The sequence below is a fragment of the Euphorbia lathyris genome, chromosome 10 (genome assembly GCF_963576675.1).
Source record: "Euphorbia lathyris chromosome 10, ddEupLath1.1, whole genome shotgun sequence".
In the NCBI taxonomy this organism is placed as follows: Eukaryota; Viridiplantae; Streptophyta; class Magnoliopsida; order Malpighiales; family Euphorbiaceae; genus Euphorbia; species Euphorbia lathyris.
Window position 1 is genome coordinate 18,718,801 of NC_088919.1, and position 72,089 is coordinate 18,790,889.

The 72,089-nt window shown below is 34.4% G+C and overlaps 4 protein-coding genes across 6 annotated transcripts; 3 read left to right on the forward strand and 1 right to left on the reverse strand.

The window, feature by feature from the left end:
* The first annotated feature begins 12,574 nt into the window (after positions 1–12,574).
* Positions 12,575–14,516, forward strand: LOC136209125 (heavy metal-associated isoprenylated plant protein 37). 2 transcript variants are annotated; one of them, XM_066000503.1, is made up of 4 exons: positions 12,575–12,719; positions 12,815–12,887; positions 13,040–13,115; positions 13,325–14,516. In XM_066000503.1, the coding sequence occupies exons 2-4, from the start codon at positions 12,849–12,851 to the stop codon at positions 14,371–14,373; spliced, it is 1,164 nt and encodes a 387-aa protein (XP_065856575.1). In that variant the 5' UTR covers positions 12,575–12,719; positions 12,815–12,848; the 3' UTR covers positions 14,374–14,516. The 2 variants fall into 2 exon arrangements, with proteins under 2 accessions (XP_065856575.1, XP_065856574.1); XM_066000502.1 differs by having other exon boundaries at positions 12,581–12,887.
* A 2,421-nt stretch (positions 14,517–16,937) lies between these two features.
* LOC136209530 (actin-interacting protein 1-2-like) lies at positions 16,938–20,308 on the reverse strand. The gene is made up of 6 exons (XM_066001022.1): positions 19,917–20,308; positions 19,538–19,699; positions 19,252–19,438; positions 18,441–18,863; positions 17,830–18,237; positions 16,938–17,516 (listed from the first exon to the last, which is right to left on the reverse strand). The coding sequence occupies exons 1-6, from the start codon at positions 20,306–20,308 to the stop codon at positions 17,259–17,261; spliced, it is 1,830 nt and encodes a 609-aa protein (XP_065857094.1). The 3' UTR covers positions 16,938–17,258.
* Positions 20,309–36,524: 16,216 nt separating this feature from the next.
* On the forward strand, positions 36,525–39,687 carry LOC136209174 (uncharacterized). Of its 2 annotated transcripts, none has more exons than XM_066000572.1 (2): positions 36,525–38,580; positions 38,918–39,687. In XM_066000572.1, the coding sequence occupies exons 1-2, from the start codon at positions 37,923–37,925 to the stop codon at positions 38,929–38,931; spliced, it is 672 nt and encodes a 223-aa protein (XP_065856644.1). In that variant the 5' UTR covers positions 36,525–37,922; the 3' UTR covers positions 38,932–39,687. The 2 variants fall into 2 exon arrangements, with proteins under 2 accessions (XP_065856644.1, XP_065856646.1); XM_066000574.1 differs by having other exon boundaries at positions 36,525–38,571.
* A 10,186-nt stretch (positions 39,688–49,873) lies between these two features.
* Positions 49,874–52,723, forward strand: LOC136209114 (multicopper oxidase LPR2-like). The gene is made up of 3 exons (XM_066000494.1): positions 49,874–50,189; positions 50,431–51,888; positions 52,496–52,723. The coding sequence occupies exons 1-3, from the start codon at positions 49,950–49,952 to the stop codon at positions 52,547–52,549; spliced, it is 1,752 nt and encodes a 583-aa protein (XP_065856566.1). The 5' UTR covers positions 49,874–49,949; the 3' UTR covers positions 52,550–52,723.
* Positions 52,724–72,089: the final 19,366 nt, after the last annotated feature.

Below are 72,089 nucleotides of genomic sequence, written 5' to 3' on the forward strand. Positions count from 1 at the left end.
CAAATAACAACAGATACTAATTCGCATTTTTCGCAAACTGCAAAACTACGAAGATAAATACTACTTCACATAATGAGTTTGCTTCGCAGTTTCGCAAGCTGCGAAACAAACTCATATACTGAAGTAGTATTTCCCTTCGCAATTTTGCTCAAGCTTCACAGTTTGCGAAAAATGCGAAGTAAAATCATATGCGAGAAGTATTATCCTAGACAAAACGTACAACATACTAAAGAAATCGTAGAACCTTAAAGTCAATCGAAAGAAATAGCAGAAATACAATAGATACACAAATATGATTTTTAGCGGTGCCTTCGAGTTCGTAAATAAAGAAAGAAAAGAAGAGGGAAAGAAGAAAGAGTAAGAAATTTCTAAGTTGTGGGAAAGTCACAAATAAATAGTCTAGATATGAAATGTGTTGAGTAATTTGTCTAAATATGTAAATGGGCCTCCAATTTGGCCAAGTTTTGTAATTTTTTCTATTTGGAAGATTTGGAGTGACAGTTCAATCAAATCGGTTTTTTCTAATTTTAGATTAACGTATGGATAAAATTAATCTTGTTTGGAAACGTTGGTGTTAAATTTATACAATTTCACTTATTAAAGCTAAATTTGTACATTTCTTGAAATGTTAGGGTTAGATTTAATGTTTATTTTTTTTAGGTGTTCTCTCCTTTCTTGAGAATTTTTTAATATGTCACTATATATTATAGAGAGAGAGAATGGAATAGATACTTGGTTGGTTATGTGGACATGAATTACTTAGAGTTCTGAGTGAGAGAATGCTGTTCTCTTCTCTCTATTTGATGTGAAATATAAGGAAGTCTAAGTAAATACTATAACATCATTTGTTCAATTAAATTTTTAAGCTCGCGAACTTTACATATTTTAAGAATTAAGTCACCTGATCAATTATTTTTCCATATTGAGTCTTTCATCATTAATTTTATTATGGATTTGACCCTTATTTAACTTTTTAATTGAATTTGGGAAAGGAGAATATCGATTTCGTAATTTTAATGCTAAAAATCACAAAATGGAAGAGAAGATCGAGTTTGGAAGAACCTATTGAAAATTGATTCATGTAATTTTATTTTATTTTTTACTCTTTATCTATCTTAGTCAATAAATTCTTATTTTTATTTGTCGACGTCAATAAGATGAGTCGCCCTAACAATTCATACCGTCCAAAAAATGAAAAAATTTAATGAGGGTCAAATCTATAACAGAATCAATGATAAAAGGCTTAATATGAAAAAATAATTGATTAGGAGCTTCATCTTTAAAATAGGTAAAGTTCAAGAACTTATTATGCTATTTGCGCAAAAAAAAAAAAAAAAAAAGAAAAAACTTATTATGCGAGACATGTTCATGAAACCAAAGAAAAAAACGAGTGAATGGCCAAACTTGAGGGATGGAAAGAAGCCCTGGCCCAAGAAAGGCCTTTGTTCAGTCACTAACAATAACATAAAAAGTGGGTCCCAAAAAGATATATTGAGTTGTGATTTGATCATATCAAAATTGTATCGCTCGATTTTCATCAGTCTGTCTGAGATGCTGAGCTCACCCTATTTTTACTCTTTTTAGATACACAAACCTAATATGTCAATGCCAATATATAAATAAATAAATAAATTTCTTCATTTGTTCCATCTCTAAAACTTATTTAAAATGATTTATAGATTTTTTTAAATTTATTTAAAGTGATTTATTAACCCATATACATAAGCAAAGTACTAATAAAAGGTTAACTAATATTACTTCAGTTTCGAAATAATTGTTAGGTTGGATCAAATCATGCATATTAAATAAATGAGTATTTTGCCAAATCAGCGATTGTTAGCCTGGTAAACTAAAAGAAAATTCAGGTCTAATCGTATGTTTGTGATCTATTACTAAGAATGATAAAATGGTGCACATTTGAAGTGTAGATGACAATATTAATAACCAATAAGACATTTTGATAAATTATTTCTCAAATTGATCTAATTTGTCAATGTTTGGGGTAAAATTACTTTTGACTACCAACATTAAGGGTATAATTGCACAATTTTAGACGTTAAGAGTAAAATAGTAGTTATAAATGTTATGAGTATTTTTACACCTTATCCTATTATAAAATAAAAAATGTGTTATACAAATTAATAAAAATAATTTATATAAAAAAATAAAAAATTTATTGAACGCAACAAAACCTTATTCATTCGGTAATTATGTTGTAGAAATATAAATAATTTTAAAGAATAAATATATTTTATGGAAATAAGAATAATAATTTTATCAATAACAAATAACTATAAACAACTGTTTATGAAAAGTTTCAAATAGGAGCTTTTCGTGAAACGCTCCAGAACGCTGCAATTTTAAGAGAAAATGCTAAACGTTGCGGTTATATAAACCTAACCAAACACTATATTTACTACGGTTTGGAGTGAAACGCTAAACGCTCCTTCGAAAAGTTGAAACAAACACCCTCTAAACATTATTGTCCTTCAATTTACTTACAAAAAAATTAGGCTTCTTAAATAAACTTTTAAAACTTAATTACTATCCTCCATTTCAATTTACTTCAAAAGAATAAAGAGTGCAGAGAAATAGGGAGTATTACCTTTTGTGTGATTGCGTGCAGGTGCAGTACTGTGGTCATTATCCTCTGTTTATTCAAAGAATTCGCTTTGGGTTTAGGGCCATTACAGCTTTTACTTAAGCCCAAATGTTCACTTTCTTTTTTATTAATTGTAGTATTGAATATGTTAAAATGATGGATAGGTGTTGGGGAATTGTGTCTCACTCTAAAAAGTTAAAAAGTTACACTTTTTGTGTTGCCTTTTTTAATTATCCTACTTACCAAAAACTACTTTTTAGTTTTTGCTATATCTTAAACCCTCCTTTATTTCAACTTCTTCACTTTTTCTCTCACCCAATTCTAACCATTTTCTTCCTCTACAATAATAATAGAAACTCAAAAATATTATATTCATGTGAGGTTAGAGGTGAATTTTAACTACTCATTTTCATAATGTTCATAATGTTAATGTTGCTTTAAAAAAAAACAAGTTTTGGTTAGAAATATCAAAAGCAAGCTACAAATAATATTAGAATCGTAAATTTTTGACACGACTTGATAAATAGGAAAATACAATTATACATGTTGTGCATGAAACTATTCATCAGCAGTAAAATCAACAATATCAGCTCAAACCTCAAGCAATTGGTCACGATAAGCCTACACACACCTGGTCACTATCATTTGAAACCTAATGTTGCTTATATTAGCAATTCGTATAATTGGAACATGATGTGATGAATGACTAAGATTTGTTTTCATCATTTTTTATAACTGTTTTTTCAGCTAGCTAGCTGATACGGTAATAAATTAATTGGACTTTTGGAAGTCATACTCCGGCCATGATCCGGGATCATCGAGGTGGGCCCAATTCCACCAAAACCCATTACTCGGTTATTTTTGGCTAAAGGCATGGCTTCGACCACCTTACATCCGAAGAATTATCTTTGGGAGCTGTTTAGGGAAACACGTGGACCAATGAGCATGTTGGATTCCAAAAGCACGCTCCCCACATTCAGATATATTGCAGCACAAAAAGATAAGAGTCCGAAGACCTATCAGGTGATGCCATGTCTCTAGGTACACTTTATTTTTATCTATAAATAGCAGAGACATCTAAAGCTCATGTATCTTACTTCAACTATATTCATTACTTCATTTTTTGTTACTTGTTAACCAGATGCTATCTCTAATATCTTCTCACTTATCTCTAATATCTTTTGACTTTAGCATCAGAAAGGGTTCGTCGAAACTCCGGCCCGCTTTTCTAACATTCTTTGTGATATCAGGTCATTAGAGTGTCATTGGAAGTAACATTTACAACTTACAAAAAGTGCAATATCATTTGGTGCGATATCAATTGAAACGACAATCTAAGACGAATTCTTTTCTTTTCAACATCTTACTTAGAATTCCTTTTTATTATATTAATGACTAATCATATGCATGCTAAAAGGATTCTACTCACAATTCATTTAGGAAGTTGCCGATAATCAGGATCTTCAGACAGAAAAAGTTGTACCCAAAATTCGAAATCGGCATTAGGGTACTTCTACTTTAACGTCTAAAGAAACAAAACTTTATACTGCAAAGACCTCTTATTTCCCAATTCATTCGTCTCTTTGGATAATACGAGCAATGGTAGAAACCGATTGCTCCTTCAGTTCATTTATTGACTTCACGAAGTTGGCTTCGTTAGAGGATTTTTCTTCCTTTAAGGAAGCCAGTTTCTTCCGAAGCTCAATGTTCGTTGTTTAGGCCATCAGCATGGACTTTCTAGCCGAAAAAAGCCAGTTTCTTCCGAAGCTCAATGTTCGTTGTTTAGGCCATCAGCATGGACTTTCTAGCTGTTTCGGCTCTCTTTTTCTACTTTCGCTTCAGTTTTTGCGGCTTCCAATGAAACCTCCATTTCAATCATTTTGTCCTTTAAGGAGCCAAGTGCTACTTCAAACTTATTTCTGGCCTTTTGATACTTTTCGGAATTAATCAGTAAAGTGTTATGTTCATCCTAAAGAACTCGAAGTGTATATAGATGTTTGCGAATAAGCTATTCCTTAGTGGTAACCATATCCTCCAAATCTTTGACTCATTGCGCTTTCTAAATAGCAAACCTTTCAGACTTATGAGCTTCAGCCACTTTCTCATGGGCCTTGTCAACTTCTTCTTTAGCTACCATCAATTTGTTTCTCACCTTATCTAGCTCTTTAAGAGCTTCGACAATTGAGAAGGCTTGATCAACCCTTTTTTCTTGCTGCTCATGATACTTGGCAGCCAAATTGCGAAATTGCTCCACAAATAAAGCAGTAGAAGATAGATCCTGCAAAATACAAAACACAAGTTAAAAAGGCAAAAATCAAGCAAGAATGGCAGAGACAAGTATATGGTAATAAACTTACCAACACATTCCGTTCGAGAGTTTCACAAACTGACTTGAAGGGATTCAAATGCTTAAAAAGTTTAACGTCACGTACTATAACAGCTAATCGTGTGATGTAATCTGTAATGCCAAGGATCCGAAGAGACAGTCGATCTCCGAAGAGAGTAGACCACAACTGCAAAAGTTAGGAAAGATTAAACAAGAAAGAAGAATGAAGATCTCTTTTTCAAGATTTTATGCAAAAAGAATAATCTTACTTGTGGTCTATCGTACTGAGTGAATTTAGCCAACATCTCTGAGTCAACTGTATCAGAAATTTGATTGACAATCTCAGGGTTGACTCCATGAGGTAAAGAATATTTCTGGTTCGCTATCATTTGGGCTTTCTTTTCTTTGTATTCTTTTCTCCTTTTCGGAGATGGCTCTTGGAGATCAGTTGTCTCAATTACTCTCTGTCTTTTCCCCGCGCACCAAGAATCTTCAACTATTGGTATGTGAATTCTCTTCAGACGAGAATTCTTGGTCAATTGATGGCCAATCTCTTCCATCCTCATCTCACATTCGGTATCAGAGATGTCTGAATCCGAATACTTGGTGTCCACTGGATCGGGAATTTTCTTTTACAGATTTTTCTTCGGTGCAGTTTGTTCAACAAATCTTGAGCTTTCACCAAAGTTCTTGGTAGAAGCACATCGTTTTAGCTGGACTTTTGGAGATGAAGGCAGAGAATTAACTGAATCCAATCTATCCTCGAAAAAGTGTTCAGGACTCTCACCGAATCCATCGGGAGATGAAAGGTCACCATTAGTAGACACGTTTATTGCCACCGTTGGGGTGGTTGAGTAGAATGGTATTCCTTCATTTTGTGTGGTGGTCTCTAATGTTTTGTTTGGGGAGGAGGCTGGAAGATCAACTTCAGGACTTGGAGTTATTTCTTGTGAAGGCTGAGCTTCTAAGGAATGAGAAGCTTCTGATGAAGGCTAGGCTTCGGATGAAGGTTGGGCTTAGGATAAAGGTTGGGCTTCGAATGAAGGCTATTTAGAGTAGAATCTTCGGGATCAATCTGGATCGTGGGGTTCTATGCGGTGGCCCTTGTAGTTATCCTCTATTCTTTCAATTTCTCTAGACGAGCTATCAAGTTTTCATGAATTTCAGACATGATCAGAATCTCATGTGACAAGAACAAGAAAAGTATAAATTTGAGAAAACGAAGGAAAAATATACCTTTTATAGCTTCAAAACGTTTTGAATCAGGATAAACAATCTCATGTTCCTTGTTGAAGAATCTAGTGTATTCTCTTTCTTGGATAACTCTCGTCGTCGCTGGGAATTCCCACTGAAGCTTATAAGAGCTAATTCGTTCAACATTAATCTTTTCTTCAAGGGTCAGTGGCCTTGCAAGTTCCCATGTGTTGGATTCCTTCAGCCTATCACTCGAGGTAGTGATAAAAGGGAATCCCCAGATGTACTGGTAGTTTGGATCTACGCCATTCGGCTCTATACAGAACCACTTTGGCTTGAAGTCCTTAATGCTTTGCACCTTTTTCTTCAAAAAGGGCATCTTTTTTTGCAAAGAGTCTAGTAAATCATGTCTTCTTCGGGTTTCTTCGTTGGATGCTCGAAACAAGGCTCTGATTAATTTGATGTTAAGGTCTGTTCAAATCTTGTCAAAACCAAGTAACTCCAGCCAGGCATTTGGGGTTATTTGGCAAGATGAAAGGTTAAATTCATTCAATACGACTTTTATGCCATGTGGAAGAGGAAACTTCATTTCTTACTCCAAGTATTGGATAAAAATACCTAATTTGATTTTGGGGAGAGGGAGGGAAGATAAGCTCTTTCGTCTTCTTTGGGAAAGGAAATTATCATCTCTCGAAGCCATGGATAAACTTCTGGTAGGACATTTAGGCGAAAGACGGATAAAGTTGATGGCTGGTTAAAAACTTTAAGGTTATCTTTTTTAGGTTTAGCCACTTTCTCAGCAGTAGCAGTCTCGTTGGGCCTTTCTAAGGTTTCAGTAATCTAGTTAGAGATTTCTAGGATTTCATCAGGAATTTTAGAGGTATTGTGATGCAGAGCATTTCCTTAAGGGTTCGAGTCACGGTAAAAGGAATCGGTGATCGGGTGAGACACTAGGCGAGATCGGTCGGTTGTGGCAAATGGCCAACATTAGCTAGAAAAGCCTGCACATGGCGTGTGACATGTCCCACACGCCGTGTGGGGCTTCTCTTGTCCAAAACGGCTGAGTTCAGAGCTGGGCGAATTGGCTCCATCTTTCGCAATGACGTGAACCTTTTGGAAATTTGATTGTGATACCTCACATGCGGGAAGAAGCAACACCTACACCATACGCAAAGGCAGAATCTGATACATCCTTAGACCTTTGAAGCATTCACCCAGTGAGAAAAGGAAGTCCACTTTGAAAGCTCTTCTAACTCAGGATTTGAATGTGAATGGGTGCATCAGTAGCACAGGTGAGACATCGAGTCATCTTGACTTGGGTTCCATGGATGATTTAGCTAGCATCTCTCCTAATGAAGTCAAATCCAAGGAAGGGAATGAGGTTGAGAGGGTGAAGAGAAATGTTGAGGGTGAGGAAGTTGAGCCAATGTCCGAAGGTGACAAGTACATGTCTTAACACGGGCAACCTAAAGGGCTCCCACCTTTGAGAAAGTTACCACATGACATAGCGTGTGATCCAGGGGATAGTGCACCTAGTTCAACAAATGGTGAGTTAAGCTCTAAGAAGGAGGATGAAGGTTACTCTATGATAAACTGGGATCTGGGGGATAGTGCACCTAGTCCGACACCGAGACGCCTAGCACATGCAATATGCAAATGAATCAAGGCACTCACTTGGTAAAACCTGAACTTATTCTTTTGTGCTTTGATAAAATATGTGTTGGGATCTTTGTTGTGTATGTTGAGAAAGAACATATCCTATGAGGAGTCCATAATGGGTGATCTTATAGTGAAGAATGTGAGCTTCATAGAGTATTTATTGAAGGGGAATGGCTTCCCGGGGAATATAGAAAATACGTGGGAAATTTAAGACGTGTGGAAGAGTGTCCAAGTTAGTAAAGGGGCGAGTCTTGAGGTCCCAAATTTGTTAACCCAAGGCGAGGAGAGAGCTAATACAAGTGTTCTTGAGCTCACTAAGAAGTGGGTTGACAAGTGTCGCCAAGATATTCCATTTGATGTCAGCCATAGGCAAGTAGAGGTTAAACATAGTAGCCGGTTTAGTGGAATGAGTGATAGAGCAGTCCGAGCATATTCACCTCAAGGTCATGTTGGGGTATTGAAGAGTGCTCATGAGATCTCTCCTAATTGGGTTAACATGTGTCGCCAGGACATTCCATTTGAGGTCGGCTATGACTGGAAGAAGGTGGTGGCAACTTTCCAAGTTAGTGATGTGGAGACTGAAAGGATCCGGGGGTGGTCCATTCGAAAAAATGTGGGGATTTGGAAGAGCATCCAAACAAGTGTTGGGAAATGGTTTGACAAGCTTCGCCAACATATACCATTCAATGTCGAGAGAGATTGGGAGGCGAGCACAACAGAGGATGAGAGCCGGGGTGAGACACAACTTGAAATATGGGGCAAAGTTTGTGTGAAGAAGGCGGATCCCGAGATATATGGAGTGGGCTTCTTAAATTCAGTCCGAGCAATGTAGTGGTTCGATTTGAGAGTTTGGAGTCCACTCAAAGCTAAGAAGTTTCATCCATATGTAACGAGCACCTTGAGGTCAAGTTCTTTTCAAGAGAGAGTGAATGATGCGGAGCATTTCCTCAAGGGTTCGGGTCGCGGCAAAAGGAATCTACGAATCGGGCGAGAAATGAGGCGAGATTGGTCCCTTGGGGCAAATGGCCAAAATTGGCCAGAAATGCCACAACGTGTGACATGTCCCACGCGCTGTGTGGGGCTGCTCCTATCCAAAACGGAGGAGTTCAGAGCTGGGCAAAGTGGCTCCATCTTTGGCGACGATGTGAACCTTTTCTGTGACGGAAAATTCACTTTCAGCGACAGAATGATGATCTTTAGCGACAGCGAATCAGCTTTTCAGACAAAGAAGAAAACACACAAGGTTATAGGACCAAGGCTTCCACAATTACTTACATCTCTTAACTACAATTACGCCATTTTAACCTTATTGTTTGTACTTTTGTTTTAATTTCCTAAATGCCATTTTGGCATTTCCTTCCTACTCTATCCCTTATCCCTCTTTATTAATTGTAACCCTTGTTAAACTTTTTAGTCTTTTACATTTCTTTTTGTTGAGCTATATATGCTCCTTTATTTGTAAGGATATTGAACTTTTATCAAATACAAATTATCATCTTTTCCATTGAAGCTTTGTTAAGGTTTATAACCTTTAACAATGGTGGATCTTTGATTTTCTACGGATTTAGGCCGTAAAACCAGGATTGACTCCTTTTAGTTTAGCTAGAGAAGAACTATCTTTGTTAGTTTACGATTAAAACTAATTCATCCAAAATCGATCTGTAACATATTGGTTTGGAGAGATCTACGAACTTTCTTAGTTTCGTGTTTGGAGAAGGAATCCATGTCAAACGATAAAGAAAACAAAAAGCTTAAAGATGAAAAAAATTGAGAAAAGTGGAAACTTACAGCTTTCAATAATGGTAGATTTTGTAGAACATGGAGAATATGAGCTTTGGAGTCCAAAGTTCAACTTATAGAATGAGAAGATGTGAAAGGCCAAACGTTTATTTATCTTAGGATGGATGAAACATGTTTGCCATCACTATGACTCTATGAAGAAGGCTGTTGGTTAATGATTTCAGGTGACATCATTGGTGTCAAACATGTCCCTTGATGTTCTGATCGATGATAACCTAAAAGAATTTCATTATTGCACTATGGGGGGACATCTGATATGGTACTAAGTTAATTAGACTTTTGGAAGTCAGGCTCCGGCCGTGATCTGAGGTCATCGAGATGGGCCTAATTCCACCAAAGCCCATTACTGCGTTATTCTTGGCCAAAGTCATGGCTTCGGCCATCTTACATCCGAAGAATTATTTTTGGAGTTGCTTGAGGAAACACATGGACCAATGAGCATGCTAGGTTGCAAAAGCACGCTCCCCACATTCAGATATATTGCAGCATAGAAAGATAAGGTCCAAAGACCTATCATGTGCTGCCACATCACTTCCGAATCTTCTATATGCATCTATTGCTCTTACACTTAGTTGAGATTTCGCCCCTCACATTCACATTCCTCCCATACGGGTCTTCCCCAACATGATTCGAATGCTTATGGCCACCAATACCCACATCATCAATAATACCTATATTTATAACAATCCTATGAAAATCAAAATCATCAAATGCATCCTCATCGCTACCACTATCGACATTATGAATAATAATAGGATTGAGACGCCTTACCTCGTGTGCCCTAGGGCCCACATGTGGTTGAACAATAGGTCACCTTGGAGGTGGAGATTATGGTGGGAACGATTGACATTGGGGTTGAGGTTGAATGACATATTCTTGCCTCCCATGAAGTCCTCTAGTGGGTTGTGGACGGTTATTCTACATCTCTATCTTGAGCTCCTCAAGGGACGCGTTCATCTCCCCCATCCTTTCATCATGCCTTTCACTTTGCACCGTGAGCACTTATCTAAACCCTCCCATACAACTCTTCATGTCTTCAAACTTCTTTTCCACGGATTCAAACATGTTGTCAATGAACTCCATGGTTTCTTATGGTAGACGGGGTTGTATCATTTCCCTAAAGAAGTCTCTAGAAGAAAAACGACTCGGCTCTGGTACCAACAAATACAGATTGAAATCAGACTTGGTGTTTTTAATCGTAAACCTACAAAGATGTTCTTCTCAAGCCTATGCTTGAAGGAGTGAATCCCAAGTGAACAACAAGATAGAGCTCCAATGGAGGCTAAACTTGATTAATATGATAAAAGTTTCATTTTAGGGCTAATTACAAATCTAGCCCAACTAAAAGGGTCCATTTACATATCTAACCCACTTTGCTTCAATATCACCAAATTAGACACTTTCATCCACTTTGGACAAGAATACCCTTATTTCAATTCATCTTCTTTCTCAGATTCTGAACGTCTTTCTCGTCATCCCAAACGGGCGAAAAGACGGTGGTTTATAGAGAGAAGAGATTTTGTTTCGTTCAATCTTTGAAGAACTAGTGTCTGCGGAAGAGGATTAGGAAGGAAATCTTAAAAAATAAGAAAGAAAAAAAAATCTAACAATTGAACTGTTGTGATGTCGCATTTGTGACGAATTCGTCGCAAATGCGACAAGATTTGTCGCATCTGCGACGAAATGCGACAGCTGTTGTCGCATTTGCGACAAAATGCGACAGCGATTGTTGCATTTGTGAAGTGGTGTTGCATTTGTGACGAAATGCGACAAATTCGTCATAAATGCGATAACAATGGAGGAAATTGAAACAATACCATTACATATGAAGAAAGAGGCAAGACTAGCAAGAAAAACATGTATATAAGCTAAAAACATACCATTTCTGCGGGAAATTGAACTAATCACTAACGATTGGTATCAGAAATTGAAAAACATGAACCGAAGAAGAAGAAGAAGAAAAAGAAGGAGAAGAAGAAGAACCAATCGAAGAAGAAAGAAGAAGAAGAAGAATCGAACGAAGAAGAAGATTCGATCGAAGAAGAAAGAAGAAGAAGAATCGATCGAAGAAGAAGAATGGATCGAATAGAAATATGAGTATTCTTGTACAAAGTGGATGAAAGTGTCTAATTTGGTGATATTGAAGCAAAGTGGGTCAGATATGTAAATGGACTCTTTTAATTGGGCTAGATTTGTAATTAGCCCTTCATTTTATTACAAATAAAGAGGCTTATATACCCCCATTAGGATAAGTAAAGATACTAAAATACCTCCACTAGGGTTACAAACCAATAAGAGAGAATAGATGTAGGATGGGGATAAGTAGTATAAATGGTAATAAGGAAATTAAGCCTAATGACAAAACAGTAAATAAGATAGTGGCAAAATAGTAATTTAGGAGATGTCAGTCACTGTCCCCTCTATCTTAGCTTGATGAAGCAGGTAACCCGCGGTGTGTGGATGCCTTGCTGTTCCCCTGTGGCCTTTTCATCCCATCCTCACATGAGCATCACGAGCCAAATAGTAGGTGACGCGTCGAGTCACACGCTGTGTGGGATATCACTCGTCGCATTACTGCAAGTCGGAACTTTGAGTCAATTTGGTTTGGCCTGCATGTGGCCCGATGCACATAGCATGTGAGGCAGTTTTGCTGCTTTATGCGTTTTGGCTCATCCCGTTGGGCTAGTGTTACGAGTTGTGTGCATCCGGAAGTTTGTGAATGTGGAGTTTGTTTTTGGAAATAAGAATTATGATGAGCTAGTTGATGAATTAGTTATGATGATGGTGTAAGATTCGAGTCCTCTCAACTAGAAGAAAGGAAAGCCCGTTGGGCCCAAGAACCAAGGAAGTGATTAAACTAGATAGATAGAGTGGAAATGGAGGGACAGGATAGAAGTCGGGGTGTCAAGTCGCTGTTTTTCTTTTTTATTGTTTCTCTTCAGTATTTAACGTTAAATCACATCATTTCTGATTTCAGATTTCACTCTCTCTCCATTCTGACCTTTTCATTCTCTCTCTCTTGGTATTTGTTTATTATATTCTTGAGGTTTAAAAGGAGCACAACAAGCTTCTTAACATAACCCATGTGCTCTTGTTTTGCTTCCTTTGCTTTCAAAGATTATAAAACTATTTGCACAAGTAGATAACTCTTTTTCCTTCATCTCACACTCTCAATTATTATTAGTTAAGTGTTCACTTTTGTTTTTTTCCTTTTTGCCCCTTTTCTTATTCAGTTGAGACTCTTTCATACCCACTCGAGGAGGAGATATGACTAAAGATCAAGACTTTAAGCTTCTCAAGATCCAGGTCTCATTCTCTCTCTCTCTCTCTCTCTTCATCACATTCTTTCTGTCCTTTTTTCCAAGTTTATATTAGCTTTGGTTGTGGTATTTTGCCCAGAATGTACCTAATTGTTTTTGCTGTTTATTCCTTTCTTTTCTTCTTTAATTTATTTGCAGACATGTGTTCTTAAAGTGAACATACACTGTGATGGTTGTAAGCACAAGGTCAAGAAACTATTACAGAGGATTGAAGGTGCTTTCTCAACTTGGGATTTTAACTCTATACTGGCTGGATCAAAAGATTTATTCTTTTTTAAGACAATGATGAGTGTTGACTGATGACTGATGACATACGAAATGATAAATATGCTTACTTTGACCATGAAACTATATGATCAGTAGATAAGGTCACCAAAATTGGGAATTATCTTATTTTCTTTTCTGAATTGTGTAATGTTACAGGTGTGTACCAAGTAAACATAGATGCTGATCAACAGAAGGTAACTGTATCAGGAAGTGTAGATTCTGCAACTTTGATTAAGAAATTAGGCAAAGCTGGTAAACATGCTGAAATTTGGTCCCAAAAACCCAACAACCAAGACCAGAAGCAAAAGAACAATAACTTCGTAAAGGATGAGAGCAACAACAAAAGTCAAAACATTAAAGGCTTGGAAGCTCTCAAGAAGCAGCAGAAGTTCCCTGCTTTTAGCTCTGAAGAAGAAGAAGATGATGACTATTTTGATGATGAAGAGGATGACGATGAAGAAGAAGATGAAGAGGATGAGCTCAGGTTTCTGAGGCCAACTCAACTTGGCCTTCTGAGACAGCAAATGGATGCAAACAATGCCAAGAAAGGCATTGATGGAGTCATAACAGCTGCAGCTGCAGCTGCAGCTGCTAACAATAATAAGATGAACAATATTTTAAATGGGAATGTTGAAAAGAAAGGAAACTCAAACCCAAATCAGAATGTGTGTTTGAAGATGAATCCAGAAAAGGCAATGGCAATGGCAGGTCTGAAAATGAACAATGCTCAATTAGGAGGAGGAAACATAACAAGTCCTGAGGAAGGTAGAATGATGAATCTTGCTGGTTTTCATGGTAATTCTGCTGCTGGTGCTGGTGGTGCTTTAGGGGGAGGAGTAGGAGGCAATAATCACAATGGTTATCAACAAGTTCAATCCAATAATGGGTCATTTCCAACATCATCCATGATGATGATGAACATGAATGGATCACAGCATCATCCAGCAGTGATGATGAACATGCAGCAGAATAGGAATGAGATGATGCAAAATCAAGGTCAAGCTCAACTTCAACCTCAGATGATGTATAATAGAGCAGCTTTAATCCCACCTAACACTGCTTATTACTACAACTACAGTCCTGCACCATATCCTCCTCCTTACACATACACTGACCAACTACCCAATTTGAATGGTGATAACTATGTAGCAGCAACAACCCACGTGTTGAGTGATGAAAACACAAGCATCTGTGCAATTATGTGACTTGAAATAAGCAAATTAGTATTCTCTATTGTAATATGTCAAAGGTTTGGATTGTAGTTGGAGATGGAGCTGAATCTTATCAGTTACTCTACTGTGTAGTTGTTCTCTATTATATTATATTATATTATTACTCAAATTCTGTCGCTATCTTCTTGTTTTCTTTTAGTTTCAACAACTCAACACTAGTGGATGTGGATGTGGATGCTAAGCCACAGGATTGGCAAATAATTAAAATGGTGATTGGTGTATTAAAATATTAAATTTAATTAGCAGCATGGTTTAAATGCACAGCTTAATACTTAAATTATTGAATGCAACAGACAGGGTGACATTGGGTATTGAGAATTCAGAGAGAGCTGTGTTGAAAATGCTTTACTCTTTCTTTCTTACCAACTGTATTTGTTATTTTGATTTCTGGATTAGATAACCCAAATTGATGAATTAGATAATAGTCTTTTATTTCCAAAAATAGATATTAATTGAAATTGAAAAATTAAACTAATACGGCATGTGATTTCATCGATTGGTAAGTAGTAATTGCGATATTCTTTTTGCTTAAGAGTATATGTAAGTTACATAAAAAAAAAAAAAAAAAACGGTCCGGTCGCACTACGGTATTAGTTTTTATTGATCTGTCTAATCGTGATATATTGACTTGTTTATTTTTTTTTATGACAATAAAATGTTGACTTTTGTTATATGTTGCCATGATGGTTGTAAGAACCGAACTGGATTAACGGTTTAAGACACTCTAAAATTTTGAGCCGGAGGTGATTTGGTTTTTTAATCGTTGAAAACCAGCTAGGACTGTTCAAACTGGCTGGATTAACGGTTTAAGACACTCTAAAATCTTATTTCGTTGAAAAATAATAATTTCAAATATAAATGAAATGATAACATTTTGTTAATATAATTATAATTTATAGGTTCACAACTAATTTGGTGAGTATAGATTTAGGGAATGTCCGGTTACCTACTTTTCACATTTTGTTTGTCATAATGCAGAGTTTTAAGTGTTTGGTTAGATACTTCCTGTTTGTAAAAAAGTAGTTTTTTATAAAAGCATTTCCAAATGCAAACAGCAAACCCTAACAGAAACAGCAAACATCAAGTAGCCAAACAGCCCTTAATATGATTAAAAAAAATCAACAACTCAATAAGTTTAAATGCAAGATGAAAGTCTCAATAGACCAAAATTGAAATAATTATTGCATAAAAAAATTGAAATGATTAAGGACTTCTGAATGCTTTAATTGGTTTTTACCTCAAAAATACATGTACATCCTGGTGGATTGTGAGTTTTCATGAAAGGTGAGTTTGCACGTGTATATCACGTGCGTGAATATCCGTAATGGCTACACCGACAGGACCACAAACATTTGTGCAAACTCCCAAGTGCCAAGTGATTGGGTTCTGGTTTGGTTAGCATGCTTCTCTCATATTTATTCCTCAACTTTTAGTTGCCTTGCAAGTATAAGATAAAAGCTACTCTTAAAAACAAGTTGATTAGATATATATTTTACCCTACCAATAAGTTGTTGAATAAATGTTTGGGATATAAAAGAAAAATTGATGGCTGTGGCATTTTCAAGGACTAATAGTGTATTAGCTAATCCATGAATAAGTATTTGAATTCATGGCTTACAAATTGATAGATTTAAAAAATGGAGTCCTGAAATCTCCACCATGAATATAAATGTTGTTGGTAGCATACAGAGGAGATAGAGAAAAGGAAAGCTAAAAAGGTTAAAAAGGGGAAGTCTCTTTGTTGACAGAGTACAGAATTGACTTACTTCCATTTGTATAAATTAAAATTCGCACCCAAAAAGGCAAGCAAAAGGCCAAAAGTATGAAGTTGAAGCATTTGTTGGTTTGTAAAGAGTTTGAAAGGAAAGTGTCCGGAATCAAATAATTAAATTAATGTTGTCATAGTAACAATTCACTCACGAGTAGTAATAGTAACAGCAACAGGGAAAGAAAAAGAAAGGTTGTTCCTCGGAGAAGGAGAATGAGAATGAGAATGAGAATGAGAATGAGAATGGCTCTATCTACCACAAAAGTTTGTTGGTTTGGTATGGTAAAGGACAGGCACACAAATTAATAAAGCCAAATTGTACTGCCAAATCCACCTTTTAAAGGTAAAAGGATTTTCCCATTTATGATTGCATTTCATTGGTACATACTTCCAAGAAAATTTAGAGAACCTTTTACTTTTCTCAGATTACACAATGCCTGATTTCAACTATTACTGACCATACACATACACATACACTCGTGAAATATGGGTGCCTCACCCTATCTACCTACCTTACTGTATCCTAACTTCAAACTGCGTTTTGTACTAAACAAAAACAACTTCATACTCTGTATATGTGGGTTTGAAAGGTTAAATATGTACCCAAAGATCAACCAAACCCACTTTCATCTAACCATAAGCTTGCAAATAATTTCAAGACTCCCAACCTTAACTACATTTACAAATTAGCAAATAAAGTAGAAGAAGAGAGAAAATATTGGAGCACTTTAATAAAAAAAATTAAATGTTGGAAAAGAAAGAGAGAAAATTCTAATAACAATTTGAAAATAACATTATAAATGAATACAAAATGACTTGTGATCATTAGTACGAAACAATTACAAAATTTTAAGCCTGATTTCGACATAGTCTCAAATCTTAATGGCCCAAATAGAACATTTGGTAAGGAATGCGAGCTATTCAAATTTGATTTTCATGTCTAAAATATGTATGTAAAATTTCTTGACACTTCAATATCTGTAGACATTTCACACAACAGAAAAGAATCAGAAAATATTTGATCCTCAGGATTTGAAGTGCAGTGTACCTGCATAATATAGCATGGTGGAGCTGGTAGCGGTAGTGTATCTTATTGTGGTGCTAACCTCCACACACGAACAAAGGCATCCTCCCCACAGCTAACCACAGTGCAGTCATCAGTAAATGCCAGGCCATAAACTCCACCCAAGTGAGCTCCTTTAACGGTTATCCGGTTTGAAGCAGGCTTTCCAACTTCATATATGATCACACATGTGTCTAGTGATCCTGTTGCCACCATTGAGCTATTCGGAGACCAATCAAGGCAGTTTATACGAGCAGTGTGAAACAACATTTTATCTAGTTTAACCTGCAAATAACACATATCTATATTATTAATTTGGTTGTTCAACAAAGTATGATATGACAAATTCAATCTTCAATTATGCTGTAACTTTGCAATAGAAGGGACATGGATGCATTTTAAGTTGCAACTATTTTGATACACGAGGAGATGGCTCAAAATCTCCTGTTGCAATATGCTTAGTTATTTGAAAAGAAAGTTATATGTGATGATCAATGAGCAAGAGCATACATATATATATGGTTCTAAGTTGAAAAGGGTGTTTGTCAATGATGTTTAAAAACTAGGCACGAAGAAATAAACTTGACGACTTTCATACCTCCTTTGAGGCACGATCCCAAACAATAGCTTCACGATTTAGATCTCCTGAAGCAAACATGGAAAGATCTGGCGAATATCGAATTACACTGATTGCACCTCTATGCTTCTCAAGGACTGTTTGTTCGTTAAAAGCATCACCAGATACAGAATATATGTGCAATTTTCCATCTTGGCCACCCACAATTGCTTCAGTTCCATCAGGTGAAATTGCAGATGCTGAAACAGTAAAACCAAGGTTGACGTTTGACACTACTTCCATACCTTTCAGCAATACAACTCCAGATTCTGTTGAGACCAAAGCCACTCCTGGAGAATTAGTGGCTATACTCACATCCAAAGGCAGAGTGCCAATATCAATATCCTCTGCTTTCCCACATTCATCCCCACTTTGAGGAACTCTAATAACCTGAAATTAGTTCAAAAAATAAGACACTGCAATTTGAAAATGATAACCAGAGTCTAAATTAGGTAGGGAGCTATTGAATGATGAATTAATTAAAATGGAGGTCAGCTAATATTAAATTAAAAGTTGCATTATGGTAACTAAAGGAACCATCATATTTATTCAGGAGATGCAAGTAAAAAATAGCTAGTCCACGCAGTCCATACCTTATTGTCAAATCCACAGCAAATAATTTCTTGTTCGTCTGCTGCAAAACATTTAACTTTAGCATTATGTTTCCACTCTTTTCTACCGATGTATCCTTGAGCTTGCATCCATTTAAGAATGAGCCCATCATAACCGCTTGTTAGAATGATCTTTGGGTCACAATGGATTACAGTTAATGCATTGACATTTTTCATGTGTCCAGATAAGAGAACTGGGGGTTTATCAAGATCACTAGCAGAAAACAAGTGAATTACGCCCCCAAGGGAAATAATCACAAGATTATCATTTTGCCAAAGACAACCAACCAGCATATCATCCACTCCACCTGAAGTAGAACACTCCAATGTTCTAATCACACTCCCATTGCCATTCTCAGAAATTTCCCAAATCTTTGCGGACTTGTCAGCAGAAGCAGTTAGTACCTGAATTTTGTGAAACATGGAACCCTTTGCTTGAGCAAAAGTTTTGACCAATAATGTTGAAGTGCATGTTATAAAACGAAAAAGCACAAAGGGCAATGCCATTCCATCAAGATATCTATTAATTTCAAGAGCATGATTTCCCTACTTAGCATTCTTTTGTTACCAACTAATGCCTTAAAAACCAAAATGTATATTTGTAAGAAATTTAATCTACAATTTTGTCAATCAAAGTATTGGCATTGAAGCTTTGCATGTTAATGTAGCCGCAAGGAACAAGACAAACTAAAATATCAATAGAAAATCCAATTAAGTTTCATGATCGAGCGAATGGAAATGAAATACAAATTGCACATGCAAGAGAGACACAAAGATCTAATATAATGATCACCTGTTTGCTATCAGGACTCCAACTAACAGCATATATGCTAGATGTATGACCATTTTCCTGCGACAGATTGCCAATTATTTCCCCAGTCTTTCCATCGTATATTATCCCCTTCTTATCAGAGCTCACACTAATGCATTTGGTGCCATCGGGAGAAAATCTAACACAGTTGACAAAATTGGAATGATCCCTGTGGATCACAAAACAAGACCTCATATCAATTCTAAATGAGACTTTTTGATAGGAACCTCAAGTAAAAACACTGTGCATCTGCAATTAATTTAGCAACCTGTGAGAAAGCATGAACTTAAAAGGTGGACCTTCATAAAAATTCACTATAAAGTCTTCACCACCAGTCGCAATTCTGAACGGCCTCGTCGGTTTAAATGCACAACTTAGGACCTGCTTCGAGTGGCCATCGAACTCGCCTACCGTACTAGCTGAATCCCACCTGCAACCATGATTGTCAAATCGCGCATTAGATGAAATTATCATTAAATCACAAATTCGGGGATGTGCGTACACTGCTTGATTTATGCAACTGATTTTTGGTCACAAAGCAAATCAATAAAAATCGAAATGAATTCTCAATTTTGAACATTCAATCATAAATTTGGGTGCACGATTAGAAATCGACAAGGAAAAAATTGATAAGAAAAAGAACTGACATGAAAGCACGAACAAAGGATTTTCCTTTGCCCTCACCGCAGGCAACAATTCTAAGTCCATCGAACGACCACTGAAGGTCATCAATCCGTCCCGAAAGAACACGAAACTCATTGTGCAACACGAAGCCATTATGTGTTCCCCAAATCCTAATAATACCGGAAACATCAGCGGATGCAATCCACTCTCCATTGGGAGAGTAGCGGGCAACGGTGACAGGATAACCGTGCTCGCCATAAACCTCGACGTGTAAGGGCTTGTCGAGGTATCGGAGTATGACGGATCTCCCATTGGTGTAGAGAATGGAATTGGATTTGGGGTCGCCTGAGATGAGAATTCCTCGGCCGCGCTCAGTTGATGGAGCGCAAGGATAGGTTTCTAGGAGATCTGCCATTGTGAGTGAGAGAGAGAAAGAGAGAGGTGGAAGAGGGAAGTGAAAAAGTGTTGAAGGAGTCTGTTATGGTAGTTATGGATAGAGAGGGAAAATGCGTGATTCAAGGTTACGATTTTTGAACGAGTTGGCGGGCTACTAATTGGGCTCAAGACGAGTACAGCTACTGGGCTGGGTTAGTATGGGTAGCCCAATCTGAAAAGCACTATTTAGGGCTCTTAATTAAAAATTAAAAGGGAAATTTTGTAATGCTTTTGTCAATTTTAACAATTAAGGCAATTAGCTTTTTTTTTTTTTTTTCTGAAGATGGCAACAATTTTAACAATTAAGGCAATTAGCTATTATTAGATAATTATTTCTCTTAGTATTTAAATTCACTTATTTAAGTGAACCCTAAATTTATGGTTCTATTTTTTTCGGATCATGTTTCAAAAGAACGTGTATGATGGAGAATTTCTATGATGGACTGGATGTAATGGATCCAACCAATGAAAAAAAAGAAGCATACCACTTTATTGGGAAATGATTGGTGTAAAATAAAAATAAAAATAAAAATGCACAATTGTCATGTTTCTATTAGTAAGGTACAATAGACCGGGACCATAGTAGAATTTATCATATGTGAGAGATGTGATAAAAAATTCAAGGAGATATAAATTATGGTAAAGGCTATGCTTACTTTGTTTTTTACAAAGTAAGCTTTACTTTGTGTGTTTTCACCATTGGATTAATTTTATGCGCTATCATCTAATGGTAAAAACACACCAAGTAATGGTACTTTGTCAAAAACAAAGTAAACATAGCCTAACCCATAAATTATTTAAATAGGAGACCAATATGAAAAATTTATCATTTAATATTTTTCACATAATTATTTAAATAAAAAAATATTTTGAGGCAATGAACAGTGCAATGAACAAATCCATTCAAGGGCTTACCCCGTCAAAGAGAATGGAAAGATTTCGAGGCGTATAACATCTTGGGGAACACCATTGGCATGGAAAGTTTCATCACACGTAAAGAGTTTATCGGATGCTACTTAAGGTTCTCATGAGGCTCATCCCCAAATTGAATGCTCTATTCCCGTCTTGATTTCATAAGTATTGGTTGGGATATTTGCAGCCACTATCTTGCTAGGTTCCAAGGTCATTAAGGAGCTAGGATCTCCACCATGGTCCGAGCGTCCTCGCTATTTCTGTTGTTGTTTTCTCATTCATCGCTCTCATTACTATTCCAATTCTAGTTCTCTCCGTGGCCATTCTCTCTATGAATGGGATTACCATCATTGTCAAGTCATTCATTCATTTCCTCTAACTGAGATTGCTTAGATTTCCTTAATCTGTGAAGAGCATGTTCAATCTAGGAATCAATAGAAACTATAGAATTAGAGTATGTCCAGATTAACACAAATTAATCTGTGAAGATCATGTCCAAATTAACACAATATTTAAAAAAAATAAATATCCACACAAAAGTATACTATTCACAGATGCTTAAACTAACAATGACAACTTTGGTTTGATATTGCTTGAAAATATATCTCCGACAATAATGCCAAAATCTTGATGGTAAATTAGAGAAATTAGAATAGATTGGAATGAGGTTCTAGTTGGAGTGGGATATTTCGATAAGTATTTGGCACATATAGAAATGGAGAAATATCAAGATTTTCAACTTGGGAAAAGGTATCCCAACTGATAAAAATGTAGTAGTGAAAAGTTTCCGATGGATTCAACGTTCTCCAATGGGGATGACCAACAAATTTTTTGACAAACACAAATACTAGTTGGATGGAAAATGTCAAATTCTTTATGGATTAAGCTAAATACGAATGGATACTAGTTGGATGGAAAATGTCAAATTCTTTATGGATTAAGCTAAATACGAATGGATCATGTTGTACAAACAACAAATATATTGGGGATTGAGGCATTATGTGAGATTTAAATGGAAGAGGGCTTACTACTTTTATGCAAAACAATCGTTAAAGGGGACAACTTCATGGCAGAACTTTGAGGGATCCTCTCAAGCCTAAAGTTGGCATGTGGCCTCGAGTACAAGTATATTTGGTTGGAGTTGAATTGTGCTGAAGTTATTTGACTGTTTAATAGAGAGAAAAAGAAGTTTACACTTCAACCCAATAGATCCATCATGTCTAATATTTTAGGGTACAAGGATAAAATAGCTCAAGTTTACTCATATCTTCATAGAAGCAAATATGTGTATGAATTGATTAGTGAAGTAGGCTACGAACTCCTCTTGGAGGTTTCACCTATTACGGGAAACCCCAATGGGTCTGATTGATTTAAATAATAGTGATTATTTAGGTGTTTGTACGAGTAGGTTTGTTTTGGAAGATCTATTTAGTATCTTCCTTTTTTTTTCTTTGTTATGTAAGCTTCATTTAGAACCAAAAATAAATAAATAAAGAGATCCATTAATTAAGGTCGGTTTAAGTGATAATTTCAAATCTTTTAAACTAAAGATCTCGAGTTCGAACCTTAATGTACATAATAAACTTTAATTGGGAAGTACCTAAACAACCTCGAATAGATTAGTCATATCAAATTACTAAAAAAATTAGGGATGAGGTCCAAATTTGTTCCTATCATTTTTTTTGGAAGTGAAAATTAACCCTTAACATATGCAATGATAAAACTTTATCCCTAATATTTCTAAACAACATCAATTTTACCTCTACTTAATAGAAATTTTAACAATTTAATTTATCATTTGACCTTTTATTTAATTATGATATTTGATTTTCGAAACATCAATTATGTATAAAAAACTTATTGTGTTACCAACACAGTTATAAAAAAATGATCAAAATACTAACAGTTAAATTTGTCACATATAAGTTAATTGAAAAAAATACTTAAAATATTTATTATGTTATTATAAAGTTACAAACAACATGATAAAATAACGAAATTGCTTCAATTTATTAATAAATTTAATTGAATCATTTAATATGTAAGTTAAATTGCTCAAATTTTTTGTCAAATAAGTGTAATATTAATATTACTTAATAATTTCACTGTATCATATGTTAAAAGATAAATTTAGGATTCTCAAAACCATATAAACAAATTTGAAATTTATTAAAAAAATAATAATTAAGTGTTCGGGTGCTGCCAACCACACCATTGGCATCCATTAACACAAGTGCTTTGCTAGTAGGAGTTCCACACTTCATCTACCAACAAACAATGCTTTGCACTTTCACAATTTTAATTTTATATTAATTTTTTTCCATGCTATCTTATTTTATTTTATTTTTTCGAAATTGATTAAATATAGAGTTAATTAAAAAAAAAAAAACATGCAGTAACCATTTGGTTTCCACCGTTAACAAAATTAAGATAAGATGACAAATACCATCAAAATTAGGGAAAATTACAAAATTGGGTCAAATGGGAGACCCATTTACATATTTAGGCCCTATTTGGTAAAGAGCGTTTTGGGATAAAAAGAGCGGTTTTGACCAATTCTAGAGATTTGACCACTGAAACCGCTGATTGGAGTGTTTGGTGGAAAGAAGTTTGGGAGAGAGTTTTGGGATGAAAACGCTAATTTAGAAAAAGCTCTTAAAAGGAGCTTTTTCAATTAGCGTTTTGGAATATTAAAATTAATGGACTTCTTTAACCCTAATAGATAGACTCCCTCTTCTCCTGCGCCAAAATTAATGCCCTTATTCGTCTTTTTGCACAAACTGCTATTATCAATCAGCTAATTTTTACCAAACAGGTCTACACAAACAGCTAGTCAAATCAGCTAACAGCTAATGTAATCAGCTAACAGCTAATTCTCAAACAGGGCCTTAACCCATTTTCTCATCCTACTACATATCTAGACTGATTTTATGTGACTTTTCCATAATACCCTCAATATTTACGCGCGTCTGTCTCCCTCAGATTCGACCATATGCGAAGACTGCGAAGCTAATGTTTGGATGTACTTAATGAACTTAGTTCGCATATGCGAAGCTTGCGAAGCTGAAGTTTGTTTTGCTTGATGAATTTAGTATGCGAATGCTGGATATGTTTTGAAGCTAATTCACGAAGTGGTATATAACAAAAAATGGCAAACAACAACAGATTCTAACATTAAAATCATAACATTATCAAAATTTACAACAAGATTGCCACAATAACAACATTCAAATCATAACATTATCAAAATTTACAACAAGATTTCCACAATGAACTCTACTAACTAATCATTTCAAAGTGAACCTAACTAATCCGGTACCAATTTTGAAGCGGATGAGTAATCTTGGTGTGCACCATGAGACACATCCATCCTAAAAGGCCTGGACTTCCATTTCTCATCCCAGAAGGTCTGGACTTCCAGACCTTTTGGGATGGACGTGTCCCACGGTGCACACCAAGATTACTCATCCGATTTCAAATTGGTACCGGATTAGTTAGGTTCACTTTGAAGATTGGTACCATGAGATGGACGTGTCCCATGGTGCACCCCAAGATTGACACAACCTCTATAACCAACCACTTTAGGAGTGAATGTGTCAATCTTGGGGAAGTTCATCCCTATACAGGAAGGAAAATCATCTCCCCTGCAGCCCAGTACGCCGCCTTCCAGAAAGGGATGTTACGTATTCAACCATCTACAGAAAAAATTAATCGTGTTAGGCAGGGAAAAAGACGATTTTGGCTCCGCGAAATGAAGATTAGCGAAGCATGCGAATGTAAATGTGTAGGGAAAGAGGTGATTTATTTTCGCATATCGATGCTTTCGCGAAGTCTGCGAGGTCTGAAAGGTGACTATCTACGTCGCATATCGATGTTTTCGCGAAGACCGCGAGGTCTAAAACGTGAGGATCTATTCGCAGACTTCGCGAACTAATCGATTCGCGAGGTAGATCCATACGTTTCAAACTCTTTCTCTTCGCATATCTTCACGAAATCATCGATTAACGAAGTAGATCGTCACTTTCCAGGCTCTTTCTCTTCGCAAAGCTTCGCGAAACCATCGATTGCGAAGTGGATTCATGAAAAAACGTAGAAAAAAATAGATACTTACGTTTTTCGCCCCTTTCACCCCCAAAAGCGACAATAACAATATGATAACATGGGAAGAACGAAGGAAATAACGTAAAAAAAGCATTTCTTTGATGGTAACAAGAAGAAAGAAACCAAGCAACGCACAGGAAGATGAAAAACCATGGCTTCGTTTTCTAGGGTTGGGAAGTTGCAGAATCAAGAGATGAAGAGAGGAAAAATAGAAATTCATTGTGATTTTGACTAAATGGTGCAGATTTCGTGCAATTTAAAGGAAGAAAGGAAGATCAAAAGTCTTGAAATCATTAATGCAGGAGCAACTTTTCGCATAACCAAGGAGATAGGGGGAGCGACGGTTCGCGAGTGGTGAAAGTGGGAAGGTTAGGGGTATTATGAGAAAGTCACACAAAATCAGTCTAGATATGTAGTAGGTTGAGTAAATGGGTTAAATATGTAAATGGACCTCCCATTTGACCCAATTTTGTAATTTTCTCTCAAAATTATTGACATGGCAAACAAAAAGTTATTTTTGGAACAATAAAAATTACAAGCATCGATCTGGGAATTCATGAAATTATAGGTTTTTTTTTAAATTAACCCTTAAATATAAGACATCTCCAAGTGCTTCTTCGCCCGTTCTCTAAAAATAATATAAACAATTAACTCTTAGTGATTTGATGAGTGACTTATATATGTCATCTCCAATAATACTCATCATACACACCCTTTATTCATTTTGTTATCTTTAAAATTAGTTAGTATGGAGATAATTTAAGGAGTCGCTAAGAGTGGAGAAAGACTCTTTAAACATGAGGAGGGAATGAAAGTTATTAGTGATTCGAGGAGTTACTAGAAAGCTGTTAGAGCATCTCCAACAGGGTGACATGACTCTCTAAATTATCAAATTTAGCTAGCCATTTAGAGAATGACCACTTCAACAAGTTAACATAACTCTCTAAAATAAATAGCTAGCCATTTTCACTAGCTAAATTTGGCTAGTCTCTTTGGCTAGCTATTTCTAGTTTTTATTCATTCATTCTCTTTTCTCTTTGTATCTTTTTTCTATTTTTTCTATTTTTTTTCTTTAAATTTAATAACTTTTAATGATAAAATAATCAAATAGAGAGTCAAATAACTAGTATGGTTGAAGCAAAACATAAATTTGGCTAGTTAAATTTGGCTAAATTAATATTTTATATTATTTTAGAGAGTCAAATAGCTAGTTAGTATTGGAGGTACTCTTAGAGTTGATTTTTCACTCTCACTCCTCAAATTTTAACTTAAGAACCCAATAAAAAAATCCCTTAAAAATACTCTACCAGTCAACAAAATACATTATGTTAATAGCAATACAATAAATTTGTTCATCAACAGTAACAATCGCTTAGAGTATCTCCAATAGAGGTTGCTTTAAAGAGGGTCAAAACTTAACACATCATAATAAAATAAAATATTTTATTAATTTAATCATAACTTTTTATTAAAATGCTCAAATAGCAAGCAACTTTAAAAGTTGCCACAATAGCTCGACAAATAATTACTTTATATATGATTTATTTTAATTATAAATATTGTCAACCAATAGTAAAAGGAGTGAGACTTATAAAAAAAGTACACAAATAATAATAAAGTAAATCACTTTTTTATATTAAAAAAAGTTTGGTAACCTTCAGTAGCATTCGCAATCACTTCAATAGTAGACACATTTTGAAAGTTGTCAAATCCAATACCACATCAATTGACACTCTTTCAAACCCCCTCTATTAAAGATGCTCGAGACACATTGTGATCAAATTGTTTTTCACTTGTAGTCGAAATAAAAATAGTTGATTTTTATTCTTGATATTTAGTTGAAGTAAAAATTAGTATGAAATAGAAATTTCATTCTCAAAAATATGAAAATCATGATTTTTACCTTTTACCCATCAATTATAATTATTCCCTTCTAATTAGACCTAGTAATTTCGTGTTCGTGTTGAAAAGAGTAAACCCAAACCCAATCAAAAAAACTTTCGTATCATAATCATGTTAAATTATTCGGGTTAGTGTCGATTTCGTGTCGTGTTTTCGAGTTACTTATAATTTTGTTATACATATATATTAATGATAACTTTTAAAAATATAAGGATTAAACCTCTATTTGGGGTAAAAATGGGACTTAATTTCATGGTTGAAAAATAATTTCAACCAAGGGGCTGTTTTTCAATCCCGGTTGAGAAACGTAACGATTCCGGCGCACCTGGCGCCGGAATGGTATTCCGGCCGTAAAGGGGTAATTTTGTTTTGTACCCATTCCGACGTCAGGTACGCCGAAATGGGTATAAAACAAATTGACTCATCCATCCTTTTGCCTGCCGAAAGCGAAGAATTTTTAAAATCAAATATTCTTTGCTTAATTTGTGCACAGGTATATTGTACCCATTCCGGCGTATCTGACGTCGGGATGGGTAGCTTTGCGCAAATATGTCACCATTACGGCGTACCTTTCGCCGTAATGGTACAAAAATTAACCAGAGTCATAAAAACAGCCCCTTCTGTTGAATAATTTCCTAACCATTACCAACCGTGTAATTATTTATAATTTTGACCCTAAACAGAGGTTTAATCCGAAGATATGATACTTTTTTTTAAATACTTTGTGTCATTTTTATATTAGTATGTTAACACTAACCATCGAGAAGTCCGATAATATCATGTTAAGGGGTAATATAATGTGTTTATAACAATTTAGGAGGTTCGAATCATATTTGCAAGTAATAATTATAATTTACTATCTTTATTAATAAAATTACATATAAAAATACGAGAGGATATAATAATAATTTTAAATATTCATGTCAACCTAAAAATGACACATTACCTACTAACCTAAACCAAAACACTAAAATTACGTGTCGATTTCGTGTCGTGTGTACTTTTGTCACCTCTACTTCTGATTACTAATCCAATTATAACTAGGGTAAATTCCAAAAAAAAAACCCTGTGGTTTGATGTTCTTTCAAAAAAACCCTTGTGGTTTGTTATTACAAAAAAAAGGACTGTGGTTTGCGCCGTTAACCAAAAAATGGAAAATGGCTTAACAGTGTTAAAATGCTGACGTGACATAAGGGTAAGATTGGAAATTCGATTTTTTATTTTTTTTTTATTTTTTCCCCTCTCTCCTCCTCCTTCTTCTTCCTTCTTCTTTCTCCTTCTCCTTCCTCCTCATCTTCTTCTTCTTCCTCCTTCTTCTTCTTCCTTCTTTCTTCTTCCTTTTTCTTTTTTTTCTTCTATTCTTTTTTTTTTTTAATTTCGGACACTCTGAAATTTTTCAGAAATCTGGAAAATTTCCGGATTTCTGGAAAATCTGATAAGATAAATTACTTAACAAATAACTTATTTTTACATTTTTAAACAAAAATCAACAAATCGCCTTAATAACACTTATGATTGATAAAATTACTCAATTCATTTTCCAACTAAAAATTCTATTTATAAATAAATAAAATAACATTGTTCTTCTTCTCCTTACTGTGTAAAAATCCCCCTTTTCTCTGTCTCTGTAGTAGCTACTTGCCGTGAACTAGGGGAACTAATAATCCGATTTAAGCTGCTGAAGAATTCTTCTTCGATTCAATTAACCGTCGGAAGCTTTTTCTCCGTCGAAGATACGATTTCTGCAGTTGATTTTGTGTACCCTAATAATGGAGAAATCGGCTGGTGTCAAGGAAAATTACCTCAATGGGAATCTCAATTACTCCTTTTCTTCTTCCTCTGCTTCTATCAGACACGTTAGCTACAGGTTTTTCCCCTTTCTTCATCTATTTGAAGTTTATGGATCCTTCTCGTTTTGGTGTTTTATGTTAATTAGGAACTGTTGGTTTTCGACAAATCACAGAATCCAGAAATCTGGAAATTTTCCAGATTTCTGGAAAATTTTCGAAAATCTGGAAATTTCCAGATTTTCGAAAACTTAAAAAAAAGAAAAAAAGAAGGAAGAATAAGGAGGAAGAAGAAGAAAAAGGAAAAAGAAAAAGAAGAAGAAGAAGGAGAAGGAAGGAGAAGAAGGAGGAGAAGGAAGAAGAAGAAGGAGGAGAGAAGAAGAATGAGGAGAAGAAGGAAGAGGAAGAAGAAGGAAGAGAGAGAGAGGGGAAAAAAATCGAATTTTCAACCTTACCCCTGTGCCACGTCAGCATTTTAACACCATTAAGCCATTTTCCGTTTTTTGGTTAACGGCGCAAATCACAGTCTTTTTTTTTGTAATAACAAACCACAAGGGTTTTTTTGGAAGAACATCAAACCACAGAGGTTTTTTTTGGAATTTACCCTTATAACTATTATAATATACATCTATTAAAAAAACTTAGGGTTAATTACAAATAACTACCCCGTGGTTTGACCGATTTACAGATCGGTACCTGTGGTATTTTTTTTGGAAACGTAATTCTGTGGTTTGCAAAATTTTGCATTGAGTTCACTTTGTCAGAATTTGGTCGATAATGACCTCGAAATGAAAATTTTCAAGAGTTAAATGATATTTTAAGCAATTTTAATTCTGCAACTTTTTAAATTTGAGGTCATTTAGGTTTTGTTTTTTTTATGAGAGAGAAAGATAATGTTTAAAGAGAGAAAATTCTAAAAGAGAGGATTTTGAAAAATTAAAAATATGGTTTCATAGTAAATATGATACTAAACCAGTTTAATTATTGAAAATTTTCATTTTGAGGTCGTTATCGGCTAAATTTGGCAAAGTAAAAAAACATATAAAATTTTGCAACTAATAGGATTGTGTTTGAAAAAAAAAAAAAAACCCACAGGTAACGATTTACAAATCGGTCAAACACATAGTAGTTATTTATAATTAACCCAAAAACTTATCCCAACAAATGTAAAAAAAATATAACCAATATACTTCGCGAATTCAGTTTTTTCTCCAATTTTCTTCTCAATTCATTTCATTTCGATTTCTCATACTCTATTAAATACACGAAGTTTCTTTTTTGTGGATTTACTTTTCTTCTTCCTTTCCCACCGGATTTGCTGTATTTTTCGTTGTTGTTATTTTCTTTTAAATCGGTTTTCACATATTTTATCGGATCTCTTTATCCGTCTGAATTGTATCTGCTCTCTACTATTTTTTCATTTATACATTTTTTAGATTTAGTAAGAGCGGAAACAGTTTATATTATCCGTAGATCAATAGATTTGCGTGATTGCAAAAAGAAAAAAAATCAGATCCGAATATTCGGAATGACATAAATGACGAAGATTTGATTGCAGCTACCTTTCTATAGCGGGATCGGCTCACTACTCCACATATTCAGAGTCCCCTAAGTGACATAGGGAGAATAGAGCGTACAGAACCTACTTTCGGCGCTTGGCTAGGTCCCGCTTGATTTGGATTTACGTGAGTATATGTTTTATTGTTCTTTTTTGTTTTGTATACATTTTATTTTTTTGCTCTTTATAGTCATTTATATCCTTTTGTGGATCTTATGTTAGCTTCAGCATGTACTTGTGTGAGGTTTATTTCGATCCCATTTTCTTGTTGTAGTTCTTCTTTTTTTCATCTAACGAATATATAAGCATTTTTGTTAAAAAAAAATAGAAGAAATAATTAGAAGGTGATTCGGAATATCACTTGAGCCCATGAAGGCCCAGCAATGTCCGACCAACGAATGGGCCAGGATAACAGGAGGCCCACGGGCCCAATTCAATCCACTATAAATACGAGAATGAAGGAAGAAGAAGGGATCGGGTAACTAATTTCCTACCTCATTCACATTTGATTATTAAGCTCTCTTGAACCACTAACTGTCTTGATCTTCGGAGTGTCCGCAGGGACCGATCCCCACGCAGAGCCGATCCCCGAAGAAGCCAGACCTGCCCGACGAAGATCCAGATCACTGTTCCGTATTTCCAGATTATTTGGTGCGGTGAGCGTGGACTACAAGTGACCTCGGAGCTTCAAGCAAAATGCAGACCCCGACTGACTCTGTCCCGACGATATTACCGGAAGTTGGAGCAACTAGCTCCATGACTAACGTCGAGCGTTCCACTCCGAACATTCCAATTTCCCCCAGAAACCTGGGGCCGCTGATGGAGGAGGTGAGCCCTGAAGAAGAAGAAACTTACAATACCACGCAACTCCTTAGTGCAATCCAAGGTTTTCAAACAACCCAGGCTATTCATACGGCGGCTCAGATGAAGATCATAGACCAACAAAGGAACCTGCAGGAGGAGAACGCCAAAATCTGGCAATACCTTAAAGAAGCAACAGAAATACAAAGAGAAGGGGCGTTGCCAGGAGAGCCCGCGGGACCCGGGGTCCTCGCAGGAAGAGGAGTCGGGGCCGCCTTGGCCAGAGAGGGCGGTGCACGGTGCGAGGAGATAGCAGCCGCGAGTAGCGAGGACTTGTTGGAACTGAAGATCCAGCGTTTTCTTGACAAAAGGGCCCTCGGGGGCATCATGGGAGGAAGCATCACCTCCAGCAAAACGCCGCTAGTACAAAGGATCATCGAGATGAGGTTCCCACGGGATTGGAAAGCTCCTCGACTATCCCAGTATTCACGGACCGAGGACCCGAACGACCATGTGGCATCGTTCATGAGCACCATCAACTTATACTCGAAAGACGAGGACATCATGTGCAAGGTTTTTCCAAACACACTCTCGTCTAGTGCGCAAGAGTGGTATCGAGGACTTGCTCCAGAGTCAATCGACTCATTTGATCTCCTAAAGGATCTTTTTCTCTCCCGGTTTGCCGCAGCGGCAAAAGTTAGGAAGATCAGTTCGGACCTCAACGGGCTCAAGCAGCGAGCAACTGAGCCGCTTCGCAACTTTCTCTCTAGGTTTCACCATATGGCCTCACAGGTTAAAGGCCTCAACCTGGAGGTGGCTCATGACGCTCTGGCAAAAGGGACCTCATGCGAGCCTCTAAAGCAGAAATGTTTCCGAAAGATGCCAAGATCCTTCGAAGAGCTCATGACCATGGCACAAACCTTCATCAGATACGACGAATGTGACCGGCCCGCAAGATACGAGGAGTCAGACAGGGACAAAGCCAGAGGAGACAAGCACAAGCATGAAAAAGGCAGACCGATCGTAGAAGCACGTGAGGAGGGCCGAGCCCGCAAGGAGGCCCCAATGCCTTTTCCGGCTCGGACCGAGCGAGCAAACCTGGAGCGTAGGGGAGATCGATCCCGCGGGAAGGAAGTGCATTACGCTGCTCAGAGCCAGCCTTTACTACTTGTTTTGTCTAGGGCCCTTAGTTCGTTTTACTTAACTCACTAGTTTAATTTGACCATTCACTCAAATATAAAGACTAAAAGTCTGTTTAATGTGTCGTAATGCAATATAATGTAATTAAAACCATAATATAATAAAAGTTGTATTGTAATGTAATGAAATAGTGATTTCATTACCATGTTTGGTTGAAAAATAAAAAAATATGATGAAATATAATTACTATATTAGGCCTAAAAAGCACTATTTGGCCCATGGTCTATCCAAAATTTTATCATTTAGCCCCTGATCTTTTATTTGATCACATTTGGCCCCTGATCTATCCTAAATTGGTGAACTTTCACCCAATTTGGATTCAAACTTAACCGAATCATTATCTCATTGATACGTAACGATATTTTGACACTTGAACTTAATATATTTTAGTTTAAAATTTGTTTTTTGTTTTTTTAATCTAATTAATTATTTCCACAAAATGTGGAAAAAAACTTTAAAAAATATCATGTTTAAGTGTCAAAATATCATTACTTATCAATGAGATAACGATTCCGTTAAGTATTCATACAAATTGAGTGAAATTTCACCAAATAGGATAGGTCAAGGGCCAAATATGACTAAATAATAGGTTAGGGGCCAAATAACATAATTTTGGATAGATTAGGGGCCAAATAATGCTTTAAGCCTTACTATTACAATATTTATGTTTGCTTAGTTAAATGTAATCACAAAATTTTGTTTACATAATTAAAATCAACAAAAAATACATGAAAAACGTGAAATTAGTATATAGTTTTTTTTTCACAGTATTTTTTTACATTTTTCTCATTTTTTCGTTTTCCATTTTCATCGTTTTTTCCTACTTTCTCATTTTCTTATTTTTCATTTTTCACAATTTTTTTTTTCGTTTTTAGTTTTTATAGTTTTTGCCAAGGCCGGTCCTGACAATTTAGGGGCCCTAGACAAAACAAGTAGTAAAGGCCTATTTAATATAAAATTTACTAATTGATTTTTATTCATATTATTGTATAAATTAATTTTAATTTTCAAATTTAATCAATTTAAGGTAATAAACTGAAACTTTTTTAAATTTAATCAAATTAAAAATAGTATTATGCTAGTTTGAATTTATTTGTAATACTTAAAACATAAGCAATTTATTTACAAAACTAAATTTTTTTGGGCCCCCTTCCGACCTTGGGCCCTAGGCCGGCGCACCCCGGGCCTAGACTCAGGGCCGGCCCTATTTGCGTTTTTGAGAATGATAAGAAGTGGACAAATGAGATGTTAGATAGAACTTTAAAGATAAGAATTAGGATTACATGCTTTGGATATACGGTGAGGGCAATAGACGCACTTGCTTCCACTGAGATCTAAAAATTTATAAAACTCCAGATTAGATTAGTTTCCAACCGAAAATCACAAGTAAAGACGCTGTTGATATGACTGCTGAAGCTTAAAATTTGGCAAAGAAGAAAATGAGTTCTAGGGTTAGATTTCATTTCTTTAATCTTTCTAACACAAAACGCGTGTCGTTTCATGTTAGGAAGATTATAAAAAGAAGAAAAGAATTATCTAATCGCACAAGGATTCCTTCCCAGCCTTCTCCCTCAATTTCGATTTCAAAGCCTAATTGTTATTTTCTTTTGCAATTTGTCCTGTAATAAAATACAACTTATATGTTTAACTAAATTAAATTTAAATCATATATTACTTTAACTTATATATCTTATATGCTTAGCTAAATTATATTCTTAATGGGAATGATGCATAATTTTTTAGTTTTAATTTATTTTGATATATTGCGAAAAAAATTAGGATAAACTAAAAAAAAAAAAACCCATGTGCTTTCACATATTGTCAAATTGATACTTTTGAATTTTTGTTTTTATCCAAAAGGTGACTAAGCTTTTCCTTTTGCTAAAAACGGAGCTCTTTTAGTTTGACACTAAAAAAATGACATTTAACGACCTTAAAATGAAAAATTCCAAGAATTAAAGTTGTTTAATACCACATTTACTATTTTTATTTTTCAAAATCATCATTGAAAAATTCAAAAACCAGATGATTTGAAAAGTAAAAGATTTGGTTTCAAAGTAAATTTAGTGCTAAACAACTTTAATTCTTGGAATTTTTCATTTTGAAGTCGTCAAATATCATTTTTATAGTGTAAACTAAAAGAGCATCGTTTTTAGCATAACAAAAAAGCTCAATTACTTTCTGGACACTGGTTTTTAGATACCAATTTGATAATACGAAAAAGCACAATGGTTACTTTTGGACTTTGCCCTTAAAATTATTTGTTTATGTCGTTATTGGTTTTTATACAATTTTTTATACGGTATATATAGTTTGCCCCCACTGTGCATAAATCTTGGATCCGTCCCTGAATGTAATGAGAGTTCAAGCCATTTTTTAATGTAATGGGGATTACAATAGTTGTTAAACAAAATTTAATCTATGGATTTCTCATTCCATTACAACAAAATTTTAATATGCAACCAAACATGTAATGACTCTTCAATGTAATGAGCATTCCATTACAAAACTCATTGCATCTTACCAAACGGATCCTAAGAGTTGACAATATAAAGACTATATCATTATTTCTAAAAATACAGGAACTAACTAATATATCACGTAAAAAATACAAGACCTAATAATTATTTACCAAAAAAAAAAAAAGGTGTGCAACCAAAATTTCGTTACTACTAATAGTTTTGATGGATATTCCTAAGAATTCACATAAGTTGGAAACTTCTACTAAAGTTTTATAACTATTTATTTTCATGAATAGTCATGTTCCAAGAGTTCCATGCAAGTTTCACTCAAGTTCATCTCTACATATTTTGTTTCATATTTTTTAGAGTATTAAAATTTCTTCACTACTGATTTTATAAAACTTCTCAATAATTTCTGAAAGAGTTTCACATAGTTTTACTAAATTTCTACTAATTTTTATAGAGACAATTTGCAGTAGTTTCACTAAAGTTCAGTCCCTACTAATTTTAATAGATTTTTTTTTTTTTTGAAAAGACTAATTTTAATAGATATTTTCAAGAAATTTGCATTAGTTAAGAGTTTTAGCTAAAATTCCATCACTGGTAATTTTGATAAAAATAGCAGATTTCCAAGAATTTCACTAAAATTTGGTTATTACTATATTTCCAAGAATTTCACAAAAATTTCACGAAATGGTCAAAGTTTTAGCACTGCTATTTTCTATAGATATTCATAAGAGTTCATATAGCTTCATCATTGATATCACTTAATTAATCATATTACATGTGACCCATTGAAGTCCTCAACAGTAATCGTTGAAGCTATGTGGACCAGTCAAAAGAGACCTCAAGGTCATGTATATTCCATATGACCTGACGCTTTAATTTACGACATTACACTTGTAGCCGTTATAATAGGTTGACAACAGACTCAAAACATTGGACCTTAATTCTCATTTAGAGCATATAATGTAATCCTCCTATAAATAAAAAGTACACAATATACCAAAAGGTATTCAATTTATTCCTTTTGCTCACCTAAGTTGTATACTTTTTAGTATCATTCTCATTACCGATTTAAACATCAGAGCAGGATCGTCAAGTGATTTTTTTTAATCTTATTTCAAGCACCTCAATAATCTCATCAATCACTAATATAGATATTTCTAATGAATTTGAAACACTTAGCAAAATTATAACCATAAAAAAAGGGGAAATCTTCTCCTACAAGACAACATCTACCCACGAAAAGATTCTAAAGATGGAATGCAATCTAGTGTGGAATTCTTGCAACTAGTGATTGAATTCTTATTAATGTATGTAGTATTAATGTAATTACACAATGTATAAAGGGGTAGAATAGTAATTAGACATTATAAATGACACTATAAATACATATAAATAATGTCATAATGAATAAGAGTGTTTATTATATTTTACAATTGTCTCTCTTCTCATGGTATCAGAGCAATTGATATACACTCTCAATTCTAGTTTTTAGTGGATCTATTATGTAATTTTACATATAGGATTCCATTGTTAACCGATACACTCCAAAACAAACGGTTCTATCTGCTTTCTACGTGTGTTGGAGACCGCGATTTTGGTTGAAAATCGATCTAAAGTCTTGGGACTCGCTGTATGTATATTTCGAGAAGCATGGGCTGAATCTGCTTCATCTCTCGTGATTCCTGCTACCATTGGTTCCTGTAATTTTTTTCTGCAATTTTTGTCCTGTTTTCAATCGGTAATACCTGTTCTCTCTGTCTTCAATATCTTGTTATTTCATTGATTGTTTTGTCTCTGATTTTTCAATTTCCCGAATCAGTAATCTTCAAGATCCGGTTTAATACTGCTCCTTCATTTTGGTTAAGATTTCTGTATTTCCTCATACCTTGGTTCTGATTTCCGATTTCATCTTGTTCCCTCACTGTTGGTTTCCGATTTCTGCATTTTCTGTACCGATTTCCTATTACAGACTACTCCTTAATCTTCTATATTACGATTTCATCTTCTCCGATTGTCATATTTGATCAGTAATCTTTGCTTACTCTTGTTTCATCTCCGATCTATTGCAATTTCTTACTTCTCTACTTTCACTGATATGACTGAACCCGGATTTATTGACTTCGAAGTTTCTTCGGACTCTTCTCCATCTCCATCCGCCATGGCTCAATCACCAGTACCTCCACCAGAATTATTCTTACCGGAATTACCTGTCTCTGCTCCGATTCCTCCAACAACGAGACGTGTTACTTTTGATCAGTCACAAAACATTGATTCTATGTCTCAACTGAACTCCAAGATACACGTAATTTTTCTGCTACTGTTCTATCTCCTACACCATTACATGAGATGAACAATAAACAGTTTCATGACGGAAATACTTCTAGACATCGGTCCTCTTATGTTCAAGATGATCATACATACTCTCTACAGCTTACTGCAGCTGATAATACAGGCACTGTGCTTGTTACAGTTCCATTGAATGGTTTTAATTACGTCACTTGGAGGCGAGCTATGTTATTGGCTCTCTCCACTAAGGAGAAACTTGATTTTGTGCTTAGTGATGACTTTACACCTAGCAAAACCTCACCAGATTTTCATAAATGGTAGCGGGCTGACTGCATGGTAATGTCCTGGATCTTAAATGCAATTTCTAAAGATCTAGCAGATGCTTTTGTGTTCTCTTCTTCTGCTAGAACACTCTAGAAGGAACTTGAACAACGTTTTGGAGGCTCAAATGGTCCTCTTCTTTACCAACTGAAAAGGGAGATTAATGCCTGTAGATAGGGAAATCTATCAATTGCACTATATTTTACTAAACTGAAACGTTTATGGGATGAGTTAGCCTACTTATGTCCTGTTTTCATGTGTTCATGTGAAGCTTCTCACATTTGTACTTGTTTAGTTATGCAGAAGATGACTGAATCACATAATACAGATAAGCTAGTGCAATTTCTTATGGGCCTTCACTCTGACTATTCTCCTGTTATACATCAATTGCTGCTATTAGATCCTTTACCAAGTTTACACAAAGCTTATTCAATGTTGCAAAATGTTGAGAAACAAAGGGAGGTCAATTCTGATCATGTTCAATTGGAGATTGTTGCTCTTGCTACAAAATCCTCTGTTCCTACTACATCTAGTAACTTACATGGTCAGAAAAGAGATTCAAGCAACAAGGCTGATAGGTTTTGTACTCATTGCAACAAGCCCGGTCACGGGAAGGATTCCTGTTTTAAGCTTCATGGGTTTCCTGAATGGTTTCAGGAGTTTAAAAAGAAGAAGAACAAGAACTCCAAGACTCGTGCTAATCATGTTTCAATTCTAGGCGATACACCTTTGGACGGATCTGACTCTGAAAACAAGGAAAACATGTCTTCTAACTATACCATGCCTCATGGCTTTGCTCAACTGGTTCAGACTGAAGTTCAAAGAGTTATGAAGAACAAAAATCCCTTATCACTTGGTGATGAATATCCAGCAAACTCCTCAATGCCTTTGGCAAACTTTTCAGGTTTTGCAAGTATATCTTCTAATTCACAATTAAATTCCACTATTGATCATTCCATTTATTCTTCCAAATCTACTTCTCCTGTTTGGATTATAGATACTGGAGCTACATCGCATATGTGTAATATGCTTAACATTTTTACTTCTATTACTTCTAATAATTGGGTTCATTTACCAGATGGATCCAAAAATAAAATTAACATGTTGGTTCCATTACCATAAATTCTGATTTTATACTTCAGAATGTTTTACATATCCCTACTTTTACTCATAACTTGTTATCGGTTGGACGTTTAATACATGATTCTCATTTCGTTCTCCATTTTTTGCCTCATTTTTGCTTATTTCAGGCCCCATGGTCTGATCATGCTGTTGCTGTCGGGTTTTTTCAAAGAGGCTTATACTACCTTACAGCTCAATCCTTTGATCCTACTACTATATCAACTTATGTTTGTAATAGACCCGGAAAAGCGACACACGACCCGATGACACGACACGAACACGACATGTTTTTTTAGTGTTAGTGTTTAGGGTTTTATGACACGAAACGAAAGTTGACACGACACGTTAATTTTCGTGTCAACCCGAAAACACGAAACTGACCTGAAATTTAATTAAAGAAATTAAAAAAATTAAACATTATAATAAACTAGGTTAAAAATAGACATGTCTTTTCTTATTTATTAGAGTATAAATATAAAGCGTATAAAAAAGCAGGTCAGGTCGTGTCGTGTTAGCATGTTAGGTTGTGTTAGCAGGTCAGGTCGTGTCAATTTAATTGGTTGTGTAAAAAATTCGTGTCATGTCGTGTTTACCGTGTCAAGAGCAGGTCGCGTTCGTGTTCTGATTTTGTGACACGAAAAGTTTTCGTGTCGTGTTCGTGTTACAGGTTTTGACACGAACCCGAAACCTGACACGACACGAACACGGAAATTGCCAGGTCTAGTTTGTAATAAAGTTGACAATACTCCATCTATTTTTCCTACTTTACTAATTACTAATGTTGTTCATGACAGTGATTCTGTTTTTTTGTGGCATCATCGACTAGGGCATGCTTCGGCATCCAAGTTAGCACATATTTCCGTTGTTCCTCCTGTTTCACATACTATGTCATGTAATATTTGCCCTATGGCTAAACAACACCGTCTTTCCTTTTCCCGTACTGATATATCTACTACTTTACCATTTCAATTGTTACATATGGATCTTTGGGGACCCTATAAATTAGCTACTCTTACGGGAGCTAAATATTTTCTGTCTATTGTTGATAATTACACACGTGCTACTTGGACTATTCTTTTAAGTGATAAAAGCCAAGTTTTTAATGCCATTAAGTCATTTGTTGTCTTAATTGAAAATCAATTCAACACCAAAATTAAAAAGATTCAGACCGATCACGGAACAGAGTTTCTTAATCATAATTGCCAAGTTTTTTTTTCAAATCAAGGAATTTTTCATCAGAAATCTGCGGTTTATACCCCTCAACAAAATGGGATCGTTGAACGTAAACATAAACATCTACTTGAAATAACACGTGCATTATTATTTCACGCATCCCTTCCTAAAAAGTTTTGGGGTGAAGCACTTTTAACCGCTACTTATCTCATTAATCTACTACCAACTCCATTATTGGATTGGAAATCTCCTTACGAAAAATTACATGGCACAAAACCGAATTATTCTTTTCTTAAGGTTTTTGGTTGTCATTGTTTTGTTTCTAATCTTCAACCATCCCGTGATAAATTGGATCCTCGAGCATTTCCCGGTATTTTTATCGGTTACGCCTTGGATCATAAAGCATATAAAATTTATAATCTTCAAACACATAAAATCATTATCTCCCGTGATGTTGTGTTCAATGAAAATTTTTTCCCACATGCTTCAACTCCTTCTAATTCAAAACCTATACAAGTTGAATCTACCACATTTCCGGTTGCCAATATTATACCTTGTATACCATCTAATATTACCACCATAACAATTCCTAGTACCAATCCGTCCCCTACACCTATCAATTCATCACCCACTATTCCTCCCATAGAGACCACCATTTTACCATCTGATGTCTCTCCTCCTAATTGTCCATCTATTTCCTCTCCAAGTCCTTTATCTCCTCCCAATTCTACATCTATTCAACCAATTATTTCTCCTTCACAAAATTTGGAGCCACATAATTCTCCTACTCTTCCACGATGTTCTCACTTTGGAAGACCAATTAAAACCCCATCATGGCTTCAAGATTTTGATACAACTTCCCCTAATTCCTCTTCTCATGTTTCTTCTTCTCCTGTTTTAATTTTACCTCCATTTAGTCAACCACATTCTGCTTTTATTTCCACACTCCACACATCTAAAGAACCTACCAGTTACAAACAGGCTGCTTCTAATCCACAATGGCTTCAAGCTATGGATGATGAATTAAAAGCATTAGAAGAAAATAATACTTGGGATATTACCTCTTTACCTCTTGGAAAGAAAGCTATTTCCACTCGTAGGATCTTTCGAATTAAACATAAACCTGGTGGATCAATTGATCGATATAAAGCCCGTTTAGTGGCTCGTGGTTATAATCAAATTCAAGGTATTGATTATTTAGAGAGTTTTTCTCCGGTAGCTAAAGTTGTCACCGTTCGATTCATGATTGCCATTGCTGCCGCCAAAGCTTGGCCCATTCATCAAATTGATATAAATAATGCCTATCTCCATGGTTTCGTGGATGAAGACATCTACCTCCATCCTCCAGATGGATATCTAAAGGTTAAACCTGGCCAAGTATGTAAACTCCGTAAATCTCTCTACGGCCTTAAACAAGCGGGTCGTCAATGGAATAAGGAATTCACATCTCAAATTCTCGCTTTCGGTTTTACCCAAGCTTCTTGTGATCATTGCTTATTCACTTATACTCAAACAGATATTTTCATTGTACTTATCGTTTACGTTGACGATATACTTATTACCGGTAACTCTGCGGTGGTAATTTGTCACGTAAAAGATCACTTACATTCCCTTTTTACTATTAAGGATATTGGTCCTGCTAAATACTTCTTAGGGATTGAACTTGCTCGGGATAAAACGGGCATATTTTTATCCCAACAAAAATATATTTCCGACTTGCTTTCTGATACGGGTTTAGCTTCCGCTCACCCTTCTCCATGTCCAATGCAATCTTGTACTAATTTGGACCCCTCTCTTGGCACACCCATTCCCGCTCCCGATCAGTATCGAAAGCTTGTTGGACGACTACTTTATTTAAATTTTACTCGCCCTGACATTGGTTTTGCAGTTCAACAACTTAGTCAGTTTATGCACCAACCATGTTCTCATCACATTGAGGCATTATTCTATCTTTTGCGTTACCTCAAAGGCACGCTTCATTACGGTTTATTCTATGGCGTCAATTCGGATTTTCGACTCACAGCTTATTGTGACGCCGATTGGGGCAAGTGCAAAGAAACACGCAGATCCATCGGTGGTTACTGCATTTTTTTCGGAAAAGCTCTCATTTCCTGGAAGGCAAAGAAACAACCTACGGTTAGTAAATCTTCCGCTGAAGCTGAATATCGTAGTATGGCAACCACCAGTTGTGAACTTAAATGGATCTCTTATTCATTTCGCGAATTTCGAATGTCGCTTCACTTACCTATACAACTACATTGTGATAGTCAAACCGCTATTCACATTGCTTCTAATCCGGTCTTTCATGAACGAACCAAACACTTGGATATCGATTGTCATCTTGTTCGTGATCACATTACTTCTGGTTTTCTTTCTACCTCACATGTTTCTACCAAACTTCAACTTGCTGATTTGCTTACAAAACCTTTATCCGCAGCGGCGCTTCATTTCTTTCTTCCCAAACTGGGTCTCGTTTCCTCAGAGCCTCCAGTTTGAGGAGGGGGTATTAATGTATGTAGTATTAATGTAATTACACAATGTATAAAGGGGTAGAATAGTAATTAGACATTATAAATGACACTATAAATATATGTAAATAATGTCATAATGAATAAGAGTGTTTATTATATTTTACAATTGTCTCTCTTCTCAATTCTCCACCTAACATATGGAGACATGCAATTAATAAGCAATAAAATATCTTATACATATTTCATCTTAGAAAAAAAATTCCTGAGGGTACTGATGTTTTAAAAAATAAAAATAAATCAAAGTCATTATCTTTTAATTTAAGATATTAAAATTGAGAAATTATAATCACATGCATTAAATTTGAAAAACAATTCAGCTAGACTAAAAATAAGTGATCCATTTCATCATCCTTATATTTATTTTTGTATGAAGGTAAAAAATTACTCTTAGTTATATAAGTAAAAAAACTTATATAAATTAAAAAATTTATCTTTTTAATTTTCAAATTAAATCAATGCATTCATAATGAAATCTGTGTAATATATATATATACTAATTTTATAATTTTTATTCTTATTTTATTTGTATTTAATATAATATTTAAAATTAATATTAATTTTTTTATTCATAAAGTTCAGTAGAGATAAAAAGTTCCCATTTAAAATTTTACATTGTTGTACTTTTAATTTTATAATTTTTGAAATATTTTTCATTTTAAAACTTCTTAATTTTAATGAAAACTTCTTAATTTTAATTTTTTTTTGGTAAGAGGGGAAGGGTATATCACCCCAGAAAAAACAGCAAAAGAAGAGAAAAGGAAAAAAAAAATAGAGACATCAAGTTAAATTAACACCAATTCCACTTGAGCTAAATAAATCATTCTGATCTTCCAGGATAATGTCACGGAGGCCTGCAAGCTGCCTATCACACTCGGATGACTTAAGGGGACAGTTCCTACGAAATTCGTCATCCAATCCGCGACTTTATTACATTCACAAAAGGTATGAACCACACGAAAGGTATGAATAATACATGTGATTTGAGACCTCACTACTCTGCACCAACTGAACAACAAGGAGAGAATCTATCTCAAAAATAACCCACCGATAGCCTTTATTCCAGGCCAGAACCATCCCGTAATAGAACCCCCAGAACTCTGCCAGATCCGTCGTACAGATTCCGAGATTGGAGCCAAAACCTCCTTGCTAAACTCCTTTATCATTTCTAATTAATCCACCCGCTGCTGTTGGCCTCAGATTCCCTTTACTAGCCCCATCACAGTTAACTTTAACCCAATCCCCACTCGGCGGACTCCAAACAATTTTTCTCTTTTCATTACCTCGTCCTCCCGACACTTTCACCACCCTGCTCTCTCTTTTTTTTTGGTAAGAAGGGAAGAAAAAAAATAAACAAACAAAAACCTAACCGGGGATCAGTCTAGGAAGACTGACCCCAATCCTATCCTCAAGAAGAGAAGGTAACAGAAAAGAAGGAGGAACGGAAAGGGTAGAAACACCTAATACCCCCCCATGCCCAGCAGCTACCAAGCGATCCGCCACGCGGTTTTGCTCCCTATAAATATGGGAGAAGGTAAGAGAATCGAAGGCAGGACGAAGCCTCAAGATGGCTTTAATGAGATTCTGACTCTTAAGACAAACAGCCTGTCTATCCGAAATCCTGTTGATAGCCTCCAAATTGTCAGACTCCACCGAAAGTCTTTTAACACCCATGCGAATGGCGAGTTTAATGCCAGACAAGATCCCCCAGAGCTCCGCAGTAAAGGAGGAGCCCGTACCTAAGTTATGGGTAAACCCAGCCAGCCAGGCGCCACCAGCATCCCGAAGAACTCCACCAGCAACAATTCTGCCATTACTAAGGCAGGAGCCATCCGTATTCAACTTGACAACCCCTTCCATGGGCTTCCTCCAACCAACTAACTGGACCTCTTTAACCGGGGAGGGGTGAACCAGTGGCTCTCCTTCAAAACTCTTTGTAATAACAGAGAGTTTTTTCGAAAAGTAAAACCGGAGGTCAGGAATAAAGACAGTCTTCTCAGCAAATAACTCTTCATTCCTCCATTTCCACATTTGGTGACAAATAATAGCGAAGAGAATAGCCCCGTGCTCTATACTGGCCAACAAATTCCCATTAACGCCTTTAGAGAACCAGTCAATATCAGAGAACCCCATAAAGGAAGGAAGGATGTGGTGAGGAAGGACCACTTCCCAAACCTTTCTACTATTCGGGCAATCCCTTAAAGCATGGCACAAGGTTTCCACATGGCCGCTGCATCTGCTACAGGCACCAGATACAGCCAAGTGCCTTCTGTGTGTATCTGCATTCGTGAGGAGCCTGTCTTTGACTCCCAGCCATAGGAAACTCCTAATGCGGTAGGGGACTTTGAGGGCCCAAATGGACTTCCAAATTTCCAAGGGAGGATCAGCCCTATTAGGGGTAAAAGCTTCATAGGCCGATTTGCAAGAATAAGAACCATTATTAGTCAAGGCCCAGCAGTGTCTGTCCTTATCCTCCTCCTGATTACTAATCTTCACACCTCTAATATTAAGGAGGGTCTCCAGGCTAAGAAAGGAGTCGAACTTAGACCAGATCCAGTCTCCCTCCGAGTCCACCACATCAGCAATTCTCCAGGAGAGGAGATCATTCGGCGGAGGGGCGATGCACACCTCAATCAACGGTTTGTCACCAATCCAGGTGTCATACCAGAAACTAATGGATCTCCCATTACCCACCTCCAAGCCAATCCCCGTATAGAACTCAGCAAAAACAGCACTAAGCCCTTTCCAGAGGAAGGAACAGCTGACAACCCTCTCCTTCGGGCCACCAAAGATTCTATCTTTCCTATACTTGCCGCACAGAAGACGAACCCAAAGGGAGGAGGGGGGTGGCAACATTCTCCAAAGAAGCTTCATTAATAGGACTTTATTATTGTCCTTAGCTTGCCTTATACCAAGACCTCCCCTGCTCTTAGGCTGACAGGCTTCCTTCCAAGGGACCAGGTGAATCTTCCTCCCATCCCCAGACTCTCCCCACAGAAAACGCCGATTAATTTTATCAAGGTCGTTGAGGACTGGCTCAGGGAGCTTACAGGCTTGCATGATGTGATTTGGAGCAGCGCAATTGATAGACTGGATTAAAGTAAGGTGACCTGCAAGGGAAAGAGAATTAGCTTTCCAGCTACCACCCTGCTCTCTCTTAATTTTAATGAAACAAGTTTTATAGCACTAAACTAAAATTTTATGATTAAATAAAAATTAAAAAATCATATATATTCAATAAATTAAGATTAAGTGGGAAAGAGAGAAAAAAAATAAAGGTTTTATCCTTAATTAAATGTAAATATATAGAGAGATTGATATAAAGGTTAATAAATTATTTATTTTAAAAATTAAAAACATAAAGGGTTCAAAGACTTTTTTTATATTTTCCTATTAGTTTCGAAAGGTAGAGATTCTCTAGAGTTGAAATCCTCTAGAGTTGGTGGAGTTATATGTATCTCAACCATTAATTATAAAATGAATGGATGAGATTTGATTGATCAATAAATGACTACTTACAAAATGAATGGATGAGATTTGATTGATGGATGAGATTTGATTGATCAATCACTAATTAAATATTAAAATTTATCAATCAAATCTCATCCATTAATGTTGCAATTAATGGTTGAGATTACCACTCCACCAATTCTAGAGGCTTTTTAACTCTAGGATCCCTACCCGTTTTGAAAATAGTCCCTGATTAATGATTTTAAGAAGGAAAACAGAACATATATATATATAAGTATATGTGACCATACTTTTGAAATTGAAATTGTAAGACCTATATTGCTTTTTTTTCTTTATGAAAATAAGACCTATATTGATTTTCATGAATAGATTATAATTTAATTTTTTTTTCCATATAATTTAATAAAGCTACAGTAACGTAATGATATAAAGAAAGTCTTCACAAACTACGACCTCTCAAGTCTTCCACCACTCCGACCTCTTAACTTCAAATGGATTCTTGTGTGTTTTGGTTGGATAAGGTTGTCCTGCTTTTTATCTACCATCAAATTACAACATTTATCCAAGTGTGGACTAAATTTGTTATAGGTCTTATAATATTATGAATTTTCATTTAATTATAATACATGGACAAAGTATATGTAAAAATTAATATAATTGAGAATTTAGATTGGGAGAAATAATAAGAATATAATAACTTTATCAATAGTTTATCTTACTTTGCATCTAAAAATTCTTAATTGGCTATTTCTAAATAGCTCCAGATTATGGAACAAAGGATTATACCGAACGTAAAAGATTCAATTAACCAAGATTCATAAATTTAGTTTTATTCAATTATTTAATATTGAATTCATAGTTACAAATGAAAAGGGGCTTTCATAAATGATCCGCTTGTCCCGAAATGACATGTCCCAATAGAAAAATCTCAATTCATGGCCAAACTATTGAACAAAGGATTATACCAGACTTACCTATATAGAGGTATTGATGGATCTCATTGAGCACAAGATTTGAGCGGTTAAGCTTCTATCAATCATGTATGATTTAATTTTCGTACAATGTCCTTCGAATTTCTAAGGGATTTCACACTAATTTGATTCCAAATTCAAAGCAATGGCTATTTTACCCTCTTCAAATTATACTAATTCACCGCATCGTAGTGTCTGGTACTCGAACATTGACTCAAGGCATTTTCTCTACCCCTTTGTACTCTAAAAATGCAAGGACATCGTATGACTGGTCCTGAAAGGAATGAAGGGAAAAAGTGATTGCACTTCATGCTCCAAAATTTTGATGATGTAATCAGTCTTTCTTGGGCGACCTAGCTTTCGTCTCTCAGTGTCGGTCCAACAGAGTGCTTTCGCCGTTGGTGTCCAAGTCCCTAGGTCAATCGAAAGTTCAATTCTATCTGAACTACTCATTTTCAAATGATATCTACATTGTTCACAAAGATTCATTTTTTCCTCCCTCAAATTTGTTGTTTTCTTTATTTGTATTTTTGGAAATTTAATCACGTTTTGTTTTGGTATTCTATACAAAATTTTCTAAGTTTAAGTTGGAACAATTCCAGCATTTAGAATAAAAAAGAATAGTTACAAGAGGTGCTTCAACCCCTGCGGACGATTCGAGTGACCCTGCTTCTGCCACGACATGTGCACATTTAGATGATACTATTGAACTATCAAGAGGATTAGCCAAAGGATCAGCAAAAAAAATGCGTTCGGATCTCCTACGGGAATGATTTGGACCATTAGTCATCAAGGCGTATTCTCAAAATACCAATATTGACAGCTGCGGCGAGGTTCGAATCCCTCCTCGCCCACAATCGGCCAAAAAGGGATCGAAATTGAAGCAAAATTAAGTATTAAATGATGTCTTTGGTTTACTATAGACGATGTTCTAAAAAATTCGAGGCATTTCAAATTGTTTGTTGGCACAGACAAAGTCAGGTTTACAAAATGAATGATTATAACTATACAACAAAATGTTTTTTGATCTTTCATTTTTTGGTTTATTAAATCCTTAGCTTTTTATTTATCTTTGTTTGAAATTTGTATTTTTCACAGTTTAAAAGAGTTATTGATACGTGAAATGTGGCTACATGGAAACTGTAAAAAAAACTTAACTATAAAAAAATATAATCTCAAACACATATGAAATGAATAAAGTCTTTTTAACGGAACTAGGTGTTCATAACTAACTAATTTGATAACGGTGACTTAATGAGATCAAACATAAACGACCAAGGGTTTAATGTGTTCATATAAAAGATCAAAAACTTAATAAACTAAAAAATAAAAAATCATGGACCTCATGATGCTTTTTACCTAACTATATTTGTCTCTTAATCATCACATGTGTTGATATCATTAACATGTATACAATTGTTGACACATACTCGCTAAATATGGAGGACATCCCTTTGGATGTTTATCTGATAAAGACTCGTGACGATAGTGATGATTTTAATCTTAAATCAATAAAGAATGATTTCTTCATCACTAGCTAAACTGGTAGGAGTTAACCCCAAAAGGTTAGAAACCTTGCTTCCAATAGGAAATTTGTGTTTGGTTGATAAAAGTTGATTAACCTTATACAAAAGTATGGTTTAAATACTTCCCTACAATAGATAAGAAAAAACACAAAGCTGTTATTAGGGTTACAAGTTAGCATTACATCATGAGAGTAAAATAGGAGGAATTGAACTAGTGGCAAAACAACAAATAGACTTAAATGGAAAAACGGTAAATATAAGGTGGCAAAACAGTAATCATGACGTGACAGACTTGTGCAGGAATTTGTAGAACTTCGTGGCTAAGGTAGTCCACACGACGTGTTGCCTATTTCGAACCATTGCCCATATGAGCCTTGGGCCCTGACTCGTCGTGTGAAGATCTTCGAAGAGGTGCCCTCTTTATGTTCCACATGACGTGTCACGTCGTGTGAATTAAGCTCCATAGTTTCAAAAACTTACCAAGCGTCCCACACAATGTGTGAAGTCCGACAAGCCATATGACTATTTCCCTGTGACTTCCTCTTCGAACTAACGAGCTCACACGACGGATGGCTAAAGTGACACGCCGTGTGGGCTCTCCTTCACAATTGACTTGGTATGATAGAGGAGATTCCATCATCATTCTCCACTTCTTCAAAAGAGTTTGGACCCCAATTTGTCTTTAGTAAATTCGAGAGGTGCATCCAGCTTGTACGTGCTTAGGTCACATATGTTGAAGGAGAGTGACACTTTACCGAGCCAATTGGAAAGTGCAACATGATTGGTATTGACATTTACTCTCTTGGTGAATATATAAGGGTCATACTTTCTTAGCTGAAGTTTACGAGTCGCTCTTTACTGAAATATACCATCACCTCATCCTCGAATTCAAACATAAAGTCTCTTCGGTGCACATTAACTCTTGCCTTTATCTTTTTGTTCCGTTGCTCAAGAATTTCCTTCATCCCATGATACTTATGTTGGTACGCATCGGCAAGCTTGTAAGTGGCTTTGATAAGTGATTTCTAAAAACATAATTAAAATGCACCAGGTTTGGTGCATTTTGATTACTTATTTTCCATTGAAAAGAATAATGAAAAGTAGCAGTTAGTTTATTTTCTATTTTAGATTAATTTATTACTTATTCAGCAATTTGATGAATTGCATTTAGTCTCTCCTAATATAGTGTATTGGGAATTAAAATCTGAAGAGATATTCATACCCCTAACCCATTTAATTGAATTCTATTTCTGTTCACGAAAATGAATAAAGTTAAGTGACAATAAATGTAATTTACCCGCTAATTAATCCTCATATGAAAATCCAAATTTAGTAGGGAACCAAAATATAAAAAGTTAAGAGGCCCTTGTGTGAAAAGACAGACTTTTGGAGAGGAGAGAGAGTCTTTGATTATATAGTAGAAATCGAAGCCCACAAAGCGCACACACTCTCTCTCTCTCTCTCTCTCTCTCTGGTTTTTCTTCTTAATTTATGATGGGTACAAGAGTTTTGTTGTTCCATGAATTCTGTGTACCTCTGCTGCTGCTTCTTCTTTGTCTTATTATTACAACATCAACATGGGCACAAGAAGAAGATGCGGTCATTAATCCATCAACCTTGGAAACGTTTGTCGATCAGCTGCCTGACATGCCCAGAATCTATGGATATGATGTCGTCAACGCCCTTCCCAAACCTAAACGCCTCAGAATTTCTATGTTCCAGAAATATTGGGTAATTAACTCTCTTCTTCTTGCATTATTATTTCTTCTTTTTAATTCCTAATAATATACTGTAACTCTTTCTTTGTAGCTGGAAAGTCACTCTTTCTTTTATTAATTATTTATTTATTCACTTTTTTAATATTTCTTTTCCATTCTAAACATTCATTCTGTTTTTTACATTATTAAATGTTTCATAAAAGGAGAAATGCTTTTCTTTTTAAATATTTCTTAAGCGCTGTTTGGTTTGGCAGAAATTCCACAAGCAACTCCCGCCAACACCAGTGTTTGCTTACGGTGTATCAAAGCAAAACGCCACCGTTCCAGGTCCAACTATAGAGGCTATTCACGCCGTTGACACTTTTATCACTTGGAAAAATCACCTCCCTTCCAAGCATATACTTCCATGGGACCCAACAATTCCGACCGCCGTCTCCACCACCAAAAAGGGGATCCCCACGGTGGTTCACCTCCACGGGGCTATTGGCGAGCCGGAGAGTGACGGACACGCAGAGTCATGGTTCACCAATAGATTTCAAGACAAGGGACCCACTTGGACTAAGAAAACTTATCATTACCACAATTTCCAACAGCCCGGAAACTTATGGTATCACGATCACGCCATGGGTTTGACTCGAGTCAACTTACTCGCCGGCTTGGTCGGAGCCTATATCATCCGCCATCCAAATGTTGAATTTCCTCTCAGATTGCCTCATGGAAACGAGTTTGATCGGACCTTGGTGGTTTTTGATCGGAGCTTCCTCACCAATGGTTCATTATACATGAATCCTACCGGAAATAATCCCTCCATACATCCACAATGGCAGCCGGAGTATTTCGGCGATGTAATCATCGTTAATGGGAAAGCATGGCCCTATCTGGTTGTACGACGTCGTAAATACAGGTTCCGCATTATAAATGCCAGCAACGCTAGATTTTTTAACTTCTTTTTCACCAATGGTCTTCCGTTTATCCACGTGGCATCCGATTCTGTGTACCTCGAAGAGCCTGTTGCGACCAATGAAACACTTTTAGCTCCCTCTGAAATTGCCGACGTGGTTGTTGACTTTTCAAAGTCAAAATCAGACACTGTTGTTTTAGCCAATAATGCAAACTATCCTTTTCCCGGTGGAGATCCAGTAAATGAAGCTAACGGGAAAGTGATGAAGTTCATTATCCAGAAGAAATCAGAGGTTGACACGTCGAGAGTACCAAAGAAGTTACTAAATTACCCTTCTCCAAAATTATCTAGTACATCGAAAACACGTTACATTGCTATGTATGAGTACACAAGTGCCATTGATGAGCCAACACATCTTTACATCAATGGAAAATCCTACGAGGAACCAGCGACTGAGACTCCAAAAGTGGGGACCAGTGAAGTCTGGAATGTGATCAATCTGACGGAAGATAATCATCCATTGCACATTCACTTGGGGTTATTTGTTGTACTGGATCAAACAGAGTTGGTTAATTTGGAAGAGTTTAAAGCATGCATGTCGAAATTGAACGACGCGATTAAGTGCCAAATCGACAAGTACGCACGTGGCAAGAAGGTAGAGGTGCAGCCCCATGAGAAAGGGTGGAAGAATGTGTACAAGATGTCACCCGGGAAAGTGACAAAGATTCTTGTGAAATTTGGTTACATACACTCGAATACATCGTATGTGTTTGATGCAACTGCAGAGCCTGGTTACGTCTACCATTGCCACGTAAGTACGATTTCATTGCAAATTTGTTAGGCCTAATATACAAATAATCCCTGAACTTGTCCAAATACTGCAACTGTCTCCCTTAATTTTCAATTGTAACAACTTACTTCTTAAACTTGTCCAATTGTAAAACATAACTCTAAATTGAGAATTTTTTTACCCCGTACTTGAAGCAGCCGTAAAAACGTTTTACCGGATTCGTATCACGCCAAAAATCTGATTATCACACTTCACGAGCGTTGCAGTTTTTATATTTCACGTGTTTCTTTCAATTGCAGTTCATATCAGCAATTTGGGATTATGTTTTACAATTGGACAAATTTAAGATGTAAGTTGTTACAATTGAAAGGTTGAAGAGACAGTTGTAACATTTGGACAAGTTCAGAGGGTTATTTGTATATTAAACCAATTTGTTATTATTCGAGAATTTGTTTTTTAGTCAGCAAATTGGTAATTCTTAGTATACGTATATATAAAAGGTTTGTTTTATATGATTCACGGGCAGGTGAAGATGAAGTGTATTGGGGTGATATCCAAAAATGGATATGATATCAAGATTTGTATTTTATTTTATAGTTAATTAAAAGTTTATAATATGGTATTGCAGATATTGGATCATGAAGATAATGTGATGATGCGACCACTGAAGATGATGGCTTGAGTTAGAGGTGGCCAACTGAGAACACACACATTTACTATCTCTCCAAAAAAACAAAAATGAAAGGTTAATATTTTATTGAAATATTGAAATAAAGAAATTAATCTGTTGTTCTGTTCCTATAAATTAAATTCTGTTTCTTTTTTCTATATTTCAATATGGAATTCTTTTTGCAAATTTAGTAGTTCAAATAATGGAGAAAAGGTTATGTTGAAAATGATATTTTGTACACCAAGAAAAATAATATATGATAAAAATAAATGGTTGTGTTGAGCACATGTTGTGTGTTGGCAACCACTCCCAAAAAATCAATCAAAATTGTCATTATTATTTGACATGATGACAAATAAAATCAAATGAAATATACAAGGCATATAGCTCATATTAGCCCTTTTGAAAAATTAATAGCTGCCTAAACTACTAAAATTACCAATCAAGCTTTTAAATTATGTAAAAATCAACAATTCTTACTTTTTTTTAATGATATTAAGAATTACAGTGAAGCTCTTAGTCTAGTGCTTAAGAGTTTACTTATGATTAGGGAGGTAATGGGTTCGAATCACATCCGGGTGGGATGGAGGCGCGCAAATTTTTTTTTAAAAAAAATGATATTAAGAATTAATATTAATCTAATCCTAATATAATAATTAAGCACATAATTAATATCATATAGGATATGAAATATATTAATCTCAAATCTCAAAAAGAATCCAAGATAAAAAAGAATTTGAGAATGGAAATGAAGTTAGAAATTTTATTAAGAAGGGAGAGATTTCCCACTTATCCCAATGGAAAATAGGAAGTAAAATCCAAGGTGAAATAAAAAGGTAGAAATCGTATATGTTAATTATGTATTTAGTTGGATTAGAATTAGATTACTATCATTTCTTAAGAGCATTAGAGTAGATGGTGTGAATTGTTGATTTTTAAATAAATTAAAAGCTTAATTGATGATTTTAGTAGTTTAGGGATCTAATTAATTTTTAAGTTATAGTTTAAGGGTCCAACGTTACGCGAATATAGAAAACTCAAATGAAATATTGGATTGAAATAGGAGATATAGAGAAGTAGAATATGCAAGGAATTGCAGGTTGTTGAAGGTAGAAGAAAAATCAATTACTTCGGATCTCCTCCGTCTTCTTCAATTTTCTGTATTCAAATATCGTTAACTATCTTCTTCATTTGTTTTGGGCATTTGAGAATTAGAAGCATTTTGTAAATTTAATTTACTGCTGTTTAATTAAAGAGGAAGAATGAGACTTGACTTCCTCTTTCCTCTTTTCTCGTTAGATTTCATATATTTTGCTGCATCTCTTAATTTGTTTGAATTGTAGCTGTTATTTATAATCTTTTCATTTGTAATTTTTTCTGATTTATCAAGAGTGGAAAGGACAAATTGTATCAATAGAACACTAGATCTATTCCATCAAAAAAAAAAGAACACTATATCTACATAATTGTAAAAGAAATGACTCATCATGTCCAAAAATTTGGAATGATTTAAATGATGAAATCTAGACTACATTTGGAAAGATAAGTATTGTATTATTATAAGTAGGTATTTAGTTTTTTTTTTAAAAATGTATTCAGTCTGTAATTAATTCTAAACCAATGAATTATGCTTTGAGGCTATTTTTATGATTTTTACTTAGGCAAAAAATATTATTAGGCCCATGATCTTTCATTTTTTGGTTCATTAAACCATTGATCTTTTATTTGGATACATTAAACTCCTGGTCATTTTTTTTGTCTCAAAAAAATTAATTTTGAACATAAAATTCGGTTAAGAGACTGTTATTCATTGCGTCTGTATTCAAAATTTGTATTTTTTCACTGTTTGAAAGCAGTTTTGGATGTGTAATGTAGCTATAAGAAAACTGTAAAGACCTTCAAATGAAGTTAATAATGTATTTTTAACAGAATTAGATGTTTATAACTTACTAATTTGGTCATAAAGGGTTTAACGAAACTAAAAATAAATGATCAGGAACCTAATGTATTCAAATAAATGATCAGAGACCTAATGTATTCAAATAAATGATCAGAGGGCTTAATGAACCAAAAAATGGAAGATCAGGAACCTAATGATGCATTTTTGTCTTTTTACTTCACATACCCGCTTAGAAAAAACCTAGCTAATTTATCTCCTTAAAAGATCTTTATCGTTTATTTCTTCTGGCTACTGCCTTGATATCAATTTCAAACGGGGACATAGATGTAATTTCATGTTAAGCAGTGTTTGGTTGTTACTTTTCATGCTCGTGTTCGCTTTTTAACTTCAAAATGAAAATTTTTAAATGTTTGATTAGTGGCTTCATTTTGTCTTTTATATCTGAAAAGTAGTTTTTTACAAAAGTAGGGAATCCATACTTTTTGGAAAATCAACTTTTTAACGGAGCATTAATACCGAATGCTAAACTTGTGCACTAAAAGTTAAGACCTTGTAATATCAACTTGAAAATACCAAAAATATATATAATCTTCTTTAAGAAATTATATTTATAAGGTCAAATAATGTCAAGAGATAAAATTAAAGTAAAAACATCCAACATAAAACAAATAGAACAATCATATATGATAAATAATTAACAAACATATATGATAAATACAATATAAAAATTGTATTGAGCACATGTCGTGTGTATACAATGGTGCTTATTATTTGACATCACAACTGAAAGGTTTTATTAGGAATATAGTAGAATTATCCTTATTTAAGTTTATTTTATACTAATAGACTATGTTCGTCAAAGAGAGGTTAGGTTTTTACGGGAGACAATCTGTTGTCTCCTTTTCGGTGTCCACTTCCATGTCTCTCTCATAAAAAGTGGCCCATTTTAATCATATGGGTCCCCTTGGCTCATAAAATATATTATTTTAATTAAAAGAGACCACTTTTTGTGAGAGTGACATTGAAGGGGACACCGAAATGAGGACAACAGATTTTCTCCCCTCCTAATTACTTGTGATAGTAAGGAACAAATTTTTGGAGAGAGATAGAAATTCAAGAGCAAGCCAGAACCAAACTCCATCCTTCTACTTTGCAGAACTACCTTATTTTTCCACTTTGCCGGTGAAATGTTCTCATTCACACTGCTTCTTCCTCATCTGATTGAACACCAAATAATTAAACTGGTTAATTAAGGTCTGATTTTGCTGGAGAATAATCAACAAATTGCCGGAGAATAAAGAAAAAATAATGTCAATTCTAATCAAAAGGGGAGTGAAAAACTGAGGTTCCTGAAATTCAATACGGTTTATGGTTATAAAACCAAAGTGCCTCTGTTAAACTAAAAAACTCAATTGAATGATACAAGTTGTCGGAGAAAAAATCCAACACCAGTAATGGGTTAATGTTTTTTTGAGGCCAACCATATCTACATCAACAATATCACCTACCTACATCTTCTAATAAATTACTGCTTCTTTTACAAATTTTCCATGGTGTGTGGAACCATAAAAGTAACACTAATTTCATCTTAAATAGCTTAATGTTTTGATTTTGTAATGTATTCAAGCTAATTGCAACAATCAAAGATGGCCTTATTTGGATTTTTTTTTTTCTGATTCAGACATAAGTGATTTTTTAGTAATAGAATAATCTGAACCAGAGTCATCTCGATTACTTCTATTGGATACTTTGTGTTTGAGTCCAGTACAATTGGTTGCATATGTCTATTTTGCAAGAACATATGTATATAGCACTTGAATAACAATCTTCCGATTGTTGTTAGGCTCTTAACTTTAGTTCGATTGAGTCCTTTTGTTATTTCTAAGCTTTGACAGGTGCTGCAATTCAAACATCCTTGATATACCCAAACCTTTTTGGCAAATCATGTTGGAAATTATATGTTTCTTAAAACTTCAGGAACTATGTGAAAACCTTGGCATTTGTAGTGAACTCTAGTTCTTAGACCTCTGTTGTTGTTCGAATGTGCTTTTCAATATATTTAAGCAATCACGTGCTTGTTAATTTGATTCAACTAAGGACTACTTTAATTTTGGTTTGATACTCTTGGTTTTCTTTCTCATTCCGATTTTTGGATCTTGGTTTAAAACGGCACTACACAAGTGGGAGATGGAGTAGAAAGAAAAAAAAAAGAGTATGATTCTGATTTATTTGATGGAAGGGAAAGAGAAGAAGAAGTAACATGAACTAGAACTGGAAATCGAAGAGTAGGAAAAAATAATGTGATTATTTGATGGTGATGGTAAGTATATTGATAATAAAAATATTATTATTAGTATAATAAATAAATTCTTGAACTATCATCGCCAAATCTCTATCTGGATTTTGAAATTAAAAAACAAATGAGTCCATGTTCAAACTAATTTGTAGGACTTATCTCTGTTGCATTTGCCAACATATACAAATTGATCTGCAGCTTGGTGTTTAATTTAGTTGTCAATTTCATATGCTTACATATGAAATTAATAATTGATAAAAAAAAACGATTTTTATGGATCTCTTTTTTTATCAGTTAAATGGTTGATATGGGAGATATCAATTCATAGAGCGAGAGATTGGAATTCCATGGGAGATAGAGGAACCTAATTACTAATTTGTATATTTTGAGGTGGTAAATGATTTTCCATGGGAGATAAAAGGGACCTAATTACTAATTTGTATTAGTAATTACAGTAAAACCTCGATAAATGCATATCATTGGGACCGGAAAAAAATATTCATTAAGCGAGATTATTTATTTATCGATAAATGAATAAATTATTCATTTATCGATAAATCAATATTTATTATTTTATAGATAATTTTTCATTGTAAAATGCATACAGACGAAGAAATTATTCAGTCAATAATGAACAATGATAATGAAAATAATCCAGAGTCAGATGATAGTTGCGTTGTCGCAAATGTATCATCAAAAGAGGTCTTTCAAGCAATGGTCACCTTAAACAACTACTTGCTACAATATGAACAAAATATACCAGAAGTTGTGTTTGTACTATAAAAAGTTAAGGATGATGTTCATTTTGGTTTAGGTGGAAAAAAAAAACAATCAACTATAGATGCATTTTTTCAGAAGAAATGACTTCTAGTTGATTGATCGAATATATATATATATATATATATATATATATATATATATATATATATATATTGTATGTAATTCAATAATTATTAATTTATATTTTCATTGGGCCCTCAAGGATTTAAATATTTTTATTACTTAATGCATTTAGCGAGATTATTACTATAGTCCATTGGCCCAAGTCGGGACCGAAAGAATTTATTATATAAACGAGGTTATTACTTTATCGAACATTCATTTATCGAGATTTAACTGTAGTATATTTTGAGGTGGTAACTGATTTTGGCTTTATGCGTATTATAAATTTATTAATTTTTTATCTGTAAATAGCTCTTCAAATGCTATGCTAAATGATAAAAGCAGTTTGGTTTTTGTTTCTATGTTCAAAGTTCACCAATTTTTTCTTCTTCTATACATAATGAAAATATAATTGTGTTTTCTTATTATGATTTTGATTAAATAATATTAAATATATATCTAGAATTTTAATTTAGTATAGAATATTTTGATAATATAAATAGAATATTTTCTAATATAATCAATCTATTACTATTATCTAAATCTATAGTCAAATTTGACACGTGTCAAAATAATAACACTGATTTTGCTGATGTGTCTGCATTGCGGAATCTTCCCTTATATTAAATTAAAATAGAGTTTATTTTTTTGTTAATTCAAACATTTTGTCTCACTCTCTCAAATTTCAATTGTTATTCTCCTCTCACACGAGATAATTGCTCTTTCCCACTAACCACAAATCAACTCCTCCGGTAACCACAACATAAATCAACTTCTCTATTAGTAACATCATATAGTTCACATCTCACAGAATTCAGTGCTTCACATCAATTAATGGCGTCATTTTGTTGCTCCTTCCCCATAGAGGCAATTCCGGTCCTTAAATTGCTGATGGGATCCCTCATGCTTTTACCACACAAGAATTCAGATGTTTGTATAATTGTTCTGAGATATTTCTTTTGCTCTTTATTTTATTCTTTTAAATTTGCGATTTTTTTTCTTCTACAAAAGTTGCAGTTATTAGATTTTCCTTTCTCGATAACATACAAGAACTTAGAGACTCATATTATTAGTTAGAATCCGCTAATAATAAAAATGCAGAGTAGATTTACTATTTATTTTTTCCTACATTTAATTATTGAAACAAAAATGCAGTGGATCTATTGAAGAGGCAAAGGTTTTCTTTCTTTTACATATCATTTTCGGAGTCTAATTGATATTTGCCTTTTTCAAATTTGATGTTGGCTGCTTCAAATTTGTTAAGGAGATACTAACTTAGGGTTTCTTTGAATGATGTGCTTCATATTTTTTTTTTTTTTTTGCAATTTCATATTTTATTTACAGTTTTTATTTGATGAAATGCTAGATGTGGTGATAGTCACTGTAACGGCTATAGCACAGGCCATGCCACCAACGATGGTGACAATGAAGTCATTTTGCAGCATGTCAATTGTTTCTTAAAATCGACATATCAACGGGTTTGAGAATGCGACCTGTTTTAATATTGAAAGGTGCGAAGTAGATTAAGTATGCAGTTTAATTAACCTAAAGAATTGAGAATGGTGTGTAATTTATACTTTTTTGTTATTTTCGTATAAATCATTGCATTATATTTTGGTTAATTTCAGACTGTGAATTTGAAGATGAATGAAAGGGGGATAGATAGACTATGACAAGATGAATTTTTGGTGATTTTTCGACTATATGTGGTGATTTACTTCTACATATGTTTGTTTCTTTGCTTTTCTATTATCTAAATTTGTGATATGGGGGTTTTGTTATGAAATGTATTGTTTTAGTTTTACATTTTGCTTTTGTTTTTTGTGTTTTCAATTGAAAGAATGTTATTGGAATTTGGTATGTTGTTAAATAGTTATTAATGAACATAACTAAACAGATATAATTTACAGTTTCAAATCAGTGTTAGTTTTTTTTCCTTTGTTTTCAGTTTTAAAATGGGTGTTTATTTATGGTATGTTTTTCACAAGTCATAATTGGAATAAAGTTTGCTTTTAAGGAAATGATTTTTTCCACATGGATTTGTTGTTTTTTCCTCTAATTTTTTCCTTAATAAGGATGTATATGATGACTGGTATCATTTTTGTAAAAGTGTTAGAGATATATGTTGCTTTTCTGAGAGTTATTTGTATGGATTTGGTTTTCTGATACTTGAGTTAAAATCTCTCCCTTCTCTTTTATTTCTCAGTCTCTTTCCTATCAGAGGTAAGTGGTTTCTCCTCAATAGAATTATTTTATTTCGCTTTTAGGCGTAATTATGTTAGTCGTTCAAATGAATTATTTTCATAATTATGTGAATTGATTTTTACTCATAGATAGCATATCCATCTTTTTCTTTTCTCTCTATCCATCCCTCTCAATGTATTTTTTTCCTTTATCTACTCACCATTCTGTTGAAGATTCTCGAATTATGAAACCGCTACCTCATCGATTACTGTGAGCACAATTGATAAAAAAGCAAGAGCATTCAATCAACAACGACTTTGAGCAAAGTTGATTTGGCAAGGTTAGGGTTTCTTTTAAATGATGTGGTCAGATACTCTTTGATTATGCATTTTACATTTGGCTTTAAGGCTTTCATTTATTCTTCTTCCTTACATTGATTTCATTTCTGATTTGGTTTTCCAATAATCTTTTCTTCACAGAGATTGGCTAGCAAAACTTTCTTTTAACAATCATTTGTGTTCATGAAAAATGACAAGCATCCTTATTCTTTATCCAATTACTCGATCAGTTTGATTTCTCTTTATGGGTTTAATTAGAGGTTTCAAATTATGTGTGCTTGAGGATTGAACAACTCTGTAGTAACATTCCAAGGTAAAGTTGAGATTTATTAAAGAATAATGAAGAGAAGTAAATGAGGCCATGTCTTATAAAATATTGGAGAAGTAGGAAATATTGTTGTTGGAATTGTTTACATTCACAGAATTTTCTGTTTCTAGATAACAGGCTGAAGTTGTTTGAGAAAAGTAGAAGGAAATGCTGTGTAGAGTGATGGTTGAAGATTTGGTTGATTATAGAAGCCATTAAAGATCTTGAAGGTTGTGGTTTGATGACATTGCCATCATCAGAAACTCTTACCTTGATTTTTGGAAGTGTTTGTTGATGATAAAAAGGTAAAAGAGATGTGATTTGGGTGGAGAAATAGAGTTTTGTGTCAGAAAATATTTGATTAGAGTCAGAGATTGAAATTGTCAAATTCTAGAGCAAGCAAATGATTTTTTGGGCTTCCATCTTTGTTGATATGTCATTAGGTTGTAGTAGTGTCATTAGGTTGTAATAGTGGCAAAATTTTGTCTAAAATCATCATCTGCGAAATGAGATTTATTTAAATAAAATTTTATGACCATATTGTACTTTGTCCTGTTACTCTCTCATTAGTAGCATTTTAAGATATTATGTTTAGATTATACCACATTCTCCTTGCCAATATTTTTAGCTTGATTTCGTTTAAGATTGAAGCAATTAAATATATTATTGTTTACTTTTGTTTTATTTCTCTTGCTTCTTTAGATGCTATAGAATGAGATACTGGCATATGAGGAGATGTTGTATTTTGATAACTCAGTTATTGGGAAACTAATATCCTCAGAATTTTATATTGATTTGTCTGATAAATTAAGGATGGATGAAGTTTTGGTTCTGTTTGAGTTATCTGTTTATGAAGTGTGATGGTTAATATTATGGGCTTCTGGTTTTCAGTCACGGTAAAATGTGTGTAGCGATTAATATTATCGGCCTCCGGTTTTCAGTCATGGTAAAATGTGTGTAGCGGCATCAAGAGTCAACTAAAAAAGAACTTCTGATTTGTGATTAGCAAATGACATATCATTTTATTCAAAACCAAGTATTCAACGAAGTATTTAATGATAGAGTGAATATTAAAATACAATTTAACGAAGTGTCGTTGTTTAGTTTTTTGTTTTGAAAGGGAGTCAAGTTTAGTTTTCAAGGTAATTTCTTTTTGCTATTTTACATTTTTAATGAGTTTCACACTAATTGCTCAATCTTTGACTTAATTAATGAGTGGATACTTTAGTTCATTTTCTAAAAATTTAATACAAATCAAAATTTTTTAGTCAAATATGATACTTATTTTGAAATTAAGAGAATAATTTCTTAAATATAAAATTCGTGCATAGCACGGGTCTATAACTAGTAATTATTTATTTATTTCTTACCAAAAAAAAAGTAATTATTTATTTATTAAGTAGTGTTGAAGAGTGATTAATTATTAAACTGGAGATTAATTCATCATAAAAGATTTTCCAATTTCTCAGTTCGAGGATCGTCGGGACCCTTTAGGCGGATCCTCTCCCAATTAAAGCTTTCTGCGTACGCTAGAACTCGAACTTGAGATCTAGCTTAAGCGGTTTGAGGCTCTTAACCGCTCAAACCAATCTTAATTGGTAATTCATCGTAAAAGATATTAATTGGCTATTTTGAGCAATTTAACCAAAGTGGTTGATTGACATTTATTAGAAATTAAATTTGATTCTAATAATTAATTAGTCATTAATCATTACAATCAGTTATATTCTACGGCATTCCATGTAACACATCTCACTTTTTATATTCCATATATATTGTATTTGAGTTTGTATTTGAGTTCTACGGTGTTGAGTCTGGTGCCTCAAAGCAATCGAAGACGGGACTAGTGCTTGGCCCTTAACCCCAACTGGTATTATTTTATAGGTTTAATAGACATATATTTTTAGGATAATTGTCTCTGTTGCATATCCCAGTTTTGTATTTCATATCTCTATTTATCCTGATTAATTGTAATATGTAATTTATTTTTTTATTTACCGTTTTCTATTATATTACTATCCACATCAATTAAACAACCGTAGTATCATATAAAATAAACCAAGTACAAAAGTTTGAAATGACCTAATATTAGACAAGTGAATTTTCCAAACCTATCTTTGAAAGGTGTATTAGTCGAGCGCATTAGATCTACTAGACCAAAATTTTCCAAACCAATAGATTAGGTGGAAACTTTGCATATTGTTTAGTTATATGTTTTTTAAAATCACATTTAAACAACAACAAATATTGAAATCGAGTTTAACCTTCCATGATAGATGCGCTTCCATTTCTGGTCTAATAGCAAGCAAATGCTTTTTTGAGCTTCCATCTTTGTTGATGTGTCATTAGGTTGTACTAGTGGCATTAGGTTATTATAAAAGTTATGGATGTGTGATAGGTTATTTTAAAATTCTGGGTGCCTATAGAAAAAACATGCCAAGTTTAAGGGTATAAATATGCATTAAGCCAAGAATTTAACCATCATCAGATCCATGCAAGTCATCATTTATTTAACTATTGTTTTAGTATTTCTGATTTTGTTAGTCTTAAGTTAACAAATTGATTAACCATAAATAAATATTTCGCTTAAATATTTTCAGAAATATGTAGCAGTAAATGTGAAATCATAAAAAAATGTACAGTTAGCTGAGTTTCTTACTACTTTATCATTTCTTCAAACAAATAATATTCAAATTTCTTATTGCTTTAGTACTATCGTTATTTAAACAAGTGTATATCACGAAACTGGAAAATTAAAAGTTAAGAAAAGAATGTCGAACTATAAATAAAGACGGACTAAAACAAAAATATTTACTCTCTTTTTAGAACAGAAGAGGTCAAATTATTTTAAATTTTTTATCAAATACAAAATAATAATTATATTATTTAATTAAAAAATAAAAAAATAAAAAAATGAAATCTGTGCATTGCACAGGCCTACTTCTAGTTTGTAATAGTAACAGATAATTTGAAAGAACCATTATTATTAATACTAATATTAATAGATTAGTTATTATTAATATTAATAGATTAGTTTTGATTTTATCTCAAAATTAGTTAGTTTAGTTACTATGGGTATTTTCAATATTACTCTGCAAACCAATTATTTGATTTTATTTTTTTTTCATATTTTCAAATTTTGGAGCAAGCTAATTGCTTTTTGGGCTTATGTTTTTGTTGATGTGTCATTGGGTTGTAGTAGTAGGGTTTTCTACATGAATATCATGATTAACTACAAAATTACAATTAAATCATATTATCAAACTTAATTCTCAATATGTCATTATTTTCCATTTAAAACAAATAAAATATGTTTTAAAATCTAATTTAAAACTTCTAAACTCCAATTCATAAACCTTAAACTTTGGACAGTATATCCTAGATCTCTAATTTATAAAATCCAATTCTTAAAATAGATCAAAAGTAATGATTTTATTAGTATGACATAATTCAAAATTAGAACTTGATATAATTGTAAATAGTTTTTCAAATATGAATTTGTATGTAAATTTCCCAAATTTTATAATAGAAATATTTTTGGCCTAATGCTTATCCAACCCCTTTAACTTGTCCAAATTAGTCATTTTACCCTCCAACTCATCGAATATCTTATTTACCCCCTTAACTCCATAAAAGTGGTATTTCTCACCCCCTTAACTTGTCCAAATTAGTCATTTTACCCTTCCCCAACTCATCGAATGTCCCATTTTCCCCTTTAACTCCATAAAAGTGGTATTTCCCACCCCTTATGATCATATTTACCCCCATTAACTTCATAAAAGTGGTATTTCTTACCCCTTTATAGTGTTAAAATTAATAGGACTTATTCAAATGAGTTTGAATTTTTTTTTTAATATCAACTTTTTATTTTGTTTTAATTTGATAATTATATTGATCCATATGTTTATTACAATAATATTGTATTACAATAATTAGATAATCAAAATTTAACTAGCCAAAAAAGTTGAAAAGAGAAAGAACGAATAAAAGATACAAATAACAAGAACATTAATATAAACAAGTTAAAGACATTAAATGCAGGGATAAGGTACCAAAATAGTTCTGTGGTTTTTGGGGAAGTATCAATGTAGGTTCCACGTACAAAATAGCACAAATATAGGTTTAACGTTTAAAAAATGGTATTAATTTAGGCATCGATAACAGATTGTAAACGGTGAGAAATACCACTTTTATGGAGTTAATAGGGTAAATAGGACATTCTATTACTTGGGAGGGTAAATGGACAGGTTGAGGGGGTGAGAAATACCACTTTTATGGAGTTAATGGGGTAATTAGAACATTCGATGAGTTAGTAGGGGGATAAAATGACCAATTTGGACAAGTTAAGGAGGTTGGGGGAGCATTAGGCCAATATTTTTCCATCTGCAGAACAAAGTGTCAAACGAGTAAAATGTTTTTTTATAGAAATTGGGACGAGACAGAACTTGGGCGGGGTGAGCACCCTTGGCCCAAGAACTGTCAAACCCGCAATATATTAATAAAACAAAAAATTGAGTGTTTGAACAAGAGAAGATGAAGGAGAACAAACAAAAAGAAGGGGGGAGGAGAAAAGTTAGGAAAAGTCAAGAAAAACACAAATGTGAAATACTACAAATGTCATCATTGATAAACTTGTGGCAAAAAGCAGGAGCTGAAGACCACCAATTGATCACTGAGGAAGAGACTCCAAACTTTGCCAATGCATCAACAACTCTATTTCCTTCCCTAAAGATTCGTGAAAAGAGAATGTTCATCCTAGAGCAAATGCTGAGACAATGCAACCACTCTTGTCGAATACTCCAAGGAACATCCATGGAACGATGTCTAAGCAGATTAACTACGTACATTGAGTCCGACTCAACCCAAAGCTGATGCCAATTTTTCTCCCAAGCAAGTTCAATTGTGAAAATAGCGGCTCTCAATTCAGCCATATAAGCAAAAGGAGGGGTAGAAAAAGCAAAACAACCTTTGGGAAAGCCTTAATAGCTGTGAAAAATACCTCTCGCTCCTACCTCGCCAGGTATGCCAAAAGCAGAGCCATTCATATTGACTTTAACCCAGCCCGAAGGAGGTTTAAGCCAATGGATCGGAATAATATTGGGAGTAGGAGGTGGCCTAGGAGAAGCCAGAAGACGGGATAAGACAACAACATCTCTCTGCAAAGAGCAAAAACCTTTAGAAGTGGCAAAGGACTCTCGAATCATTTGAAAGAGGGTGATCTTTGAGTGCTGAATAGAAGGAAAAACTTCCTTAAAGATTGCTTCATTCCTGCAATGCCAGATTAACCAGATGCAAGTGACAATGGCAACATGCCAGATCATCGACACCTGTGAGCCAAAATGAATGCTATGAAGAGTGCTGAAGAAGTGGATGAATTGGGAATGACGAGGCAAAGAGCAGTCAAAATAAATCTCAAAGGCCCTCCAAAGAGAATCTACAAAAGAACATCTAATGAATAAATGGTTAATGGACTCAGCATCCCTACCATATAGAACACAACGAGAGGCAATGGAGAATCCTAGACGATGCAGGAGGTCGTAAGTCGGAACCCGGCCATGCAAAACTCTCCAGAAAGTGAAGGAACGAGAAGGGGGAGTGTGAGCATTCCAAACAAATTTATACCAGTCCACCAAGGAGGAACTAGGATTGATAACCGAATAGTACTCTTTGGCAGTGAAAATACCCTTCGTAGAGGGCTGCCAGGCACAGAAATCAATATCATCTCGACCTCGATAAATAGATCGAATATTGTCTTGAACAACCGAAGGTAGAGTACCTACGTCAAGCCACTCCGAATTTACCAAAAAACCATCAACATAATTATAGCGAGAATGCTTATCCTGATGATCAAGACCCAATTTGTCCGCCACCGATGGAATGATCCACCTATCTGTCCAAAAATTGAGAGTTGAAGACTGGCCAATCCACCAAAAGGTCTAGTCCCAAATGGATGAATAAACAAACTTACAAGAAGACCAAATCGAGGAAGGAGCAATGGAAGCTTTAGGCAAACCAGAGACAGCCAGAAATCTAGACTTCATCAGAGAAATAGCCAGACGGGTGCCTTGAATTAATTTCCAACACATCTTACCAAAGAGAGCCTGGTTAAAGATCCTAAAGTCCTTAATGCCCAAACCTCCACCCTCCAAACTTTTGCAACAAGTATGTCAGGGAACCGTGATTAGCTTCCTCTGATCAATACAACTCGTCCAAAGGAAATTCATAACACTTCTATTGAGCTTATTCAACAATCCCACTGGCCACTTATAGATCAAGATGAGTGAACCAGCGAACCAGTAATAGCAGACTTAATTAGAGTTAAACGCCCTGTAAATGAGAGATAGCTATCTTTCCACTTGCTAAATTGAGAGAGAAATTTATCTGCAAGGCTGCTGAGATGACGAGCCCTTGGAGCTCCTTTAAATAGAGGGACTCCTAAGTAACTGAAAGGGAGAGACTCCAAACGGATGCCAAGATAGTGAGCAAGACGAACCCTCCTCGGAGGACTCACTTGAGAACCAAAAAAGACAGCAGAGTTGTCCCAACTAACCTGCTGACCGGAGATCTATCCATAAAGCAGGAAGAAATCCTTGAGTTCATGCAAGTTGCTCAAGGATGCCACTCTAAAAATGAGCATGTCATCAACAAAAAGAAGATGAGAGGGAAAATAATTTCCTCTAGAATAATACATAAGAGAATAAGTACCTTCCCTCACCATCTTAGCAAGCCAGCGAGAGAAAAAATCCTCAGCAATGTCAAACAGAAGAGGAGAGAAGGGGTCCCCTTGTCTAACCCCTCTAGAACAAGAAAAGTAACCATTTGGAGAACCATTAATCATCACAGAAATACGAGCAGATGCTAGAATGTTTAGGATCCAATCCCTGAAAGTGAGAGAAAAACCAAAGGAATCCAACACAGCCAAGAGGAAGTTCCAATCTAAAGTATCAAAAGCCTTACGAATGTCAATTTTTAAGGCCATGTGTCCACCAAAACATTTTCTGTCAAGCATATTAACTCCCTCAGAAGCTAAGGCAATGCACTGATGAATGCTTCTACCTTTAAGGAAACCATACTGGTTGGGAGAGACAATCCTTGCTGCAATAACTGCAAGGCGATCTGCTATAATTTTTGAGATGATTTTGAAACCAAAGTTACTCATCACAATTGGACGAAAATTCTCTATTCTGTTAGCTTCAGCAAACCAGTAAAACTTTGCAGGTTTGAGATTTAAGAATATAGAACTGATTCAGCTAATAGACGGACCTAATTACTGATTTGTATTAATAATTAGTATATTTTGAGGTGGTAACTGATTTTGGCTTTATGCCTATTATGATTTTTTTTTATCTGTAAGCACCTCTTCAGATGCTATGCTACAAAAGCAGCTTTTTTGTTTTTATGTTCAAAGTTCACCAATTTTTTCTTCTTCTATACATAAGAAAAATATAATTGTGTTTTTTTTATTTTGATTGTGATTAAATAATATTAAATATATATCTAGAATTTTAGGTCCAAAAAGCTAATTTTGAAAAAATCATTTTAGGAGTTTTTTCAATTAGTTTATTACTCCATCTCTTTTGAAGGACATTTTTACCCTATTGATTACCCCTCTAACCCTAAATAAAAACTGTACCATGACCTTATTTGTCATTTTACACAAACAGCTATTAACAATCAGCTAAGTTTTACCAAACAAGTTTATACAATCAGCTAACCAAAAACGTAATCAGCTAATATTTAATGTAATCGGCTATCAACTAACAGCTATTTGCCAAACATGGCCTTTAACTTGTAAGTTTCATCATTTTCAGATGCATCTATAGCTGTTAAAGGCGTGGTCTTGCGCCTTAAACCTTGAAATTGAGGCGCTGTTCAAAAGGCTCAGTTTTACTTAGGTTACTCCAACGCCTTTAACAACTATGGATGCATCCTTTTGAGGTATATAATACATTCTTTGGTTGTTAAATTGCGTCACTATTTTTTTTAAATGTGTCACTGATTTTTAGGGTAAATTATCAATTTTAGTTATCCGTTTTCTATTGTATTACTATCATCAATTGAACAACCGTAGTATTAGGGGTGCACATGGTCGGTTAATCATTTAATCAGTTTTTTAAAAACACTAACCATACACTAGTCCATTAAATTCGGTTAACCACTAATCGGTTAACCAATTATTTCGGTCGGTTAACCTTTTATTTCGGTTTCTAACCATTAGTAGATAAAAATAAAAATAATAAAAGAATTCTAATTTTTATTATAAGGGAGACGGCGGGTCAATCGCGAGTTGAAGAGATTAACTGCAGAGAGGGAGATTTACATGCATTATGATCCTTCAGTTTTAATTTCGTTAAGTTGTTTAGTCCCTATATCAAATCTCTGTCTAAAAATGTGTTAAAAACAATTAAATAGATAAAGAAAAGGCAAAATGCCCCTAATAAAAATTATGGTTTTAAAGTTGTGAAAAACAATTGATAAAATTTTATCCTTGTTTCTACATCCAGAAACATAAAAGAGAAAAAAACACCGCATAAACTGAAATTAGAGAGACAGTAATAAATTAACTGAGAGTTATTTACATATTTTCATCTCATTTGATATTAATATTTGATAGAAGGATTAAACCATTAAAAGTGAAATTTTTTAGAGAACTTATAATTAAATAGTAGATTGACTAATGAGTTATGAAAAACTATATAAAGACTAAATAATTGTTTACCTATATAAATAAATTTATTTTTTATATTTAATTGAGATTCGGCCGGTTTCGGTTAACCGCGGTTTTTGGAACAAAGAAACCATAACCGTAACCATTAACCATTATTTTTAAAATTAAAAGCCGTACACTAGTCCATTGGTTTCGGTTAACCTTATTTTCTGTTTGGTTTTTCAGTTTTTTGATTTTTTGGATTTTTGTGTGCACCCTTACGTAGTATTATATAAAATAAACCAAATACAAAAGTTTGAAATGACCTAATAATAGACAAGTAAGTGAATTTTCTAAGCCTATCTTTAAAGGGTGTAGTAGTCGAGCGCATTAGATTTACTATACCAAAATTTTCCTGTCCAATAGATTGGGTGGAGACTTTGCATATTGTTTAGTCATATGTTTTTTAAAATCACATTTAAACAACATCAAATATTGAAATCGAGTTTAACCGCTCATGATAGACGCGCTTCCTTTTCTGGTCTAATAGCAAGCAAATGATTTTTTGGGCTTCCATCTTTGTTGATGTGTCATTAGGTTGTAGTAGTGTGTCATTAGGTTATTTTAAAAGTTCTGGGTGTGTGATAGGTTATTTTAAAAGTTTTGGGTGCCTATAGGGAAAACATGTCAAGTTTAAGGGTATAAATATGCATTAAACCATGAATTTAACCATAATCAGATCCATACAAGTCATCAATTATTTAACTATTGTTTTAGTACTTCTGATTTGGTTAGTGTTAAGTTAACGAATTGATTAACCATTATAAATAAATATTTCGCTTAAATATTTTCAGAAATATGTAGCAGTAAATGTGAAATCATCCAAAAATGTACTGTTAACTGAGTTTCTTACTACTTTATCATTTCTTCAAACAAATAATATTTAAATTTCTTATTGCTTTAGTACTATCGTTATTTAAATAAGTGTATATCACGAAACTGGAAAATTAAAAGTTAAGAAAAGAATGTTGAACTATAAATAAAGACGGACTAAAACAAAAATATTTACTCTCTTTTTTGAACAGAAGAGGTCAAATTTTTTTAAATTTTTTTTATCAAATACAAAATAATAATTATATTTATCAAATACAAAATAATAATTATATTATTTAATTAAAAATTAAAAAATGAAAAAATGAAATTTGTGAATTGCACGGGCATACTTCTAGTTTGTAATAGTAACAGATAATTTGAAAGAACCATTATTATTAATATTAGTAGATTAGTTATTATTAATATTAATAGATTAGTTTTGATTTTATCTCAAAATTAGTTAGATTAGTTACTATGGGTATTTTCAGTATTACTCTGCAAACCAATTAGATTTTTTTTTTATATTTTCAAATTTTGGAAAATGTTAAGCGAGTAAAACTTTGCAGGTTTGAGATTTAAGAATATAGAAATGATTCATCTACTAGAGGGACCTAATTACTAATTTGTATTAATAATTAGTATATTTTGAGGTGGTAACTGATTTTGGCTTTATGCCTATTAAAATTTTTTTTATCTCTAAACACCTATTCCCTATTCAGATGTTATGCTACAAAAGCAGTTTTTTTTTCTATGTTCAAAGTTCACCAATTTTTTCTTTTTCTATATGTAATGAAAATATAATTGTGTTTTCTTATTTTGATTGTGGTTAAATAATATTAAATATATATCTAGAATTTTGGGTCCAGAAAGCTAATTTTGAAAAAGTTCATTTTAGGAGCTTTTTCAATTAGCTTATTACTCCATCTCTTTTGAAAGACATTTTTACCCATATGTATCACCCCTCTAACCCTAAATAAAATCTGTACCATGACCGTATTTGTCATTTTACACAAACACCTATTAACAATCAGCTAAGTTTACCAAACAAGTTTATACAATCAGCTAACCAAAAAGGCAGCTATCAGCTCACAACTATTTGTTAAACATGGCCTTTAACTTGTAAGTTTCATTATTTTTAGATGCATCTATAGTTGTTAAAGGCGCGCCTCGAGTAAGGCTCAAGGTCTTGTGCCTTAAACCTTGAAATTGAGGCGCCGCTCAAAAGGCCCAGTTTTACTTAGGTTTCTCCAGCGCCTTTAACAATTATGGATGCATCCTTTTCAGGTATATAATACATTCTTTTGTTGTTAATTTGGGTCACTAATTTTTTTTAAATGTGTCACTAATTTTTAGGGTAAATTATCCATTTTAATATTGTGGTCACTGAACTTTACACTTTTTAACACTGGTGGCCACTCAACTTTAACTAACTCCTCAAAATGAAAATATTCAAGATTTAAAGTTATTCAGAACGACATTTATCATGAAACCACATTTTTTATTTTTCAAAATCACCTTTATTGGAGCTTTTTCTCACTAAAATTTCACGCACTCTCTCCTAACCAAACAACACCTAAATGACTTGAAGACGAATTTTTTTAAGAATTAAAGTTCCTTAGAATATCATTAACTCTTCGAATTTTTTATTTTGAGACCGTCAATGGTCGTTTTGAGGCGTTGAGTGGCCACCAATGTTAAAAAGTGTAAAGTTCATTGGCCATACTATTAAGAATCGATTTGAAGTTTAGTGGCCATAATGTTAAACTGGGTAAAATTCAGTGGTCATATGTGTAATTTACCCCTAATTTTTATAAATGCGATATTATCAAAGTACAGATACTTAAAGATTAAGATTTTGAAAACAAATACACTATACACACACACACACACACACACACACACACACACACACACACACACACACACACACACACACACACACACACACACACACACACACACATATATATATATATATATATATATATAGAAATCAGAATGGATTTCTATTATTTGAAAAGATAAATTTTCTCTTATAAATACTAGAGTTCATTAAATTTGCAAATTAGAAAGAAATAGAGAAATGAGAAAGAATACTCTGGTCTTGTGTTTGATATTGATAATA

Bases quoted from the DNA above. Each gene is read 5' to 3' on its own strand.
- LOC136209125 (XM_066000503.1), top strand. From the start codon at position 12,849: ATGACTAAAGATCAAGACTTTAAGCTTCTCAAGATCCAG. The intron at 12,888-13,039 runs GTCTCATTCTCT...ATTTATTTGCAG, and splicing joins TTAAGCTTCTCAAGATCCAG to ACATGTGTTCTTAAAGTGAA. The intron at 13,116-13,324 runs GTGCTTTCTCAA...GTAATGTTACAG, and splicing joins ACTATTACAGAGGATTGAAG to GTGTGTACCAAGTAAACATA.
- LOC136209114 (XM_066000494.1), top strand. From the start codon at position 49,950: ATGATGGGTACAAGAGTTTTGTTGTTCCATGAATTCTGTGTACCTCTG. The intron at 50,190-50,430 runs GTAATTAACTCT...TTGGTTTGGCAG, and splicing joins CTATGTTCCAGAAATATTGG to AAATTCCACAAGCAACTCCC. The intron at 51,889-52,495 runs GTAAGTACGATT...ATGGTATTGCAG, and splicing joins GTTACGTCTACCATTGCCAC to ATATTGGATCATGAAGATAA.
- LOC136209174 (XM_066000572.1), top strand. From the start codon at position 37,923: ATGTGTTCATGTGAAGCTTCTCACATTTGTACTTGTTTAGTTATGCAG.
- LOC136209530 (XM_066001022.1), bottom strand. From the start codon at position 20,308: ATGGCAGATCTCCTAGAAACCTATCCTTGCGCTCCATCAACTGAGCGC. The intron at 19,700-19,916 runs GTCAGTTCTTTT...TCATGGTTGCAG, and splicing joins TCCTTTGTTCGTGCTTTCAT to GTGGGATTCAGCTAGTACGG. The intron at 18,864-19,251 runs GTGATCATTATA...CACAAAATTCAG, and splicing joins GGAGTCCTGATAGCAAACAG to GTACTAACTGCTTCTGCTGA.